The 72,089-nt window shown below is 35.9% G+C and overlaps 3 protein-coding genes across 3 annotated transcripts; all 3 read right to left on the bottom strand.

Moving 5' to 3' along the window:
• Window positions 1–24,041: 24,041 nt before the first annotated feature.
• LOC145788915 (aspartic proteinase 36-like) lies at window positions 24,042–33,637 on the bottom strand. The gene is made up of 8 exons (XM_082917933.1): window positions 33,511–33,637; window positions 33,316–33,438; window positions 31,236–31,460; window positions 28,100–28,262; window positions 27,915–27,988; window positions 25,665–25,755; window positions 24,525–24,600; window positions 24,042–24,070 (listed from the first exon to the last, which is right to left on the bottom strand). Exons 1-8 carry the CDS (start codon window positions 33,564–33,566, stop codon window positions 24,042–24,044), a joined length of 837 nt encoding a protein of 278 aa, XP_082774059.1. The 5' UTR covers window positions 33,567–33,637.
• Window positions 33,638–33,833: 196 nt separating this feature from the next.
• On the bottom strand, window positions 33,834–36,657 carry LOC145822446 (uncharacterized). Its single transcript, XM_082919488.1, has 5 exons — window positions 36,537–36,657; window positions 36,059–36,456; window positions 35,715–35,868; window positions 35,027–35,634; window positions 33,834–34,929 (listed from the first exon to the last, which is right to left on the bottom strand). Exons 1-5 carry the CDS (start codon window positions 36,619–36,621, stop codon window positions 34,069–34,071), a joined length of 2,106 nt encoding a protein of 701 aa, XP_082775614.1. The 5' UTR covers window positions 36,622–36,657; the 3' UTR covers window positions 33,834–34,068.
• A 112-nt stretch (window positions 36,658–36,769) lies between these two features.
• LOC145822447 (uncharacterized) lies at window positions 36,770–59,631 on the bottom strand. Its single transcript, XM_082919489.1, has 5 exons — window positions 58,999–59,631; window positions 37,954–38,148; window positions 37,559–37,840; window positions 37,186–37,220; window positions 36,770–37,102 (listed from the first exon to the last, which is right to left on the bottom strand). Exons 1-5 carry the CDS (start codon window positions 59,309–59,311, stop codon window positions 36,989–36,991), a joined length of 939 nt encoding a protein of 312 aa, XP_082775615.1. The 5' UTR covers window positions 59,312–59,631; the 3' UTR covers window positions 36,770–36,988.
• Window positions 59,632–72,089: the final 12,458 nt, after the last annotated feature.

Here is a 72,089-nt window from a genome sequence, read left to right as displayed (position 1 = left end):
TGTGAAAGTCTCTACCTATTTATAAGAAAAAAAATTCTTCAAAAAAAACTTAAGAAATTCATGTAGGATTCAATCAAATTTATTGGAGGGAGACTTGAAATTTTGATATCTCCCCAAAATTTTACTCTTCTTTCAATTAAATCATTTGAATTAAAATCATATGGAGGGAATATTAAATATTTGATTTTCTTTTTCAAAATTAAAGTTAATAATATTTTAAAATATATTATTATATTTTTTTAGGAAAAAAAATATTAAAGATAATTTAGTATTTTTGATTTTTTTAATTTATAATTTTGTTACTTATATTTTTGTTTAAATATAATTTTAATATATTTATTACATCACAATTCGATTCGGGTTCAATCCAATAATTGAAAACCGATAATCCGTCTACTCATTTCCATTTTCAATTCCCTCCTCGATCCGATTTTTTAAATATTGCTTCGAATGATGTGGCTTGCTTGGCTGAAAATTGTATACCAGTTGCTAACTTTTGTTCGTGTGCTTCACGCACACAAGAAAACCAACACCCATCGACGATCCGACCACCTCTCCTCTCCTTTCCTTTTGCCTTCCTGTTTCATCAAATGGTTGCAACACCAAGTGAGAATTTGAAAATCCAAAATAATCAGGCTTTGTGAAATCAGCAATGCTAGGTATCATGAAAAACCTTTCATGAAAATAATCATGAAAGCTTTGTAACCCTTGGATTATACTTAGAATAAATCACCACACACTAATCAAGGTAATCCAAGAATCATAAATTTTTCACGATCATTTTCATGACAAAAATTTCATGATCCCTAACTTTTCCCTTGTGAAATACACCAATCAAGTTTCTTAACTTTCCAAGCACATCATCACAAACCGAGAAAAAAATAAAACAAAATAAAAAATCTGAAACTTTTTTAATGGCTTTGTGAGTACGGGACAGCCATCAAAGACAAAGCAAAGTAGAGCCAAAAAAAAAAAAAAAAAAAAAAAATGAAAGGAAAATGTTATAGGTCCTAACTTTTTTACTAAATTTTTTAATAAATAAATGATTACATGTCTCATATGAGTGTGAGGTTTATTTTGTGGACCCACACTCATTTGAGACATTTGGTCATTTGTTTAGTAAAAATTTGATATCTCTAATATTACTCAAGATGAAAGGTTAGAAAGTAAAAGTGCCAAATCTGACTATTGTCATCATTGTTGACCATGATTGTCACTTCGTTGCCGAACGACCAATGAATCAAAATTGAGGTCATTTGAATAAATTCAAATTTGAGCAATGTAGCATTATTTTTGTTTTTATTTATTTATTTTGCTTAAAGTGGCCATCTCATTCGGAGGATTCGGGCCTCTAGAGTTGTGTGAATCAAGTTTTATTCAATTATTAAACAAAAGGTCAGCTACATATCAATTTTTTTTTTACAACAATGATAGAGAGTTTTAATTTTAAAACTCTAAAGAGAACTCTAGTAATGTGGCAAGAGAGAAAAATAAAAAACAAAAACAAAAACAAAAACAAAAACATAGGCATACACATCACATCACATGTGGGCCCTACTCCTTGCCACATTACTAGTGCTCTCTTTGGAGTTTTAAAATTAGAAATATCAATCTTTATTTTTTTTTTCTTTTGGTAAATAAAGAATTCATATAAAAAGGGTTTAATACATAGTAGTTCTGGGATATAACATTCCCATGGCATCATACACAACCTTATGAGAAATATAGATGGATGGAGGATAAGAGAAGGCATGAAAATTCCTATCTACCATAAGCATCCCATCATGTATATCATTTCTCCTAGAAAAAACATTCCAAAATTTGGAATCTTTCCAGTTCATTTCATTGTACCAAGAATAAAGATTGAGAGTTTCAATTTTAGCTCTAATAATGTGACAAGGAGTGGGGTCCACATGTAATGTGATGTGTGCGCTTATGTTTATATATATTTTTTTATTTTTATCTCTTGTAACATCACTAGAGCTCTGTTTAGAGTTTCAAAATTAAAACTCTCTATCATTGTTGTTGTACCAAAGAGGTCATATCTGTTGGAACAAATTGTCTTGAATTCTTCAATTGGTGGTCTTCGGATCTTCAAAACTTGGCGACGATCTTGTCTATGTAGGACAGAAATTTGGTGCTTCAAGTCACGTTACTAAGTCGCTTTCCTAAAGACAATATTTGCACTTACCAAAAGGTATGAAAGGGGTTACATCAAATTTGCCTCCAGGATACAATGAAGCCTGATCTAAAGATCAAATTTACCGGCGTCTGCACTGACGACAGTAGATCAGAATACTCTTGATATAATAGAGAAAACCAAGACAATGATAATCAAATCTACAGAACTTGATTACTAGTAAGAAAAGCAGAAATTTGCTTAAGAAACTCTTGATTAAAAACTCTAAATCAAGGAGAGAGAGAGAGAGAATTACAGGAATAAATTTTGAATTTTTGGATGGAATGAAATGGCTAATTTCGCAGCCTATTTATAGGCCTTGATGCACCTGATTGAATGGTCATGTCCCTTGATTGCATCCGATCAGATCTGATCGTTGGATTGACGATCTACGGTGCAGATAATTCTCACACTGAATAAACACCTTGACTAATCACACCTGATCACGATTGGGTGCCATCTCATCCGTACGATCGCGTGCATCTCCATTCAACGACTATGATCAACCCGCTTCAGATCGGACAATCAACTGTTTGATCGGTTGGTTGACTTATCGCCAACGGATGACACTTTACTGCAACGTGGAGTTAACTGTATTCCATGTCACCCATGCCACGTTGGATCCACGTCATTGCTCCAACCTGTCTGATGCAAATAGGAAAGCGCCCTCATGGCGCCTTGCGCCTGTGCTAAGTGCAAAGTGCACCATCAAACGCCACATAGCCCACTGCCCACATCACGCGCGCGCGCTCGTGTGCGAATGGTGCGAAGCACCATCCTTGTGGTGTGGATGCATGCACACTAGCTTTCACCTCATAATTCCATATTCAAAGGAATATTTCATGTAGCACTTCCATGTTTTTCTCTCTTTCCGATGTGGGACAAAGCCCCAAGCTTATTTCATGCTTTCCAAAGAAAAACATGGAAGGTTTTGAAAACACCCAAAAATAAATTATAAATTTGAAAACCCATTTTGAAAATTTCCCAACATTCCCCTACCATTTTCAAAATATTAGATGATGATTCTTGGTTCACTTGGCAGCCTTATGCATAGGTGAAGATATCTTACAATTTGAATAATTCACTTAGTGAAGACATCTCAAAGTTAGTCAAGATGGCATAGTAGACTTGTCTTTGAACTAACGATCTTATTTGACTAACCGGACATGCCTCACGCACAGTACAGGTTACTTCAAGTATTCAAACAAACCGACACGTGGATTGGCCTTGTGTCTATATCCTGTTTCATGAATGCTCTAGAGTCAAGCCCTTAGACTCATTGGAAGCGGCACCACCTCCTACACTCACATAGATAAGCTTACTAAGAGTACCCCTGTAATTTACAGTACCCTAATAACTCAGTTGTAAGCTTATTAAGAGTTTGCTAACTCATCCTCTTCTTTTCACATTACAGGTACCAAGCACTTCAACCTTGGAATGAAAAAGAAATAAAACTAAGTGCTTACAATCACAACAAATGGTGTACTTGGGGCTCATTGAACTCAAGACTTGATGTTTATTCAAGCGTTGAGTCGAGTTTTCACCAGGAGTGATTATGTTAAGTGGGCTTAAGACCCATCCCCTTTGATGTTTTCCATACCAAATCCCTTGCAAGTCCCTTTGTTAAGGGGTCAGCCAAGTTTTCACTTGACTTTACATAACTAATTTTAATCACACCTTTTGTGATTAACTGCCTAACACAACTATGTCTCAGTTCTATATGCCTGAACTTTCCAATATAGACATGCTTATAGGCCCGTGATAGAGTTGCTTCACTATCACAACGCAAAGATATTGGTGGCATACATTTTGGTCATATCCTAATCTCTAACAAGGGATTCTTTAGCCACTCTACCTCTTTGCTACAAGAAGCCAATGCTACAAACTCTGATGCCATGGTTGAGTCTGCTATGCATGTTTGTTTCTTAGAACCCTAGGAGATGGCTCCTCCTCCAAGAGTAAAAATCCAACCACTTGTGGGCGAGTGATCTTCACGGTTAGTTATCCAACTAGCATCTGTGAATCCTTCCAGCACTGCTGGGCAACCATTATAGACTATTCCATAGTTTATTGTTTTCCTCAAGTACCTAAGTACTCGGTTAACAGCATACCAATGCACACTACTGGGATAACTAGTGTATCTACTAAGTTTTCCCACTGCAAAAGCAATATCAAGTCTAGTGCAAGCCATGGCATACATTAGGCTACCTATTACTCTTGAGTATTCTAGCTAATCAACAGCTCTTCCAGTATTAGGATACAATTTCAAATTTGAATCAAAAGGTGTAGACATGGGTATACAATTATATTGATTAAATTTTTTAAGAATTTTCTCAATATAGTGCGACTAGGTTAGAATCAAATTATTGTCCTTTCGTTTGATCTTAATACCCAGAATTACATCAGCCAAGCCCATGTTTTTCATACTAAAGCTAGACAACAAGAAACTTTTAGTACTTTCAATGACATTATTGTCAGTACCAAAAATAAGCATGTCATCTACATATAGGCATATGATTACACCTCTATTTTCAGTAAACTTACTGTATATACACTTATCAGATTCATGTATCCTATAACCATTTGATACTATCCCTTTGTCAAATTTCTCATGCCACTGTTTTGGAGCTTGTTTCAGTCCATATAATGACTTCACGAGTTTACATACTTTGTGCTCTTGACCCTGTACAACAAATCCTTCCGGTTGTTGCATGTAGATTTCCTCATCTAACTCTCTATCTAGGAAAGCGGTCTTAACATCCATTTGATGGATTTCAAGCTTATAAATTGAGGGTAAGGCAATCAACACTCAAATGGTGGCAATTCTAGCCACCAAAGCATATGTATCAAAATAATCAATACCCTCATTTTGAGTAAAACCCTTAGCAACTAATTTTGCTTTGAACTTATCAATTGTGCCATTAACTTTCACTTTTCTTTTGAAAATCCATTTACAACCAATTGGTTTGGATCCAGGTGGGAAATCAGCAAGTATCCAGGTATTGTTACCCATGATAGAATCCATCTCATCGTTTATTGCTTCTTTCCAAAAGGCAACACCTTGAGACTTCATAGCCTCCTCAAAGGTTAATGGATCTAAATCCATATTCAAAAAAATCATTGTTTGCTTACAATAAGCTTTCCTAGTTCCTTCTACAAGGTAAATAATGAAATCAGGGTCAAATGACTTCGTAGTCCTAGCCCTCTTACTCCTCCTTAGCTCAATGGGCTCATTAGGTTCATTAGGCTCAATGGGTTCATGTCGTTCACTTTCCTCTGTAGACATCAAATAAGTTGATTCATTTTCTTGATTAGAATCCAACCTTGGAATGGTTGTGAAACAATTCTCATAAAATACTGCATCACGTGATTCAATGATGGTATTTGTTTCCACTGAACCATTGGGCTCTACTACCAGAAACCTATATGCTTTGCTATGTATAGCATAGCCAAGGAATATGCATTCAATTCCCTTTTTACCTAATTTCTTCCTTTTAGGTTCAGGCAAGCTGACTATTGCTCTACAGCCCCATGTTTTCAAGTAACCAAGATTAGGTTTCTTGTTTTTCCAAAGTTCATAAGGAGTAACATTGCTTCCCTTGAGAGGAATTCTATTGAGTATGTGACAGGCAATGAGTAAGGCTTCACCCCAAAAACCAAAACTTAAACTGGAGTAAGAAAGCATAGCATTAATCATTTCTATTAATATCCTATTCTTTCTTTCAGCTACTCCATTTTGTTGTGGTGTGTAGGGTGCAAACTTCTCATGAATAATACCAACATTTTCATAATATTCTGGAAAATGGTATTCACCGCCTCTATCAAACCTAAGTCTCTGTATTTTGACATTGCACTGATTTTCTACTTCTGTTTTAAAAATCTTAAATTTATTAAGCACCTCATCTTTTGAATGCAAAAGATAGATATGACAGTAGTTAGAAAAATCATCAATGAATGTTACAAGATTATTTCTTACCATCTCTAGTGGGAGTACTATGCATGTCACGTTCATCACTATGCACAAGTTCAAGCAAAGATGTGGATTTATCTACTTTAGGAAATGGAATGCGAGTAATTTTTTATTACACACAAAATTTACATTTTTCAAACATATCAATGTCATACTTAGGAATTAAATCTAAATTAACCATATTATGCATTTTCCTAGTAGTAACATGACCTAAACGAGCATGCCATAAAGAGAGAAAATTAACAATATAAGCAGAAATAGATGTATTATTGATAATATAAAGTTTGAACATTCCCTGATACATATAGCCCTTCCCAACAAAAATTTCACCTTTAGACAGGACAGATTTGTTCGACTCAAATACTAACTTGAAACCATGCTTATTAAGCAGGCTTCCAGATACAAGGTTTTTCTTGACATCAGGTACATGATAAACATCATTAAGACTTAAAACTTTTCCAGATGTGAACTCGAGATCCACTGTCCCTTTGCCTTTAATAGTAGCAGTTGAAGAGTTGCCCATGTAGAGAACTGTTCCATCACTCATTTGTTCATAAGTAGTAAAACGGCTCTTGTCATTGTAGACATGCCTTGTTGCTCCTGAGTCAATCCACTAGTTAACAGCCACGAACTTGTTCTTGACATTTGATGGTTCTGGCTTCTTCTTGTATGACTGGTATTCATTCTTGAAGTGCCCCGACTTGCCACAGTGCCAGCAAGCGCCTTTCGACTTTTTAGCATCTTTCTCGGGTTGGGATTTACGCTTACACTTCTTTTGTTGAACCTTTTGCCATCATCCACCATGTGAATCTTGGAAGTCTGAGCCAATTGGTTTTCTTTAATTTTAAGAAGTCTTGACTCTTCCTCAACTTGGAGGTGTTGAGTCAATTCCTCTAAAGTTAGATTTTTCTTTTTGTGTTTCAGAGTTTTTTTAAAATCCTTCCAAGAAGATGGCAGTTTCTCTATTATAAACGAAACTACAATAGATTCATCCATGTTCATATTCTTTTGTCGAAACTGACTCAGAATATGTTGGATCTCATAGAATTGTTCCATAATGGACTTTGTATCAATCATAGTAAAATGCATAAAATTACTAACAAGAAATTTCTTACTGGTGGCATCCTCGGTGAGGTACTTTAACTGTAGTATGTTCCAGAGTTGCTTTGTCATTTCCAGATGTTGATACACATTGAATAGAGAGTTTGACAGTGCATTCAGAATGTGTCATTGGAAAATGTAGTCGTCATTCTCCCATTTGGTTCTGGTACGAGTTTGCTCCATAGTCTTATCTTCTTGCTCCACCGGATAGGGGGTAGTTAGCACATAGACCACTTTGAGAGTGGTGAGCAAAAAGTGCATCTTCTTTTGCCAGTGACGGAAATTGCCGCCATCAAACTGGTCAAGCTTCATGAAATCTTGAGTCATTTTCTGAATAGACATCGCCATATCTAAATATTGTCTTTAGATTGTTGGAATAAATTGTCTTGAATTCTTCAGTTGGTGGTCTTCGGATTTTCAATACTTGGCGATGATCTTGTCTATGTAGGACAGAAATTTGGTGCTTCAAGTCACGTTACTAAGTCGTTTTCCTAAAGACAATATTTGCACCCACCAAAAAGTGTGCAGGGCGTTACAGCAAATGTGTCTCCAGGATACAATGAAGCACGATTTAAAGATCAAATCTACCGGCGTCTGCACTGATGATAGTAGATTAGAATACTCTTGATATAATCAAGAAAACCAAGACATTGATAATCAAATCTGCAGAACTTGATTACCAGTAAGAAAAGCATAAATTTGCTTAAGAAACTCTTGATTAAAAACTCTAAATCAAGAGGGAGAGAGAGAGAGAATTGCAGGAATGAATTCTGAATTTTTTGATGAAATGAAATGGCTGATTTCACAGCGTATTTATAAGTCTTGATGCACCTGATTGAATGGTCATGTCCCTTGATCCCATCCGATCAGATCTGATCGTTGGATCGACAATCTACGATGAAGATAATTCTCACACCGAATAGACGCCTTGACTAATCACACCTGATCATGATCGGGTGCCATCTCATCCGTATGATCGTGCGCATCTCCAATCAACGACTATGATCAACCCGCTCCAGATCGGACACTCAACCATTTGGACGACATGTCACTGCCACGTAGAGCTAACTGTATTCCATGTCATCGCTCCAATCTGTCCGATGCAAATAGGAAAGTCATCACTCCAACCTGTCCGATGCAAATAGGAAAGCGCCCTCATGGCGCCTTGCGTCGATGTTAAGTGCAAAGTGCACCATCAAACGCCACATAGCTCACTACCTACACCATGCGCGCACGCGCGAATGGTGTGAAGCACCATTCTTGCGGTGTGGATGCATGCACACTAGCTTTCACCTCACAATTCCATATTCAAAGGAATATTTCATGTAGCACTTTATTAAGTGCTTCATGTTTTTCTCTCTTTCCGATGTGGGACAAAGTCCCAAGCTTATTTCATGTTTTTCAAAGAAAAACATGGAAGGTTTTGAAAACACCCAAAAATAAACTATAAATTTGAAAACCCATTTTGAAAATTCCCCAATAATATCTTGAACAAAAATGTTTTAGAGCTCTAATAAAGGAATCAGGATTCTCTCTTTGCTTTCTCTCCTTACTTCCCTATTTGCTGGGCTATTGGGGCCACTTTTGGGTCCAATTTTGATGATCCGAACCGTTCACATTTTAATATTTGTTGAGCATATCATACTTATAAAAAATCAAGTTGATCGAATATCAGAAACTACGTGTTCGAATCATCGAACTAAAAACCATTTTTTTAAAAATTTAATAAACAGTTTTCCGAACACATAGTTTCTGATATCCGATCAACTTGATTTTTTACAAGTATGATATATTCAACAAATCTTAAAATGTGAACGGTTCAAATCATCGAAATTGGGCCCAAAAGTGGGCCCAATGGTGCAACAAGTAGGGAAGCAAGGAGAGAGAATAAGGAGAGGATCTTGATTCCTAATAAAGGAGCTCTAGGAGCTCTAATTAGAAGTGGGCCCCAGTGTGATAGTGATGTTTGTGTCTTGTATTTTTTGTTTTTTGTTTTTTCATCTCATTAAAGCTCCTTCATTTAGGGGGATGTATCATTGTTGTATCTTGAAAATGATGTATTGTTGGCCATAAATGAATAGAAAGTGGACTTTGTGTCTTTGGTCTTGTTTGACTTGATTATTTTATTTGATTTTTTAATTATTTTAATTTAATTAAAAAACTTATGTTTGAAAAGTTAATTAATTTTTTTTTTGTTAATTTGATAATTATAAAAATAATTATACTTTAAATATGACATTTTAATTTATTAATTATCTTAGGATAAATTACAAATACACACCCTGATACTTGCTTAAAATACAAATTGCCCCCTGTGATTTAAAAAATTACAAATACCCCCTTATTAGAATTTTTTATTTAATAGAATAAACTAAAAAAATAAAATTTATAATTGCTCTCTTATATAATAATTAAATTACCTAAATTATTAACTGAAACATATTTTTAACATCATTAAAAACTGTTAATTGACTTGATGATTTATTAATAAAATGGGCGATTTGTTATGAATTTAGAAACCTCAGAGGGCGGAATATAATTTTTAAAATTATAGAGAACAATTCGTATTTTAATCAAATCTCAAGGATGTATTTGTAATTTACCCATTATTTTTTAACATATTTTGTTATTATCAGCTATTTTAACCTTTAACTTCCTTTTCAAACACCTCTTTTGTGAGATAAGTCTCTATAGACAAGCAAGGACAATGGCTTTGTGTGATGGACTTGTTTCATTGTACTAAAGAGGTCATGTCTTGAAAATGATATTGACTGTTGTTGGCCTCCATATAAATGAATAGAAAGTGGGCTTTTGTGTCTTCATGACACAAGTCTCCATAGACAAGCAAGGACAATGGCTTTGTGTGATGGACTTGTTTCATTGTACTAAAGAGGTCATGTCTTGAAAATGATATTGACTGTTGTTGGCCTCCATATAAATGAATAGAAAGTGGGCTTTTGTGTCTTCATGACACAAGTCTCCATAGACAAGCAAGGACAATGGCTTTGTGTGATGGACTTGTTTCATTGTACTAAAGAGGTCATCTCTTGAAAATGATGTTGACCGTTGTTGGCCTCCATATAAATGAATAGAAAGTGGGCTTTTGCGTCTTCATGACACAAGTCTCCATAGACAAGCAAGGACAATGGCTTTGTGTGGTGGACTTGAGAAACAATGGGCCTCATTTTCTCTAATAGAGCACTATGCGTGGATTTGTGGTAATGATATATATTCATTTCTTTTAATTTTTCTACCCCAATCAAAAATGAAATAAATTTAGGGTTGTTTTTAGTGCAATTTATCTAAGTTATTTATATATATATATATATATATTTTATTATAAAAGTATGTGTCAAACTATTTATTGTACTTTTTATTTATAATTTATTAGGTAGAAATATCTTAAACAGCAATGTTAGAGACCCACATTTTGCATCCACAAATACAATGATGTGACAAAAGTGGTGGGTCCCATATAATTGAGTGTATAACTAATAAAAAATTGACACTTGTCAATTCATATCATTGTGGCGCATTATTGTGGATTGAATTGTGCAAGATTTTTTGGGGTTTCAAACATTTTCCTATCTTAAATATATTGAAGAAAAGTTAATTTTTGAAAGCTAGGTGAGATATGTTTTTGTCTTCTATTTTTAGATTATTAATTTCTAACTTACAATAAGTTACACCAAACAATACTATTTTCTTTCTCTTCATTTTGTTTTCATATTTTCCTTTCTTCTTAATTTTTTGGGCAAATTACAAAAACAAATTCTAAGGTTTTGCGTGTTTTTAAAATTAAACCATAGGATTTCAATTTCATCAATTTAAATTCTAAATTTCATTTATTGTCATGATTTGCGCCCTCTGTCTATCTCCGTTTGTTGAACTAATGAAAAACCCAATTTTTGATATGAAATCCATTTGAAAACAACATCATTGGGCCCCAACCCCTTATATAACCTCCAAATCTCCATTATGGTTTCAATTTATCCTCACTTCTTCGATTTGGGCAAGGAGAAAGAAGAATCCAGACGGAACAAAGCTCAATTTTTACACTAATTGTCAAATACGAGTAAAGGTAACAGTTGGGGTGGAAATAATTGGGGTGAATCAACTCAATTGAATATTTTAGGCATTTTATGTACACATAACTTAAATATTTTATCCATTAAACTCAATTTAAAAACATATAAAATGTTTAAAATACATTTTCCATGAAATTTACTAGCTAAAATACTATTTTTCTGTCAATTTTTTTTTTTAACAAAAATAGACAGATGATTTTAAATTGAAAGCAAATAAAAAAATTAATAATTCTTTGATGGGGTTATTGTACAGAAATTTGGATGTTATTATCATGATTTATTAATGATAGATTTTATTTTTTTCCCTAAATTACATTTAAGTACTATATAAGAGGAATTAAATGCAAAGCCAGAAACTATAGATTTTTGTTCTATGAAAAATACTATCTTAAAAATTACATTGAATTTACCTTCAATAACATGAATTATTGCATGTTAATTTTGATTTATTTAGGAATCAATAGGCAGTAGCAGAGGTCGCAGCCAAGGCAGCATTGGCTGCAGCACTGGCCGCAGTGTCAAGGTGCGCCCATCCAAGGGTCAACACCTTGATGCCACACTTATTTGTGCCCTTTGGAGAGCCAAAAACATGCCGAAGAAGTTGTTAGTGCAAGTGCAAGCAAAGCCTTGGCCAGCAGGCCGCAACACAGGCCGCAGACTTGGCCAGCATGCCGCACCCTTGGCCAGTAGGCCGCAGCACAGGCCGCAGCCTTGCCAGTAGTCAGCGGTAGCCTTGACCAGCAGGCCACAGCACAGGCCACAGCATGGCTAGCAGCCAGTAACAGCCTTGCCAGCAGTAGCCAACTGGCTACAGCCTCGCCAGCAGGCTAGGCAGCAGTTTGCAGCAGCAGCCAGCGACCTTGGCCAGCAAGCTGCAGTACATGCCTCAGCCTTGGCTAGCAGCACAGGCCCCAGCCTTGGCTAATATGCCGCAGCCTTGGCCAGCAGGCCGCAGCACAGGCCATAACTTTGGCGAGTAGCACAGGTCGCTGCCTTGGCCAGCAACACAGGTTGCAACCTTGACCAACAACATAGGCCACGGCATTGGCAGTAACAACCAGCATGTTGCAGCCTTGCCAGCAGGCCAGCAGCAGTAGCCAGCAGCCTTGGCCAACATGCCGCAACACATGCTGCAACCTTAGCTAGCAGGTTGCAGCCTTGGCCAACAGCACAGGCCGCACACCTTAGCCAGCAGGCTGCAACATAGGCCACAGCCTTGGCCAGTAGCACAAGTTATAGCCTTAGCCAACAGGCCGTAGCACAGGTTACAGCCTTGGTCAGTAGCACAAGTTATAGTCTTGGCTAGCAGCACAGGCCGCAGCCTAGGCAGCAACAGCCAGTTGGTCACAACCTTGCTAGTAGGCCAGCAGCAACTAGCAGCAGCAGCCAGCAGCCTTGGATAGTAGGCTGCTGCATAGGCCACAGCCTTGGCCAGCAGCACATGCCGTAGCCTTGGCAAGCACGCCACAGCATAGGCCGCAATCTTTGCCAGCAACACAGACCGCAGCCTTGGCCAACAGGCTGCATCACAAGCTACCGCCTTAGCCAGCAGGATGTAGCTCGACTCTTCGTGCTCCTTTCGGATACGACTAGCCCTACAATTTGGACTCTCGTAGTTCTGAATCTGATTTCACAAGTGCAATGTGAAACAGTGAAAACACAAAAAGAGTCCAAATATGGCAATTCTTTTGGAAAATCGATGTTTGAATCAAATGCAAAAAATGGTGTCACGACCCCAAACCGCCCCCAGTAAGATGGTGCCGTGATGGCCAGTAATCCGAGATTACCGAAGGCCACTAACAAAGTTCACACACAATCAGAGTATAAATATATGGGGCTAACATGTGCGGAAGCAATAATTTACAATACAAGTGGTCCATAAGAGCAGTGCATAAGTCAAATGGAATTGCATACATTTTTACATAGCTTTACAACTTAGTACAAATGAAGTAAAGTACATATTACATCTTAACAAAAGGGCTTTACAAGCCGACATAAACAAAATACATGAAATACAACTAAAAGCATAATCTTCAGGATTGCCGACATCCTCACTGCCGACATAACATACATACAAAACACATATCTCGGCGTAGCCGACTTCTTGCTTGTTACCTACATACATACATAGGGAGGGTGAGCTTGGATACTCAGTGAATGGTATAAGTAATAAAAGGGTTAAATGAATGATACCCGAGATCTTTTCAAAACAATACATAGTATATCTTTATCAAAACCATACATAACATAGCTTAGCTTGGCTTGAAATAAAACATCAATCGAACCTTGCTCTTTCAAAACTTACTTACTTACTTAACATATGTCAACTTAAAACATGGGGTGATGACATTCCGGCAAAACAAAAGCATAACCTCGGCATCGAGCACACCCGTTCATAGTCCGTCGGTGGCCGATATCTTAACAAGGGTGCCACTTAGGCTTAACGTCCCCTAGCACGAAAGGACGGTGCTACTTAGGCTTAAAGTCCCCTAGCACGGAAGGACTTGTGCCACAAATGCTTAAAGTCCCCTGGCACGTATGGACTAGTGCCACAAATTCTTAAAGTCCCCTGGCACGTACGGACTTTCAAAGATTGTGCTACAAATGCTTATAGTCCCCTAGCACGTACGGACTTCCAAAGATTGTGCTACAAATGCTTATAGTCCCCTAGCACGTACGGACTATGTTACCTAGGCTTAACGTCCCCTAACACGAAAGGACGGTGTTATTTAGGCTTAACGTCCCCTAACACGAAAGGATGGTTCCAAGAATGTCATCCAAAACAAAGCTTATACTTGATACATAAAATAGGGATATCATTCATGCTTAACAAATACTTTTATCAAAACAAGGCGAAGCTTTATCAAAACCTTATATCATTGCTTTATTAAAAATACCACTCACATAGTTCATGGGACGTTGGGATCAAAGCAAAGATCCAAGTCCTACAAACACATGGCAAAATCTACTGAATGTACTTCTCAAAACAAGTCTTACATACAAGAAAATGAACTCGGGAAAACATACTGGAAGTCAAAACATTGTTTTACATGTCAAGAAGACATGCTGGGTACCAACCAGGTCTTTGCCGAGGTCCCACACCTCCTGGCCGAGGTGTGGTTACCTAGGCTTCGGCGTGCGGTTGCATGCCGAGGTGCGCACAAGACAAACTAAAGGTGTAAGTGATCATGCAAGGTAGGCCAAGGTGAGATACGATGCTTGGCCTAAGTGTGAGGTCTAGGTAAGAGTGATCTCAGCGACTACACTTAGGGAACTGAGGTCTGGAGATCGGGGTTCCACCCGTGAAGAACAGGAAGAACATGAATGCTAAAATCATAACTTCTTTATTACAAAATCTAGGATTTCATGCTATGAGTTCGAAAACATGGACCTGGGTACCCATACTTGAAAATCATGTGAAAACAAACACAAAAACATGGATCTAGGCATGAACCTTCGGATCAAAACATGACTTTTCTTGAAGAACACATGAATGCTATTTTCTCTTTCTAAAACCGAACTTCAAAGCAATGCATGGCTTACAAATCATATTCAATCATGCAATGCAATAACATGAATATAAAGAACAACATGAGCAGATCAAGAATCTAACCTTAAAACGCGGATCTAACGGTTCGATCTCTAGGGATCAAGCTTGGAAATTTACTCTCCCTCAAGAACTCCTCTCCTTCTTCTAGAGCTTCTCTCTCCTCTTCAAAAACAAAGATATAGAAATGATAGGTTTTCTCCCTCTGCCGGCTGACTTAACACTCAGCTCGGACACGTGGCAACGGCTGGTTGGCTCTCCTCAAAAAGGTGATAGATTGACAAGACAAGACTATGACAAAGTGTATCTAACAAGCTACTCGGTAAGGCACTCCAGCAAGTGATGACATCGGCTAAGGACAAAGCTTCGGCAACTAAGGTGACAATGACCTCGGCTAGGAAGGACAACACTTGACTAAGCTGTGCCACACCTTGGCCTAGATGTGCCACACCTCGGTCTAGGTCATACCACTCCAGGACAAGATCACTTAGGTACAAAGGTAACATCTCGGCCTAGATAATACACATCTTGGCCTTGGTGATGAACACCTCGGCCTAGATAATGACATCTCGGCCAATATGTCAAGGCGAAGGTGGAGGTCAAACAAAGTGGTTCCGAGATAATTCTAGACTGAAGATGACCTCGGCTTGGAATGATCTAGGCTTAACATAACTTAGGCTTGAGACACCAAGGAAGGAACAAAGCATGTACACAACACTTAGGCAAATCACATAAACACAAAACAAGGCATCGACCTTACTTAGGCAAAACAAGTCACAAACATACAAATGCAAGCTTAACGAGTCATAATCATACAAATGCTCATGAACATGACTAAGACATAAATGTGGGTTGTTGCATCCTTCCCCCCTTAAAAAGGTTTGGTCCCCAAACTTCGCTTAACTTGTTCTCAAAATGACTCCGAATGTCAAGTTCTCATTTCTTCTTATCATCCTTAGCTTTTACCTTGGGACAATCCTTAATATGATGACCTCTCTCACCGCATCCAAAACATGCTCCAGTTGTCCGATGACAAACTCCAAAAGGTCGCTTCCTGCAACTTGCACATGTCAGCCAAGTACCACCTTCCTGATTTGCGCTGTTGGAACTGTCCATCTTTGTCTCCTCCTCGGCATCAGTCGAGTCTGCCTCTTCTTCGCGATTGTCATAGGTCTGCCTCTTCTTCTGGTTCTTCCCCGAACTTTGACTTCTGTTCAGGTTGGTTTCTGCAAGGATGGCTTTATCTAATACTCCAACATACGTCGGCATGTTGAGCAAATTAACCTGATCTTGTACTGGCCCTTGAAGTCCACTCTCAAACTTCCTAGCTTTTCTGTATTCGTTGTCGACCATGTGAGGTGCATACCTTGCCAACTCGGTGAAAGCACGATCATACTCTGCCACTGTTTTGCTACCCTATGTCAACATCTGAAATTCTGTAGTCTTACGATCTCGGACACTGAGTGGGAAATGCTTGTCATAGAACAGCTCCAAAAATCTGGCCCAAGTCAAGTCTGGATTACCTTCTCGGATCATCATCCACCATCTACGAGCGTCGTCTCCCAATGTAAATGCTGCCAGTGACACCTTCTGGGCGTCGGTGCTAGGAAAAACCTCGAACAACTTCTCCATTTCAAGAACCCACGCTTCTACTTTCATCGGCTCTATACCTTTATGGAACTTCGGCGGTTTCATCTTCTTGAATTCTCTGATCAGGGTCGATGTGTCATCTCCATACAAAGCTGGCTGCGAAGGCACTTGTGGTACTGGCGGTGGTGGATCTGCATGTCGGCCATCTGTCTGTGCGGCCTGGGTGGAGGTGGTACCGGTGTTCTGCTGCCTTGCTTGCCTTAACTCATTGGCCAAACTTTCAACAATCCTTTCTAGTCTGTCCAACCTGTCTTCGGACTGATGTCGGCCAACTGGGGGTCTACCTCTTTTCATGATGCTAGGAGTATGTAGGATGTGACTCTTAGAACAAAATGAACAAATGAACATGTATGCAAGTGAACATGATCATGCCGATGTAACAAAATGCTCATGCCGAGATGATACACACCTTATCAAGTAGCAAGCAATATGATGCAATCCTAAGATCATTCTTAAGGGACATCCTAAGCTCTTTAGGACTCAAAGTGTGTGAATAACGTACTATAAGGAACTTGTGCTCTGATACCATTCTGTCACGACCCCAAACCGCCCCTAGTAGGATGGTGCCGTGATGGCCAGTAATCCGAGATTACCGAAGGCCACTTACAAAGTTCACACACAATCAGAGTATAAATATATGGGGCTAACATGTGCGGAAGCAATAATTTACAATACAAGTGGTCCATAAGAGCAGTGCATAAGTCAAATGGAATTGCATACATTTTTACATAGCTTTACAACTTAGAACAAATGAAGTAAAGTACATATTACATCTTAACAAAAGGGCTTCACAAGCCGACATAAGCAAAATACATGAAATACAACTAAAAGCATAATCTTCAGGATTGCCGACATCCTCACTGCCGACATAACATACATACAAAACACACATCTCGGCGTAGCCGACTTCTTGCTTGTTACCTACATACATACATAGGGAGGGTGAGCTTGGATACTCAGTGAATGGTATAAGTAATAAAAGGGTTAAATGAATGATACCCGAGATCTTTTCAAAACAATACATAGTATATCTTTATCAAAACCATACATAACATAGCTTAGCTTGGCTTGAAATAAAACATCAATCGAACCTTGGTCTTTCAAAACTTACTTACTTACTTAACATACGTCAACTTAAAACATGGGGTGATGACATTCTGGCAAAACAAAAGCATAACCTCGGCATCGAGCACACCCGTTCATAGTCCGTCGGTGGCCGATATCTTAACAAGGGTGCTACTTAGGATTAACGTCCCCTAGCACGAAAGGATGGTGCTACTTAGGCTTAAAGTCCCCTAGCACGGAAGGACTTGTGCCACAAATGCTTAAAGTCCCCTGGCACGTACGGACTTTCAAAGATTGTGCTACAAATGCTTATAGTCCCCTAGCACGTACGGACTTCCAAAGATTGTGCTACAAATGCTTATAGTCCCCTAGCACGTACGGACTATGTTACCTAGGCTTAACGTCCCCTAACACGAAAGGACGGTGTTACTTAGGCTTAACGTCCCCTAACACGAAAGGACGGTTCCAAGAATGTCATTCAAAACAAAGCTTATACTTGATATATAAAATAGGAATATCATTCATGCTTAACAAATACTTTTATCAAAACCTTATATCATAGCTTTATTAAAAATACCACTCACATAGTTCTTGGGACGTCAGGATCAAAGCAAAGGTCCAAGTCTTACAAACACATGGCAAAATCTACTGAATGTACTTCTCAAAACAAGTCTTACATACATGCAAATGATCTCGGAAAAACATGCTAGAAGTCAAAACACTGTTTTACATGTCAGGAAGACATGCTGGGTACCAACCAGGTCTTTGCCGAGATCCCACACCTCCTGGCCGAGGTGTGGTTACCTAGGCTTCGGTGTGCGGTTGCATGCCAAGGTGCGCACAAGACAAACTAAAGGTGTAAGTGATCATGCAAGGTAGGCCAAGGTGAGATACGATGCTTGGCCTAAGTGTGAGGTCTAGGTAAGAGTGATCTCGGCGACTACACTTAGGGATGTGAGATCTGGAGATCGGGGTTCCACCCGTGAAGAACAGGAAGAACATGAACATGAAGAACATGAATGCTAAAATCATAACTTCTTTATTACAAAATCTAGGATTTCATGCTATGAGTTCGAAAACATGGACCTGGGTACCCATACTTGAAAATCATGTGAAAACAAACACAAAAACATGGATCTAGGCATGAACCTTCGGATCAAAACATGACTTTTCTTGAAGAACACATGAATGCTATTTTCTCTTTCTAAAACCAAACTTTAAAGCAATGCATGGCTTACAAATCATATTCAATCATGCAATGCAATAACATGAACATAAAGAACAACATGAGCAGATCAAGAATCTAACCTTAAAACACGGATCTAACGGTTCGATCTCTAGGGATCAAGCTTGGAAATCTACTCTCCCTCAAGAACTCCTCTCCCTCTTCTAGAGCTTCTCTCTTCTCTTCAAAAACAAAGATATAGAAATGATAGGTTTTCTCCCTCTGCCGGCTGACTTAACACTCATCTCGGACACTTGGCAACGGCTGGTTGGCTCTCCTCAAAAAGGTGATAGATTGACAAGACAAGACTATGACAAAGTGTATCTAACAAGCTACTCGGTAAGGCACTCCGGCAAGTGATGACATCGGCTAAGGACAAAGCTTCGGCAACTAAGGTGACAATGACCTCGGCTAGGAAGGACAACACTTGACTAAGCTGTGCCACACCTTGGCCTAGATGTGCCACACCTCGGTCTAGGTCATACCACTCCAGGACAAGATCACTTAGGTGCAAAGGTAACATCTTGGCCTAGATAATACACATCTCGGCCTTGGTGATGAACACCTCGGCCTAGATAATGACATCTCGGCCAATATGTCAAGGCGAAGGTGGAGGTCAAACAAAGTGGTTCCGAGATAATTTTAGACTGAAGATGACCTCGGCATGGAATGATCTAGGCTTAACATAACTTAGGCTTGAGACACCAAGGAAGGAACAAAGCATGTACACAACACTTAAGCAAATCACATAAACACAAAACAAGGCATGGACCTTACTTAGGCAAGATAATAATGCTCATGAACAAAGTCCAAAAGTTCGAATTGAACTAATTATTACAAATCCGAATGAATAAATAAGCAAAGAATTAACTAGCTAACTATTCTATTATAACAAGGATAATAATGAGAAATAAACTAGTTATTTAAGCTAACTAGCTATAACAATTACAAATAAACAATAATAATAATTACAACACTAATAATTAACAAGACTAATTATAAAAATAATAATAATAATAATAATTACAACAATATTCGGAGCATTAATCTACAACATTGATGTAAGCAAGGATGCACAAGGGTTGCATGCACAGTGTCCAAGAACTGCTCTGTCTGCCTAGCTGCTCTGTTTCACCTTTAGCCACTGCCCTCTGTTTTTTGCAAAACATACTGCTGACCAAACATTGATGGTCGACCGACCCTCAATGAAGCCTGACCAGGTCTTAATTTTATGCAAAATCCGGTTTTGTGCTCTGAAGTGAAAACAGTGCAGACAGAGTTATTTTGAACTTTGTTTGTCCCTCTCCCACTTCTCTATCATGGGAAAGCCTCGAGAGAAAGTTGGAATCGTTTCCAAAACCATCAATGAGCAAGTTGATTGTTTGATTATTTCGGATACAATTTGGACAAAATTCAATAAATGCAATGAACAACAACCACCCTTCCCTCCTACCATAGAGTGAACTCAAAGAGGGAGGTAGAGACACTTAAGACAACCCTTGACACAATAGATTCGGCATAACGTCCGGCCGAGCCCAAGCAATATAACTCATTTTGTTTATATGGGTTGGTTCATTTTAAGCCAAATTCATTAGTCTTTGCCATTCTTTAATCCATTAAGTCCAAGATGATTGTTACGTCCACTAAGTGAGAAACATGTCAAACGGGAGGTGATTCTTAACATGAAAAAGAGACTACGCCGTTGACAATGAACCTCCGTAGAGATTAAGCCATTAAGCATAGATCTTTAGTTCATGCTTTGAATAACCGTCAACCAATTGAAACAACGCTCAAATGAAAGAAATGAATGGTAAGCTGATTATTAAAATGAGGTTCTTAAACATGGAAATTAGACAAAGAAAGGCCAAGAACAATATTCAACAAGCTATATATGCAAACTTATGAGACAACGATCAAACTAATCAAAGCATGAACTAATTAAACAACCTAGGACAATCCTAAAATAGCCCTTAATGAATGAAAAACAGTGGCTCAAAGTGCATGAAAAGAGCTTAAAAAGCTAAACAACAAAGAGAGAAAAGAAGGCTAGTTTTTTGAAATCTCAAAGCATGATTTTTAGCCTCTTTTAAACTTTGAAAAACAATTTAGAAAGCAAAGAAAATGGTGTAAAAGTAAGGGTTTGAGCTACAGGTGAAGGTGTAAGAAAGAGTGTTAACTCTCTCTACCCTTTTGGTAGCTCTCCAAACCCAAGCTACACTTGGAAGAGAATCAAAACAACACAAACATACAAGAACTTGATAGTAAATGATAGAAATGAAAGCAAGAGAGAAAATAGCAAGCTTATACCTCTTGACAAAGGTAGATCTTTGTTTGTGAATCAAACTAAGTCCAAACACACTCTCAAGCTTGAATTGTGATGCTCAAGGCTCAACCAAGGTTCCTAGGCTAAGGTGTGAAGTTGTATAGATATAGGTTCAAGGTGGTAAGTTTGCTCAAAGGTTGTTTGAAAAAGAAGAAGGAGCTCTCAAGAAGGTGTATAGGCTTTTTAGAAATTCTTCAACCCTCAAAACAGAGATAACAACTTCGTTTTTATAGAATTTGAACAAGAGGGGTCATAAATATCTTCAAAAATAGACAGTTGGCGGGCTCCCGCCCAGAACAGTGTTTCTCGCTACTAAGGCACAGCCGGCCATCAATAGCCACGGCCGGCTCTCAATGAGGCACGGCCGGGCCTCAATGTGGTCCCCTATTTTTTTGCTTCAGACTCAGCACAGGGTGGTACAATGTGTAAAATGGATATCTGGGGTATAAATAGTGGGAATATGGGAGGTTTGGGATTGTTTCGGAGCTTAAACATGGCCCATTCGTTGAGACCTCGAACCACGCACAACACCACTTTCATCATCAAGTGTACTGGGCAAAGCGGTCGAGCCTTGCGGGCGGTCAAAAATGGGGTGTCTACACAGGACAGGTCGTAGCCTTGTCCGGCAGCACAGGCCGCAGCCTTGGTCAGCAGGCCGCAAACTTGGCCAGCAGCATAGCTAGCAGCAACTAGCAGGCCACAACCTTGTGAGCAGGCCAGCAGTAGCTAGCAGCCTTGGCCAGCAGGTCGCAGCACAGGCCGCAGCCTTGGCTAGCAGACGGCAGCACAAGCCGCAGCCTTGGCTGCAGCCTTGGCTAGCACGCCACAGCATAGGCCACGACTCATCGAGCCGCAATTACTTTTCGTGGCATCATCATCTTATCCAAATGCAAATTGTTGCATGTCAAGTTACATCGGTTGTTTTGCATCACTTATTGTGTATTTTATCGCTTTTGTCCGACAATGTGTCGTATTCCGTACATTTTTATCGTTTGTTTTGAACATGATTCTTTTATATTTTTACCAAAACCATGGCATATAATTAATAGTGCACAAGTATTAATTTTAAATATCATTTCATATTTTTTTTCTATTTTTCTTGAATTTTTTGAATTTTTTTATATATTTATTTGTTTATAAAATTTAAAATAAAATAAATAAAAATGAAAAAAAAAATAATTTAAAAATTACTATAATTACTAGTGCCTCATTGTTTAATTATTGGAATCATTTCTACAAAATTTTCACTATTTTTAATCATTTTTTTAATTTTAAAATAGAAATAAATTAAAATAAAATATTCCGGTGGCCAAAAAAAATTTTTAAAATTTTTTTTAGGGTGTCTTTATTTATTTTCTTCAAGTTATGACTGAAAATTCATGGAAAAAAACTCTACTTTTTAAAAAAACCCTATTATGACTCGTCGAGCATAAGTGATATTTTCACCTGCCAGATGGAAAAAAGCTTAACAAGCTACTACAAGAGGAGGACATCTCCCTCAAGGTTAGCTAGCAAGGCCAGGCCACAGGCCACGCCCAGGCCACGGTGCGCCCTTGGCATATGTCGTTGCTTGGCTTATGGAAAGCATGGGATGTGTCGAGTGGCAACCTGTGGTGGTGTCGGTGGCACGGCCACCTTTGCCGGCGGCTCGGCATGGCCCGCGCACTGCCTGGCCGCGGCTTGGCCGGCATGCAGACTTGGCGTGCACACATCCAGGCTGCGGCCTAGCAGCTTGTCATGCAAGTGGCGTGGCAGCCCAACACGCGCGCGCCCTGCTCGCAGCCTGGGCAGCATGGCATCAGCGTGGCATCAGCGTGGCCTGGGCGGCATGAAACAAGTTTTCAAGTTTTCAAATCCTGCCTGAATAAATTTTTCAAAAGTGATGTGGAATTTTTTTTTTTTGAAAGTTGTAACCAAACACCAAACTCAAATATGTGTGTGAAGTCAAGATTAACTCCACACCAAACACACTCTTAATATTTCCTAATATCTACTTTGAAATAATCTATTCCCAAACAAATTGGAATTTTAGACTTTCAAATTCCTAAATTTAAAAAGCTTGAAGGATAAAAGATTAGTAGGTATAAATCCACATTATTGTAATTCTAATAATTGACTCTCAAGTTATTTTTTCAAACTTAGCAATGTGTTTCATGTGGATTTAAGTGATGGACGGATGCTTGAGTTCCCCAAGTGTCTGAAACGTGTCCAATTCTAAAAAGATTAAAAGAATAATATGATACGTTTAGACGAGTGCTTGACATGGTTAGGCCTTGTTTGAGTGTGGGTGTTTGATGCATGCGGACACAATAGCTTCATAGTAGGAATGGCAATGGAGACCCTACCTAGTGGTTACCCATGTAGACCCAATCTGAAATACATGGGTTTTCCCCGTTTTTTATCCATCGGGTCGGGTCAGTGACATGATTTAAATCTCCATTGGAGATGGGTACCCACCCATTTCTCTATATGTTTTGACACCACTTCTACCACCAATTCTAAAAATTTGTAAACAAGTTTCTTTTTAAAATAATTTTTTAGAAAAATAATAATAATAATTAGAATATATATATATATATATATATATATATTTTAAAAAAAGTGAAAAACGGGTCAAGTTGAGTTTGGGAAAACCCAAAACTGGTAGGGGATGGAGAGGGTAGTCCGCATGGGAGATGGGGGATGGGGAATGGGGAAAAATTATAAAAGGGGAATGGGGATGGGGATAGGGAATTAATATCCGCCCCAATGCCCCCCCATTGCCATTCCAAGTTCATAGAAGTGTTCATGCTCGGTGGGCCATGGAAATCATTGAATATGAGTATGATTCAACTTGCAAGTTCCAAGACAAGAGGGAAGGCCAAAAAAATGAGGGTGGAAAACAAGTCGAAAATTATAGAACAGGACCTATACCAATGAAACCTATGACCAAATATAAAAGTAAATGAAACAATAACCACAATAATCTCACACAAAATCCCAAATATCAAGGAGAAGGCAATGTTAAATTGATTACAATTAATAATTAGTAATTATTGACGTGTTCATATAGAAATTTTCATAATTTATGAAATGTTTTGAGCATTTTAGGTATTTCAACAAGAGAAACTTCATCATTTATAGAGTAAAAAACCCTGCTCAAATCATTGCAACAATAGAGTTTTAGGGTTACGATTAAACATCAATTGGTAAGCAGTGAGCATGGGGTAGCTTGAAGATGTAGAAATGAGACTTAAATTAATTTAAAAAAACTCGGAAGGACTGGCTCATGCCACAACCCAAAATGACCAAAAAGTGAAATAATTCAATTTTTTAAAAAGCTCATTGTATGTAATAAAAATAAATTATAATCCAACAAGTAAATTTTGAATGATACCTCCCAAAAGAGTAAGTCCATTTCCATCCTTCGATTGCATCCCACCGTTTTGCCAACCAACACACAACACGTTATCCTGCAAAAATGATGATAAGAAAGATTTGAAGAAAAAATACTCTTTCTTTATTATTAATATGAAGTAAAAAGACCTTCGGAGAGTTCCATGTAACAAAACCTCCTCTCGCTTCCGAAGACCATTGTTTTAACTTGAATTAAAATACTACTCAAAAGTAAACGTATGGCTTTGTTGCATTGTTAAATGACCAGTTGTCCAAAAACTTAAATTGTTAGGAAATGAGCCCAACAATGTATATCATGCTAACACTCCTCAAATGCGACCTCACCTTGCATGTGAAGAGGTAAACAAACTTTTTTTTTTTTTCATATAAAAAAAGATCAAATAGTGCTAAGGATCTAAAGCAAATAAAATGAAAAGCCTAACTAATTGTTCTTTCAAGTCTTAACAAATTCCAAAAGTTGCATTTCTAATGTAATATCAAGACTTGAACAGCTGAGTACGAGAACAATAAATTTTATATTTGATGATTAAGACTTTCTTTTACTCTTCAACTGCCATCTTGCTTTCAATTGTATGTGCCAACTACACAATGCTATTCCGAACAGCACTAAAATCAGAACCCAATTCAAAACTCCAACTCAAATTTCATATAACAAACTTAAGAATGGACAATAAACAAAGACAACATAAATATTTTGTTAAACATTCATGAGTCCTATTGATATACAGTATTCACAGAAAAAAAATATACCAGCACATAAACTTTAACAGTCCTAACCTCTTTGAGGATGCAATTATGACTAACAAATTTCAATAAAAAAAACTTCTAAATAATGTTAATGAGATTATGCCACGCTTCTCAAAGCGCCCCACCATATTAGAGACAGAGCTATAGAAGAAATTTCTTCATATAACTTAAGGATATAAATAGACGACATAAATAGAAACTTACCTTTGTGATAAGCATTACCTCATCAAATATTCACGCAAGTATTCAAATAGTGGATGATTTTAAAAGTAATCACAAATAATGCACACTACTACAAATTTAATTAGTTCAAAGAAACAACCATGTTAATGGATGACAAGTTTCATCAAGATCTGAATCCCAGATTCCTTACACGAATTTGGAACAGATATTCACTAGGAACAATTGTCAGAGAAAGTGAATTCTCAAAACGAAAATTGACAGCTGGAAATCCATTGTCCACACTGCAAGAATGTAAGAAAAGAAAACATAATGAAGCATCGTTATATTAGCATGCACCAACTAAACTAAATTGCTGTTATTATTTGAATGGAGGTTGAATGATCTGAATTAAGTATGGTGGTTTGTTTGACACCATCCATTGGTTATTGTTGCTGTTATTATTCTGATGTGTTCATGGCAACAGGGCCTTTGTTGCTGTTATTATTCTGACGGTTGTATAGTTTTTACCCTGCTGCGAATACTCTAATTACCCATATGAGCTTTTTACTGTTGCATCAGTCTATAAATGGAGTGTCTCACTTTTGGGACTTGAAACAGATGCTATGCTTAGAGTTCATGGCAGCAGAGTTCATGATGTAGTGCTGTTGTTATGCTGTAGTTCATGTCTGCACAGGTCTTACTGCTCACTGGGCTCTTGATACTGCTGCTGTTCTGTTCTCTCACTTTATTGTTGGTGCTCGAATTAGTTTGAATCAACAACTAATTTATGTGGGTCAAGGCCTCGCCATTACATGTGGAAGCTTCTGTGAATGATCTGGTGTATAATCTGCAGCAGGTCAAATTTTGCCTCAGGTATGGTGGTTGAATGTGTATTAGAATCAGGTCTGATGGCTAAGCTTGTGTGTGGTCGAGTTGCTGAGGTTAGTGTCTGATCTGGGTTGTGCTGTTAGTGTTTGATCTGTTACTGAGGTCTACTAGTTGAGCCTGTGTATGGTATGCTTTTTGAGCTTAGTGTATGATCTGGGTTGTTATGTTATCTGTGCTGTTATGTTATCTGTGCGGATCTTATGTTCTGCTACGGAGGTATTGCTTTGCTGGTTGAGGTATGTGCAGTCCTGTTCTGCTGCTACAGCCTGTTGTTTTCTGTGTTGCTCTGTTCCCCCCAGATTTGGGTTGTCTTTCTTGGGTGTTGCTCTCTGTTGGGGGTGCTTAGCAGATGATTGGATGGGTTTTTTTGGTGCCAACATAGTTGGGATGATCCAACCCATTGTGATGCTTTGTGTACCCTCCTTTCTTTATTGATGTTTTGATGTTTTGGTGTGTACATCTTGTACCTTTCATCGCCATCAATAAAGTTTTCTTTTTTTGCCGATCAAAAAAAAAAAACTAAACTAAATTGCTTTCAAACAAACCTTGTGATCAAAATTTTATTCAAGAATATAGATTGAGCCACAAATCTAGCATTGATGTAACTAACACAAACTCAACAACCTTTGGATTGTAATGAATAAAAACTATACTGACTTATGGGCCTGATGCTATATAGTTGAAGCAGATCTTCAATTTATAATGAGTTTGCATTGTTAGATTTTTCAATACTGTAGCCAAAAATTTAAATGTTTCAATGCAAAAAGGTGTGACTTATGACAACTAGCTTTGATGGCCAATTCATTGTTCACGATTTATAATGAAAGAAGTTGAGTCAGATTGGCCAGGATGTGGAAAAATCATTGCATCTGAATGAATGAAAGTTGGACAGGATGACCTTTGCATAAGAATTATAAAAGGTCAGTGATGATGGGGCACAGGAATTAGTTCTGTGGTTCCAACACAATTAGACCCACCTGAGTTGAAGCACCAGCAAAAATGCATCTATATTGCCTAAGAATTGAAAAACAACACATCTAAATGCTTGATTATTTTCTACCTCCATACTCTTTGAAGCATGTGAGACTATCTGTCCAAAACATCGCATCTAATGTTACCTTTTCTACATGTGGACTTTATCCTGTCTGTGTTTACACCCCATTCTATTTATTTGCCTCTCCTATCCACATGCAAAGGGGGCACACATGGAGGTGGCGTGTGAGAACTTGGCATATATTATTGGGCCAAGTCAATAACAACTCAAGCTTTTGAGAAACTAGTTTTCTAGCAATGACACACCAAATAACTCATTTCTCATTTGCTTATAATGTATAAGGGGTGATATTCCCCTTGATGCTTTTTATACACAGGTAGCACCCCCTTGGTGCCCTTTTTTTTTTATTATAAAAACTCACCAGATATATACATGCATATAACAACTATGCCTTATCACCATGTGAATGTAAAACGATAAGTGAAATTCTTGAAGCAAGTAAGTTCCATAATATAAATAATCTGCAAACATTTCACTATAGAAAAGAAGAAAAAAAAAAATCCCATATAGGGTCCGTACTTTCCATTGAACCGAAAGCAAGTGAACTGCTGCTCTACGGTATGCAATTTCAAATCGGGTTGTGTGGCCATAATCTAATTACACAGAAAAAAAAAAATGATGAAGGAGAAGAAGAAGAAGAGAGAGCAAATCAGTCTTTGATAGGAAGAGTCCAAGGTCAATATGCTTTAAAAGATTTGGCATACCTTTTCCATTAGTGGGTTAAACATGTCATCTGCAAGATATGCCAAGGTTGTACCACTATCAATTACCACCGCTTTCCCAGACTGACTATCCAATACATCTGTGGGAAGTTGTAGAACATCATGACCCACCTCAATTGCCTTCAAAACAACATTGTAATGTGCCCTACGATAATAATAGAACTGTAATTTAGACAAGATTCTTGAGCCGAGATCAAACCTGATTGAGGAACTATAAACAGACAAGAATAATAAAAGAATGTTATGCAGTAGCAACTAGCGAGTCCATTAAAAATAGATTTAAAATTACCAGACGTCAAAAGGAAAGTTGCAACACAGAAATCACTTGAGAGTGATTAATAATCATATTCATAACTTGCACACTTATGTTTAATAATCACTTTATTAAAAGCAGTAGCCAGTCACAGAGCCAGATTTTTATTTTTATTTTTTGTTTTCAAGTGGGGTCATTTAGAAACCAGTTAAACAATTGTGTTTGGTAACATTTACGTTTTCAGTTTATATTTATAAAAATTTTATAAACTGGTTTTTGTTTATTTTTAGAAAAACATAAACTACAAACGCGTTTGGTAATTGACAAAATATTTAAAAAATCTTAAAAATATAAAAAAGAATGAGAAATGGCAAGTGGTGGCAAGTGGCGGCAGAAGACGGTGGTGGAAAGTGGTGACGGTGGGCGGTGGGTAGCTGGTGGTGGTAGGTGGTGGCGGTGGCGGGTGGGTGGGTGACGGTGGCGAGTGGTGGGTGACGGTGACGAGTGGTAGCGATTAGGTGGTGGTGGTGGTGGCAGGTGGTGGTGGCAAGTGGATGGCGGATGTCGGGTGGTGGTGGCGGGTGGGTGGGTGGGTGACAGTGGCGGGTGGTGGGTGGTACTGAATGGGTGGTGGGTGGTACCGAATGGTTGGTGGCGGCGGATGGTGGGTGGTGGTGGCAGGTGGGTGGCGGATGGCGGGTGGTGGTAGGTGGTGGCGGGTGGATGGTGGGTGGTGGTGGTGGTGGGTGGTGATGATGGGTGGGTGGGTGACAGTGGCGGGTGGTGGGTGGTCGTGATGGTGGTGGCAGGTGGTGGTGGTGGTGGTGGGTGGTGGTGGCGGGTGGGTGATGGGTGATGGTGGTGGTGGTGGTGGTGGGTGGTGGGTGGTGGTGGCGGGTGGGTGGCAGGTGGCTGGTGGTGGTGGGTGGCTGGTGGTAGCAGATAGTAGATGGTGGTGGCAGGTGGCTGGTGAGTGGTGGTGGCAAGCAGGTTGCGGGTGGTGGTGGCATGTAGATGGCGGGTGGTGGTGGTGGCGGGCGGTGGATGGTAGTGGCGGGTGGCGGGTGGTGGGTGGTGGGTGGTGGGTGGTAGCAGGTGGATGGCAGGTAGGTGGTGGGTGATGGGTGGTGGGTGATGGTGGTGGTAGGTAGCTGGTGGTGGCTGGGGGCTAATGGTGGCTGGTGGCGGTAGCGGGTAGTTGGTGGTGGGGGTAGGTGAGTGGTGGTGGGGGGTGGGTGGTAGGTGGTGGTGGCGGAAAATGGTGGCGGGTGGTGGCTAGTGTTGGGTGGTAAAAAAAAAACTGAAAACTCAAAATGGAAACACATTTTTTGTGTTTTTATTTTTTAGTCAAATTTATAAACTGAGACCACTGATTTATAAATCAAAAATTTTACCAAACAAGTTTTTATTTGAATTTTTAAAATTTTTATAAATATAAACAAAAAACTGAAAACGTAAGTGTTACCAAACGACACCTTAACTTTCACTCTAGGAAATAACTTTTTCCCATATGCTATATTAATATCTCTTTCTTCTAAAATTGAAAAAATAATAATAATAATTACTAATAGATGAAAGAAAATAGATACAGTGGCGGATCATTTCTTCATAATCTAATTGCTAATGCAAATAGAAACTTAATTCTTGACTAAGGGTGTTCCTTGCATGTTATTTTATTCCTTGAAGTAAATTTAACAATTATTACCCAAGATTTAAATACTCACTTCTTTTCCTAAGTAGTTGTGGGATAACTTTTTTTCTCACTCATTGCCTGAGAAAGTTAGCATATAGTCCTTGACAAAGTGGAATGGCCAAAAAAATCATGTAGCCGACCCCAGGTGGTTAGGACATAGGGCGTAATTTGACAAAATTCAATAAGTGATTACTGATGTATCGAATAGTATGGAAAATCTAAGGGGAAAAAAAATTATGTACAATACGAAAAGTTTTTCTCAAAAAACAAAAAAGCAAAAACATAGAAAGGGGAACCTATGGTGGTCAAGGGAGAAGTGGGAGGTGTCAGTGTTGTTGGTGGAGATGGTGGTTGATTTCCGGTTAAGCATGGCAGAAATTATGCATCGCCATTGATTCAATCTTCTATCTTTTTAATTTTTCTCTCAACATAAGCACAAAGCCATTCGTTTAAAAAACAAAGCCCCGACATGTTAAATTAATCTTACAAACCATATCAATGTTGAGTCTAAGATAGGTCTAGATTGTTAATCGCTTGGAGAGAGTGGGAGCAGAAGGTTCAGACTTGAAGTCAAGAAATTGGAGCTTAGTGGTCCAAACTAAAGCTCATTGATTTAATTATATCTAGCAATTGTAGCTTCAAATTGGTGGACCCTGACAGAGTTGATGTGTCTTGATGAAGCTGATGTAAAGGTGGTAGTCATGCCATGGTGGTTCATATGGTCGTGTGATAAATTTAATTGGGTTGATAGGAAAGAGAGACACAATAGTTGAAAACGGAGTCATTTGCTTTCGGTTGCCATCAACCAATAATCTCTAATCATGGTGAGGTAATTAAAGTAACACAGAAAGAGAGTTCAGAGGTAGAGAGGGAAACCAACGGTCTTTGTGATGGCTGGTATGATGGTATTTTGGTTATTTTACAGTGTTATTGAATATTATAAATGTCTTTTAATATTACTCCACATGAGGGGAAATAGACAATTTAAAGCGTCAACTTGGTGAACTTGAGTCAGGTACTAAAATCCAAGCTAAATGACCACTTCCATTCCATCAAAAGGATGCAGAAAGTACTTCATATACCAATTTTGTAATGAAGACAAAACTCATCCCAAAATTAAAATATCTCATAGTTTCACTGCAAATTAGAAAACATGATGTAAAATCATATACTGGTTTGGGACCAACGGAGTTGAGTTTAGTTTTGGCTCCACCAGTTGTCCAATAGCAAAGATTCCACCTCCATTAGTACCATCCAAGCAATGTGCAAACATTGTTTTAACCTTTCCAACCGATGCAAGCTGTGATATCATGGAAGAATTTGCTTGTCCAAAACCAAGGATGCCATCAAGTGCTTGAGAAGATGAACCTAGCTGACTGGATTGTTTAGCTCCACACCTGTCTTAGATTAGAAATATTTATATAAGGAATAAAAGAAACATTGTACATAAACTGTGCTAAATAATTATCAAGTTTTCAACACCAATCAGACCTAAGCAAGGCACACACATTCGAAACTTGAGAGAACATGTCAGAGATAATATAGATTTCACTAGTAAATCTGACTTGTTAATGACCATTTCATCTAAAAGCTTAAGTTGTTACAAAGGGTTTAACTTATCTATCAAGATCATTGATGCTGCCTCAGGTGTGGGCACTCTAAATGAATGAGCCAAACATGTACAGTATTAAATTTATTGGGTAGAATGAATAAACAAAGGAACTTCTATAACATCAAAAGGACATATGACACTGCTCACCCAAAATAACCCACATAACTCTTTTTATATTATTATTATTATGTATCTTGGTTACAATGACTCATCAATGACAACACAAATCACAAATTATTAAAGAATGTGCCATATATAGTTGTAAGTAGAATGGACCAGGGGTCAGGGGTTCACTGTGGAGTGAAATAAGGCTCTAAAATTTTTCTTCATATCTAAAATCTCTCCTCCAAGATGGGAATGCTCAACCTTATTCTCCACACTACACTACCCCACCAAACCTCACTCTCTTTCTTCACTTCCCTTCATAATTAACCCTACATTGAAGCCTTTTTAGTTCCTTTTCCTTGCTAGAAGATAAGTTTTCTTCTTCTTTTTTCTTTCTTTTTTTTACCTTAATAGCTTCATGAATCTCCTCCCTCCCCAAATTAGTCGATTTCTTCAATTCAATTTTCTCAAGACTAGTGCAGTTATTGATCTTCTCATCCACCCTTTTATCACTATTATCAGACAACTTTCTCACCTTCTTAACTACTTCACTAAACTATTCATAGCTCGAGCAACCACCAATAACTACAACCAATGTTTTTCTCTACCTTCTGGAGAATAAAAAGGCCTCTATCATCAATTTCAAATGACACCTCAGAACCTCGAAGCTTGATCCTACCCTATTTCCAGCCCCATTTCAAACCCCAGACTCCCCTCCACCCCCTGCAAAATGGGGAGTTCATATGAAAAATCCACCGCCCGTTCCTCAAATCACTTCTACCTCCGCTTCCCCTTTCAAATTATTCCTCCAATCACTAGAGAGCGAGAGAGAGAGAGAGAGATCTAAAAGAATGTGTTATATAAAAGTTGGCCACATGCAAAACGTAACTTTAATTTAACCCTAATCTCTATTATCTTCTCCTTTTGTCTAAACCGCCTACTAACTTGGTGCATCAAAGGGCTTCTTTTGTAAGAGCCTGTGAAAGAGGAGGTACAGTCCACAATCAACCCAGTCCCACCCATAGACCTTTGATAATACTCTGATATCATCACACTACATGCATATCTTTTTTATGGTTTTCTCTCAACCTTTATTATTGTTTGATTTATTGTTTATCAAATTTTAATTCTTTTTTTTACGAGAGAGAACGGGAGAGATTTGATTTACTGTTTATCAAATTTTGATTCCTTTTTTTTTTATGAGAGAATGGGAGAGAGATTTATGGTAGAAATGAAATAGTTGGTGCTCGCTGTAAAAATAAAAAAAAAAATCAAGAGAAGAACTAGAAGCCTAGTCTCAATGAAATACATAGTACATGTCTAAAAGTCAGAAAAACCAAAATTAGCAAGGCCGGCCTGGCTGGTATGCATCAGCAGCCAAGTATCGAGTCACATCTCATCACCATAATCTCAAGAATCAAACAAGGGACAAAACTTTCTCTATCCTATACATACAGTCAAATGCAAGCAAGGCATCTTAAATAATATTGTCTACACCCAAAAAACGACGGAGCAAAGTGTCAGAACTAACTTACTGGTCCCTTCCAACACTGAGAATCCACTGAGCAAGATGAGTTAAATATGGCTCGGCTTGAGAACTGCTGCTCAAAATTGGCCCGAGACTCTCAAGCTCAGAATTAAATTCCCTCTCAAATTTCCTGCAGATTATTCACAGCATATTAATGAGAGAGAGAGAGAGAGAGAGAGTTGCACTAGTGATTTATCCTTACAGAACAGGATCAGTGACTGCTGCATTTTCAGTGGCTAACTTCAGTGACTGCTGCATTTTCAGTGGCTAACTTCAGTGCCTGGAATGTCAATGGATTTAATGATGTTCTATATTACCTTACTTGTTTTCTCCACGTTAATATGTGCTAAGCATACGCTAGCATTCAAATCTCAAAAAGATGAGAAATCCAACACATTTATTATATCTGATCTGACAAATAGTATGTGTTTATTCAGAAACAATTTTTCCTATACAAGTACTATGAACTCCAATCCAATTAAACTCTTGCACAATCAAAAAACACTAAATGACAAGGTTGATCGGACAATTTGCTAATATATGGGAAGTGTTCACAGAAGAACCAACTTAAAGATAAATAAACTCAGGTGAGAGAAATATAGAACAGAGACCCATGCCTTGAAATGTTAATCCTAGGTTCAGATAATAATAAAAAAAAAATCTGATCTCCAATGCCATGTAATGGAGTGTTTTGACACCTTTTCCACTGCCTTGTCTACTGTTGATTCTGATTCTGTTATAAACCTGAATTAATCTGCTGCTACATGGGAGCAGAATTTTTGTCCGCCAATGGAGTTCTTGTGCTGGGCATGAACTCAACTGTCGTCGAAAGAGAGAGTGGTCCAGTCTTTGACAGCATATTTGGTGAAACCTGCTGGCGGGGAAAAAGGTACTCCTTAGAGAAGGATGATGAATATATGGGGGCTCTGTCATTTTCAGCGAAATTGTCACCAAGGTGGGAATGAGAGCAACCCCTCTTCCCTTTGAGCTCTATCACCACGCCCCTGTTGAGATCAATGACCTCCAAACATCTATTTAAATCATTAACATGATCTCCAAAACTAGGTGTGTTTTCTTTTTCGTTGTCATGAAGTGAATGAGGGTTATTCTCAAGAGGGCGCCTGCTGGCCCTTTCATGTTCTTTCGTCATTGGCCTCTTGCTCTCTCCACCCATTTCATTTTTCAATATCCGTTCTGTTCTTTTCCTTTCTGCCTTCAAACTAGAATGCAGGCCTAGTTTTTTTGAATTATGTCCCCCATCAATAACTTTACTAGATCTTGAGCAATTTTCTCTGCACAATTGAGGAGATGAATCAGTCTGACCCTTTGAAGTTTTCCCTGGTAAATTTCTCAAGGTTGCAGACGTGCTGGACATTTTTGGGGAATTTTTATCTAGCTCTTGATCCTGTGCTGCATATCTGCGAATGGCATTCAAAGAAGGATTCATCACTCCATTTTGCACAGAACCAAGTTTTGTATCCCCATTCTCTAGTAAAATTCTAGTAGTTTGAAGTTTATCCGGCCTTTTTCTGTTTGTCACCCCACTGATATTAGGCAAAGCACTCTGCGCTCCAAAATGAAACAGGAAATCTCTACCTACCGTCGACAGCGTAGCTTTGTCCTGCCAAAGCAGATAAGCTTTAATTGATTGAAATACTGACTTCACAAGGTAATACTCATAACATAGAACTAAACAAATTGGAAGAAAATAAAACTACCTCATCAAAGAACCCAATCCTTGGTGATGGCATTCGGAGACCCGAAGGTTTGAAATTTCTGGTCAATTTTGCAAGATCATTAGCAGTTCCCCTAACTACTTCAAGACATGGATCTGGAAACCTTGTTTGATGACTTTCTTGATCATCGAAACATTCATCATGTGGGAAACTCTGAAAATTTAATGCTTGGGTGGCATCATTTCCTAAACAAGCTCCTCTGGAAGTACTGGCATGAAAACTGACCTCTAAACAGTTGGAGCTTTGGTTGGCAGTTGATGATGATTCTGAGGACCATCCATCAATGGAGCTAGCAGGTGATTCAAAAGAAGAATGGTTTGACATGGACAATGAAGGGGTTGACAAACCAGGATTTTCCAACACAATTTTGTCTCCTAGTGAGCACCTGAGAGGAGTCTTGGAGGTTGAACCAGAGGCAGCAAGACTACTTTTCCTGGAATCTGCTTTTCTTCTCGAGTTTGAGGAAGATTTCAACGACGAAGCACTACTGGTAGTGACAGAAACTGAAGAAGATGATTCAAGGGATGTTGTAGAGCTAGTGGAACATGAGTTTCCCAATCCAGATTTCTTGGATAATATAAAATCTTTCCCTGTAACAGTCAATGCATTTTGACGTAAATTCCATTAGAAGTGGAAGAAAGGAACTTTTAAATTATATGAAGGTTCTTACCAGATCCAAGGGTTGCAACTTTATTTCCCATTTTGACATGGTCCGCACCTAAGGAAATCTTTTTTCTTTGTCCTGCTGACACCGTGTTCATCCTGCTTAATATCTTGGGTGACTTACGAGGAAAAGAATTAGCTTCACCATTCTTTTCAGCATCCTGTATTGATCAAATTAATTTGAGTTAGTTAATTCATATCCTAGAGTTAAGTTTCATTTCCTTACACAATCTTGTGTCTACATATCCAACAAGTTAGACTACCAAATGCTGGACAAAATTGTAACTTGTAAGTAATAAATAATAATACTCATAACATAGAACTAAACAAATTGGAAGAAAATAAAACTACCTCATCAAAGAACCCAATCTTTGGTGATGGCATTCGGAGACCTGAAGGTTTGAAATTTCTGGTCGATTTTGCAGGATCATTAGAAGAATGGTTTGACATGGACAATGAAGGGGTGGACAAACCAGGATTTTCCACCACAATTTTGTCTCCTTGTAAGCACTTTAGAGGAGTCTTGGAGGTTGAACTAGAGGCAGCAAGTCTACTTTTCTTGCAATCTGCTTTTCTTCTCAAGTTTGAGGAAGATTTCAACGACGAAGCACTACCAGATGGAGAACAAGAAGCTGATGAATCATTACTGGTAGTGACAGAAACTGAAGAAGATGATTCAAGGGATGTTGTAGAGCTTGTCGAACAACATGAGTTCCCCAATCCAGATTTCTTGGATACTAAATCTTTCCCTGTAACAGTCAATGCATTTTGATGTAAATTCCATTAGAATTGGAAGAAAGGACCTTTTAAATTATGTGATGGTTCTTACCAGATCCAAGGGTTGCAACTTTATTTCCCATTTTGACATGGTCCGCACCTAAGGAAATCTTTTTTCTTTGTCCTACTGACACCATGTTCTTTTTAGCATCCTGTATTGATCAAATTAATTTGAGTCAGTTAATTCATATCCTAGAGTTAAAATTTCATTTCCTTGCACAATCTTGTGTCTACATGTCCAACTTGTTAGACTACCAAATGTTGGACAAACTTGTGACTTGTAAGTAATAAATAATAATGCAGCCTTTCAATTTGAGTAATCGAGATGAACACTTATGCATACTAAATACTAAAAGGAACTATATAATCTCATTGTCTTCGATTTATACATGCCTGGACAAACTTGTAACTTGTAAGTTATAAATAATAATGCAGCCTTTCAATTTGAGCAATTGAGATGATGAACACTTATGCACACTAAATACTAAAAGGAATTATATAATCTCATTTTCTTCGATTTATACATGCCTGGACGATTTGTGGATGGACAACCTCCTTAACTCTTTTTGATCCTTGCATATAGACGCTTTGCCTTCTAGAAGTTGGTGTGGATTTCACCTGATATTTAGATACAAGGGAACTTAATTTCTCAATAAATGCTAGAACAATTACAATGAAAGACTACAATCAATAGCACATACCCTATTTCGAGAGATGTCATCAAGTTTCTTCAAGGCTGAAAAGAAGCAACCATAGATATTGAGCATAGATTTGTGATAAACAGATGCATAAAAAGGGAGACCATATAACATTTTTTACAAGACACTAAGGCTAGGTACCATCCTCCTAAACACAAGATATTATGCTTACTAAGCCTAAGAGTAAGAAAAGAATTTAGGACAAGTGAGGTTTCAATATTTCCTGCTGCAACAATAGTGGAAGGCCTGATTACCCATTAAATCTCTTTGGGATACCTTAAATGCAATCACATTGCAATTCACATACAAAATGAACGGGCAAAAATTTCTTCTTCCATTGACAATAAGATTTGTTCTGAATTTGCAATATACTTACAGTGGGTTTCCCGTTTGTCAGCTTCTCCAACTCCTGATTTGCAAACTGACTTGCAAATATTGGACATTATATTGGATTTCTCAATGGGTGCTCTTATTTCTTCAAACAAATCAACCTCAGTGCTTTGGTTGCTGTCCAAAGAGAAGTCATCACTATCTAATGTAGATTCTGAGTCTGCATATCTCCGCGTACACAGATCTTCTTGAGTTACGGGTAATAGGTCAGCTTCAACCTTCTCAAATCCTTTATTTATAATAAACAACTCTTCTGGATCTAGAAGTCCTGATCACACATGAAGCATTAATGACTTCGAATTTTAACTTGCTCTAACCATATGAAATGAGTTAACATTGGTAGAAGGCACCAAATATTTCAGATTTCTTGTAAAAGCATACCTGCACTGGTGAAAAAAGCAGTATCCCAATCTAAACTTTTGCGCAAGTTGCTTGCTCTTCCCAACTCAATGGATTCATGAAATAAGACCTTTTGCTCCCTTTGCTCGAGTATTTCTACTGCATTTTCAGGTTCACGAGAATCTGTGGTCCCAAACAGCTTGAAACCTTCTTGCTCATCTATTTTCTCCAACACTACTGTGAAAATGAATTCAAGAATAAAATGTTTCAGGCCAAAATTGAAAATGGAAGAATGTATATGTTCAAGTAACTGCAGAATTGTTCCTAATGTTGATGCAGAAACTAAGATCAGTTGGTGGTTTTTCATGCAGCCTAAGCAAATTAGAGTCCTATAGATATTGATGTGTTAGTTATCAGGAATTAGGAGAGTCAAAGATGATGCAGAACTATGAAATATCTCACAAATAAAATGATATCAGAAATTCAGACCTACCATAAGGGAACTACTGTAAAATATTAAGGTTCTTAAAATTTTGTTCCCATCCCCGAAAGTAACTGAAGAATTAGAAACACGGGTCTATTCTAATGGATTGATTATTAGTCTTAACACTATGATAAACAATAAGAACTAGAATATAAGCATGCCTACATGGAGCAGAGAAATATCATTCACGTACTATATAACCTACAATTAGATTATTACTGAGTATTTCTTCCAATATACTTGTGTTATCTCACATTAAGACATAAGTACAAAGTATTGTATTGGCGGAGATTAGGTGACTAGTTACAATTTATAAAGCATGGCTAGAGGGATACAAGATAGAGGTATGACACAATGGGCGTGTTTGATTGGGGGGATTGGAGGGGGGGACTATCCACTATTTGGATTACAATCCAAATAGTGTTCCTTATCCGCCGTTTGATTTTTTTTTAGTCCGCCGGTCATGGAGTCCGGCCGGACTCCATGTCCCCCATATGGGGGACTATTGTGTCCTAGGGGGGGGTGGGATAGAATGTGGGAGACTATTCACTGTTGGGATTAGATGCGAAAATGACCATTTTGACCCTCTACTATTTAATTATGTATTATATTTAATAAAATTCAATAAAATTTAAATGTCTCAATTTAAAAATAAAATAATTTTATTTAACTTTTTATTGATGTTTTATTTATTTAAATTTTTAAAATAATTTTTTATTGATGTTTTATTTTAAAATTTTGTTTATAATTTATTTAATTTCATTATTTAAATTTTAATATGTGTTTTATTTAAAATTTATTTAAAATTTTAATTAAAAAAATAATATAAATTTTTTATACAGGTTATACAGTATTTTATTAAATCAAATTTAGTGGTTATTTATTTATTTAATTGTGTAAAAAAATAAATTTATTTAATTGTGTAAATAAACAAACACAGTAAAGTTTTGCATGTAAAAAAAATAATGATTTGTTATACAGTAATGATTTAAAACAAATTTTATTGATATTTTATTTATTTATTTATTTAATTTAAAAAAAACGAATTTATTTAATTAAAAATAATTAAAATATTAAAGATATTTTTAATATTGCTATTACTTAGTAAACAATTGAAAAAGGGTAAAATAGTCTTTTGTTCATTTATCCTATCCAGTCCGTCCAACCAAACGTTGGATTCACTGAAAATAGTCCTATTCAGACATCTAATCCCATGAAAAAACAAACACAGGATACATATCTAATCCAACCAAATAGTCCGGGGGATTCACAGTCCCAGGACTCAAATCCGATGGATTCTAATCCCCCATTTTCCAGTCCGTCCAATCAAACACACCCAATATGGATACATCAATACAAATTCTGAAAAAAGTAGGATATGGATTATGTTAAAGGATACGACCATAAATAAAAATATATATAAATTAAAAAGTAATTGTCATAAATCTTTTAGGATAAACTATTTTTCTTTATTTATCTATAATTAGGAAACACTCTAATTTTGGCGAAGCTGAGTCAGACTTTAGATTTCTAGAAAAAGTTGAATAAAAATTGATTAATTTATTTAGATGGTGATAATTTATCAAATCATTTGAGAGTCACATAGTTATTTTATATACACAGTTACATAACCACCATGAAGTATGTAAGCTCTCTACTTCCAGTCCCATGCTCCGCATATAACTCCACTATCATCAAGAGTTGCAATGCTTCCCTACGATGTATTCAAGCACATCAAGTATGTGTTGACTTTCTAGTCTACCAAATAGTCTTAATTTCAAACTACTAGAAGTCACGGCACGCAAAAAAATTCAAAGTGTAGTATTGGTAGAGATTAAGTGACTAGTTGAATCTATAAAGCATGGAATGGGATACATGATAGAGGTATGACACAATATGGATACATCGATACAAATTCTGGAAAAGTAAGATATGGATTATGTTAAGGATACGACAATATATAAACATACATAAATTTAAAAAGTAATTTTGTGAAGACTGTTTTTCAAACTACTAGGAGTCATAGCAAGCACAAAGTGTGCATAAATCATTGAAAGACAATAACAATTCTAAATATAAAATTTATGGTATAAATGAAATGTTACCAGAAATGATGCTGTAAATTACTTCAAAAGATCAGCAACACAGTAAATTTTTTTAAAAAATGGACAAAAAGAAAAATAAAAAAGTAATCAACAAAATATTCAAAGTCCCTGTTAAATTTTATGTTTAGAATATCATCAATTTTTGTGTTTTTTTTTTTTCATGGGATAATAATACCATCATCAAATTGAAATTATTTAATCTCTTTGTAACACATTTGACATAGGAAATTAATAACAGTGAAAGAAATGAAAATTATAGGCAGATAGATCACTATATCTAGCTAAGCATATAGTGATAATGACCATGAAAAACTTCATACACAACATCACACAAAAAAAATCAAAATAAATTTTATATATATACATACAATTTATGGTAGATGTATATGTACGTAAAAATGACGAAAAATCTTTTAAGTGATGTCATTTAAACCAAGGTGGTGGTGATAGTATAAAATTATTGAGCAAATCTACGGAGATAATTGAATGTTCTTCTTCTCTATAATATTGGTTTAGAGGAATTGGAAAGTCTATTCCTCTTTGATAGAGAAAATATGTATATTCCTCATATGGTACTTCTGCATACGTACTGACCGGGTACACAACACATACCCAAGCTTTTTCTTTTTAATTTTTGGCGTACCCAGATGTACCTAGTATATACCCAAGCCGTACCATACCTCAGTTGAAATAATATTTTCTTCTACTATAGAAATAAAACTCCTTTCACTAGACTTCTTTTTTATTTTTTGTCTTATACTTAGCATGTTTTTAAAATCAAACTATGGTTTGTAAGTTATTTAATATATTGACATTTAATTTTGATTTATACCTTTACTTTTGACATTAAATGTTAATTGTAGGTAGAACGTTAACAAATTAAATCATTTAATTAATTTTTGCATTACTCTAAATTAAAAATAAATATTTTTTTACAAGCGTACCAAGCCTTACCCGCACCCTATTTTTTAAAAATTTTACCGTATTGATGTACCCGTATCGTACCAGTACTAGTATTCGTATTCGTACCTGTACCCGTGCTTCATAGGCAACAATGACTATGAAAAGCTTCATATACAGCATCACACAAAAAAAGTAAAAATAACATTTATATATACATACAATTTATCATAGATGTATATGTACGTAAAAATGAAGAAAAGTCTTTTAAGTTGTAAGATACAGATAACGCAACGGGTAAAAAGATTCAAACCATACCTTGCGTAAAAGAATTCGAAACGAAGAACCTTGTTGGTAAATCACGCGCTTGACAACCATTAACTATGAACACCCAGCAATGGAGTGATACTACAGTATGAGTATCACCAACACTAGTCACAGTGCAAAGGCTGGATCGTTCTCTGATGACAGAGAGTTAGAGAGAGAGTATAGGGAAAAAATATTATGGGTAAAAAACCACATCACGTATCTGATGTTCTATATATTAAAACATATAATCAGATATATAACCATATATATCTATCTATCCATATCTCCTAAGGATAGGATAGATGTAGATAGATAAAGGGTTATCCTAACAAATAGGATAATCAGGAAATCAAATTCAAATTACATGGTTAATTTGAATGGGCCATGGGTCATGCCACATGGGCGCTCAAATTCGGGTCCAATACCCGGCCCAATTTCCAACATCTCCCACTCGCACATGAGTTGGCATGATACTGCCACATCTCTATCTCAATCTCCCAAATATTGAACAATCCCATACTAGCCAATGAACCGTGCGACTGCTGAGAAACACTTGCATGTGGGAGCTCTATACTAGAAACTCAAAATGAACCAACATAGGGACATCAACCCAAAAAATAGAAATAGTATCTCATATACCCCAGACCCATCTAATTACACTGGTCCAAAAACATCTCTAATCCCTCAAAAGAGCATGTTTGACCCTCTCAATTCTTGCAATATATTCACACTCAATCTGCCTCTCATACAGAGCGATGTGAGTTGCCGGTAGTGAATATACAACTGTGATGTAATACTAGATGATCTTCCCCTTGCCCTTATGCTATTTAGTTTAGGATTGACCGCTTTCCCAGTGATGTCCCTTAAGGCCGAATCATACATGACCGCAAGCAACATACCAAAGTAGCAAAACATCAACCCCTTACCTTATGACATAGTCAAAGGTCACAAAAAGGTACACAAGTGAGTCATATCAATAATGCTGGAAATTTGTGTTAATGCATATAATATGATAGTGGTGTTGGTGGTAGATAGTGGCATGTATAGAATATGATAGTGGTGTTGGTGGTAGATAGTGGCATGTATAGAATATGATAGTGGTGTTGGTGGTAGATAGTGGCATGTATATAATATGATAGTGGTAGATAGTGGTAATATATAATATGTAAGTGGCATATAATGGGTTATAATGATATTTGTAATATCTCCTATATAAGGAGTGTCATTTGGTCTTGTAAAATAAGAAGTTTTGAATATAACAGAAATATATTCCTTCTTCCTCATATTTTCGGAGTTCTTCTTCCTCATATTTTCTAAGTTGGTATCAGAGCAACAAAAAACGCAGCAGCCCTAAAACCGTCATAGCCATGTCGGAAGTCACGTCCGAAACCACTTCAACCCCTGCCGCTGCCATTCCGGTGAAAACGTCCAACTCTCACTCTGTCCAAATCACCACCATCCGCCTAAATGGTGATAATTTTCTCCGCTGGTCACAATCTGTCCGGATGTATATCCGTGGGCAAGGAAAGATCGGCTACATCACTGGTGACAAGAAGGCTCCTGCTGTTAATGATCCGCTGTTCGACAGTTGGGACGCTGAAAACTCCATGGTTATGACATGGTTGGTCAATTCTATGGAGGAGGATATAAGCTCTAATTACATGTGCTATCCTACTGCACAAGAATTGTGGGATAATGTTAGTCAGATGTATTCTGACCTAGGAAATCAATCTCAAGTTTTCGAATTAACTTTGAAGTTGGGAGAGATTCGTCAAGGAGATGATTCCGTCACCAAATATTTCAATTCGTTGAAAAGGTTGTGGCAGGATCTTGACATCTTCAACACATACGAATGGAAATCGGTTGACGACTGCAACCACCACAAGAAAACTGTGGAAGACAGCCGTATTTACAAGTTTCTTGCCGGCCTCAACATTGAGTTCGATGAAGTGCGAGGAAGAATTATTGGCAGACCTCCTCTCCCATCCATTGGCGAAGTATTTGCCGAAGTCAGAAGGGAAGAGAGCCGAAGGAGCGTCATGCTTAAGAAAAAAGGTACTGGTGAATCAATTGAAATTTCTGCTTTAATTAGCAATGCTGCGGCCAACAAGGCTGCAAATTACCAGCGCAGGTTTGATGATAAGCCACGGGTCTGGTGTGATTTTTGCAACAAGCCTCGCCATACACGCGAAACGTGTTGGAAGATCCATGGCAAACCTGTCAACTGGAAAAGCAGCAAACAAGGAGAGAAGAATCGTGGCTTTCCTACCGCTAATGAAGCCGATTCAGGTCCCTTCAACAAAGAGCAGATTGATCAACTCTTAAAGCTGATAAAATCCAACTCCTCATCCGGTACTCCTAGTGTTTTGTTGGCACAAACAGGTAGAAATCCTAAAGCCTTCTCTTGCCTAAACTTCTCTCCGTGGATCATAGATTCCGGTGCCTCCGATCACATGACTAGTTTTTCCCATTTATTTAGTACCTATTTCCCTTGTTCTGGTCATGACAAAATCAGAATAGCCGATGGTAGTTTTTCACCTATTGCAGGAAAAGGATTTATTAAACTAACTGAGAAAATTAATCTCAATGCTGTTCTTCACGTCCCCAACTTAGCCTGTAACCTTTTGTCTGTCAGTAAACTATCTAAGGATTCTAATTGTCGTGTTACATTTTTTGAATCCCATTGTGAATTTCAGGACCAGAACTCGGGGATGATGATTGGGCGTGCTAGGATGCTTGAAGGTCTTTACTACTTTGATGAAGTACCTGTTAGTAATAAAAAAGCTCAGAGCTTTAATAGTACTAGTTCAATCTCTGTTCGAGAAAAAAATAATGCTATGGCACTATAGGCTAGGACATCCTAGTTTTCTTTATCTGAAACATTTATTTCCAGAATTATTTAAAGGGATTGATTGTTCTTCTTTTCATTGTGAAAGTTGCATTTTTGCAAAATTTCATCGCTCTACTTATTTGCCAAAACCTTACCAGACTTCCAAACCTTTTTATTTGATTCATAGTGATGTTTGGGGCCCTTCTAAAATCACTACTCTTTCTGGTAAAAGATGGTTTGTTACATTTATTGATGACCATACCCGCTTATGTTGGATTTATTTGATGAATAAAAAATCTGACGTGAAAAATTTATTCACAAATTTTTACAATATGATTGAAAACCAATTTCAAACCAAAATTGGTATTTTACATTCTGATAATGGAACAGAATATTTCAATGAGCAGTTGGGTGAGTTTTTGGAAAAAAAGGGGATTTTTCATCAATCTACATGTCGGGATACCCCTCAACAAAATGGCATTGCAGAACGAAAAAATAAACACCTACTTGAAGTTGCACGTGCTATAATGTTTTACATGCATGTTCCTAAATATTTATGGGGTGAAGCAATTTTAACAGCCTCTTATTTGATAAACAGGATGCCTACAAAGGTGTTAACATACAAAACACCTTTCGATTGTCTCAAAGCTTTTTTTCCTGACACGAGGTTGTTTTCTGATTTACCCGCCAAAGTTTTTGGATGTACTGCCTATGTTCATGTTCCTAGTCAATTTTGTTCAAAACTTGACCCCCGTGCTATAAAATGTGTTTTTTTGGGTTATTCCTCAAACAAAAAGGGGTATAAATGTTTCGATCCTCAAACCAAGAAATTTCATGTGAGTATGGATGTGTCATTTGTGGAAACAAAATCCTATTTCTCCAACACTTCTCTTCAGGGGGAGACAAGTGGAGTAGAAGACCGTTTTTGGGATATTTCTATCCCGCTCCCCAATGTCATTTATCCTACACAAAAACCACATCTGTCTGATAATGATCACTTAGGAGAACCAAGTTCTATGGTGCCTAGTCAAGAAGATTCTTGTTTAGGGGGAGAAGTACTACAAAATGATCTAAATCCTGAGCTTCAGGTTTATACTAGGAAGCGATTTCATCTGAGGAATAATGACCTGAATGTCCATCCTAATGACCCGAATGTCCACCCGAGTTCTGGCATCGAAATTTTAGGTAATCCTATTCCTTCTATTTCCGACCTTGATGTTCCTATAGCAATTAGGAAAGGTGTCCGAAATTGCATTAAACATCCTATTGCAAATTACCTCTCCTATCAAAGACTGTCTAAAAACCATAGAGCTTTCACATCTAGGATTTCACACTTGTTTGTTCCAAGAAATATACAGGAAGCATTGGATGATCCGAATTGGAAATTAGCAGTCATGGAGGAGATGAATGCTTTAAGGAGAAGTGGTACTTGGGAGATAGTTGATCTACCCAAAGACAAGAAAACAGTTGGGTGTAAATGGGTGTTTACGATAAAATGTAACGCAGATGGAAGCGTTGAGAGATACAAGGCGAGACTGGTGGCTAAAGGCTTCACTCAAACTTATGGGATCGACTATCAGGAGACGTTTGCTCCTGTTGCTAAAATAAATTCCATCAGAGTACTGTTATCTCTTGCAGTAAATTCAGATTGGCCTCTACATCAACTTGACATTAAGAATGCATTTCTCAATGGTGATCTTGAAGAGGAGGTGTTCATGAGCCTACCGCCGGGATTTGAGCAGAGACTTGGAAGCGACAGAGTATGCAGATTGAACAAGTCATTATACGGACTCAAACAATCACCAAGAGCGTGGTTTGAACGCTTTGGGAAGGCAGTTATCAGTTGTGGCTTCTCGCAGAGTCAAGCAGATCACACAATATTTTATAAACATTCAAAAAACAGTAAAATTGCAATTTTGATTGTTTATGTTGATGACATCATTTTAACTGGTAATGATGAAGCAGAGTTAGCAGCCCTCAAAGAGAAACTCGCAAAAGAATTTCACATTAAGGATCTGGGAGCTCTCAAGTATTTCCTCGGAATGGAATTTGCAAGATCCAAGGAAGGTATATTCGTTAATCAGAGAAAATATGTTCTTGATCTCCTTGGAGAAACAGGTATGCTTGGTTGTAAGATGGTGGAGACTCCGATCGAGCCTAACTTGAAGTTACAAGCTGCTAAGACTGAAGAAGTCAAAGAGAGGGAACAATATCAGCGACTTGTCGGGAAATTGATTTACTTGTCTCATACGCGGCCTGATATTGCCTTTGCAGTCAGCATGGTAAGTCAGTTCATGCACTCACCAGGGGCAGAGCACTTTGAGGCCGTTTATAAGATCTTAAGATATTTGAAAGGAACTCCAGGGAGAGGCTTACTGTTCAAGAAACATGGACATCTTCAAGTTGAAGTATACACAGATGCAGACTGGGCAGGAAGTGTTACAGACAGGAGATCAACATCCGGATACTGCTCCTTTGTAGGTGGGAACCTAGTTACATGGCGGAGTAAAAAACAGAATGTGGTAGCTAGAAGTAGTGCAGAAGCAGAGTTCAGAGCTGTTGCCCATGGAATCTGTGAAGTAATGTGGATTAAAAGAATTCTTGAAGAATTAAAGCTTTCTCACCCAACACCTATGAAGGTCTATTGTGACAACAAAGCAGCTATATCTATAGCTCATAATCCAGTTCTACATGATCGCACAAAACATATAGAAGTGGATAAACATTTCATCAAGGAGAAAATCAATGCTGGCATAATCTGTATGACCTACCTTCCAACAGGTGAACAATTAGCTGATGTGCTAACGAAGGGACTACACAAGAAGCAATTTGATAAGCTGACTAGCAAGCTGGCTATGGAAGATATCTTCAAACCAGCTTGAGGGGGAGTGCTGGAAATTTGTGTTAATGCATATAATATGATAGTGGTGTTGGTGGTAGATAGTGGCATGTATAGAATATGATAGTGGTGTTGGTGGTAGATAGTGGCATGTATAGAATATGATAGTGGTGTTGGTGGTAGATAGTGGCATGTATATAATATGATAGTGGTAGATAGTGGTAATATATAATATGTAAGTGGCATATAATGGGTTATAATGATATTTGTAATATCTCCTATATAAGGAGTGTCATTTGGTCTTGTAAAATAAGAAGTTTTGAATATAACAGAAATATATTCCTTCTTCCTCATATTTTCGGAGTTCTTCTTCCTCATATTTTCTAAGTAATAATGACACGTAAGACTCACACGGTGAGAAAACAAGGATGCATTCTCTCACCTCATTACTCGGTCGCCAAGCACATGGAGTATGAATACATGCTACGGTGGAGTAACTCTTCCAAAAGAGTGACGACATACTCGATACACCGTACAGATCTTAGTCTAGTCTCTTTCTAGCGCCTAACCCGAATTCTCTATCTGCTCGCCTTCCAGGCGCCAAATGAGATCTCGCATCTGGCTAATCATAACAGGCACAACATGGAAAGTGGGTACTAACATCCATGTTTGGCCCTTAACACAACCTCATCTTAGTTGTAACCAAGGCGACATATATAGTGGATAATTTAAGCCTCTTGGCTCCAAATAAAAATAAACCACTAGTCTCATCCTTGCTCGCTCCCAAGCACCAAGGGTGATTGCTCGTGTGAGTGAGTCAATCTTGCCTGTTGACATCATCATCTGCTAATCATTATGACACAAACCATAATAGTGTCAACATCGCATCATCTCACAACAAATAAGTGATCGATTTTAAAAAAAACACGACCACAGTCTGCGCAATTCTGGATTCCAAGCATAAACCTTATCAGCACCCTTTGCGATAAGCATATACAACGGAATCTACCATGTGCGCCTCACATGAAGTGGTTTAAGATCACTACCTCTTGCGCAATTACCTCTCTAAAGATATTTTGGTGACCAATCTACGTTCATTCAAGATGCGCCCAACTAGCGCATTGAATCTTATAAAGGGCAAATTTATACACTACCAGTAAAGCATCCTATCCACAGTCTAATGAGCAAGGTCAAGGTCTAAAACTACTTAGTTGACCATCTAAAGAGATAGCACTCATTATGCCGAATACGCCCACATAGCGTACTTCAGGCTCCCACAAAAAAAAATCAAAGAATATAGGTCATTTGTTTCTCCCAAAGACAATTCGAGGATTCACTCAATAGCTAAGGCTCTGGCTTTTACCGATAGGTAAATCAATAGGTTTGCAATTTCGCATCTAGAATCATTCTAGGATATTCCTTATGTAAGTCATTAAAGACAAATCGAGAATTCTCCCAGAACAATCTCTAAGGATCTTACATCTGAGCATATAAATAACATCCCCCATGTCCTTCACGTCTAAAACAGAGGACTGTCAACCCTAGGTGGCGACAACCGTATAAATTCCTAGCTCATAATGACTAAGTAAGGAAAAACTTCTTTTGAACCATTGATCATGCCTCAGTGGTCTTCATCGATCATCGTTGGCCTATCATGGCTCGATGAAATCTAAGAACTACTATTTGGGTAACTGTTTTAGGCCGTAAAAGATTTATTAGAACTAGTAATCCTTTTTGCGCTCCTAACTTTTCACCATAAAAGCAGAAAGTAAATCCCTACGGATCTACTTATCCAATTCTCCAACGAGAAGTTGGGTCACAACGTCCACAAATCAAAATTCCGAACTCATGTCAATCATAGCCTAAGTCAAAACAACCTTACTCCCCAGGAGAAAGTCTTCTCATGGCCTACACCTTCCTCAATGGTGCGACTTTTCGGTATCTAGCGAGCCTTATGCCTCAAAAAATGACTATCCAAATTGCGCATAACTTTAGAACAGTTTCGCGTCATAGCGGAAAGTCAACCAAATTATAGAAATTGTTAATCCTCAAAAACTTTGCCTTAAACTGCGCAACATTGATCCACTTTTCTAAAAGTCGGGGACTAGAGACCCTTTGGTATTATCCTAAGCTCTTTATCATCTTGCGGAGCAATCATGAATGTTTCCCTCTCAATCACCTAGTGATGAAGTGGAAAATTTTCACATTCTCTACCACGCAACTAAGAATGTAGAGTATTTTTCTCTAATGGAGTAATCCATTAGTAGGCACATCGATCCCACTGTCCCTAGGATATTGGAAATTTCTTTCCATTCTCAACTAGGCTACATAAACCGCTATACTTAGAATTCTCTATTTTATAGAGTCCCAAAACTTTATTTATGTCACATTTACTAAGAAAACTTTATGTGACTTAGTTACATTCCCACAAAGCTGCTTATCTATAAGCACATGACCTGGAGGGTTTACATGACTGCATACAATAATGCGCCACATGACCCTAAGTTTTTACAAGACAGCATACAATAATGCGCCCTAGATCTTTAGGTCTTAACTTCGCAACCTTAAGAGAAGTAAAATAAAGATAAGCTGCTTGATGGTGACAGATCGCCCACAAATGGTTCTCTGCTAACCCATTACTTAAAATAGAGTGTAAAATCTGATATGGGGGGCACTTAGGGATATAGGCAACAAACTAGTGCAATTCCCAATTGGGAAACATTTTACGCCATCATCCACCTAACATAAACAATACTTAATTCCTTATCTCTACTACACCATTGTGTTGCTGAGTACTAGGAATAATCAATTTTCTAAGCATCCATCTCCCTTCACAGAGTTTTCAAAAAAAACTCAAATAGATACTCGCTACCTTGGTCAAAACTAAAAGCACAAAAGATCTTATCTAACTGATCTCAACCTCATGTGTACAATGTCAAAAATCATCTCAAAACTTTTGACTTATGGGAGATCAAATAGCCTTGATTAAGATGCGTATCGTAATCTATAAATGTGTCAAGATTGAGGCTAGCTATCATACCCTTACACATATCCAGTCACAAATATCATAGTGGACTAAATGCGCGCCAATACAAATGCCCTTCTGCAGCTTGCTTACTTACTTGTGCGCAACTATTGCGAACAAAGTTACACAGTCACATGAGAGCAGGATGACACAAGCGAGTGGGCCCGAGAGGGCCTACTCAAACCATCTATGTCATCTTCTCATTAATGTGATTAAGTATAATAAGCCACCAGTTTATGACCAATGTCATAAACTAATTCCAATCATTCTAATGTGTGAATTCTCGAAGACAAGTTTTAAAGGTTTTAGGCCCAACTAGGTAATAGCTCACGACAAATTCATGTTCACTAGATCATAAAAGGATGTTATGGAGATATCAAGTGCACCTAAGTCGCAAATTTAACTAGTAAGTGCTAATCCCCTGCACCTTCAAGTCAATTTTATTCTCCATATATTTTACTGCATCTAGTTGAAAGATGACGATACTCCTCGTGCCATCTCTGTTTCTCGCTTCATAGTTACTTGCAATTAATTATACTATCCACAAGGAGGAGAGAATAAGCTATCAATCTATGACAACTCCCGAAGTAACTTAAGCGCGAATTAGGCTAAAGAGTCTAATTCAACACAATGCTCTCACGAGCCATGCGTCAAATTCGTAGAGTCATAACAACCTTGTCGGCCTTGACCTTTTCATTACTATGCTGCAACGTTTGCTAAGTGGTGAACGTTATTCAAAAGCGTTAGCCTAGCTAAGGAATCATACAAAGAAGCACCTCATCATGTCTCACACTCAAGTGCGGAAACAGTAAGTGTCCAGACTTAGACAAGTTGGCAATGCTAATAGATTTTGCAATCACTTGACGCTAATCTTTTCACTTAGTCTTAATAGATTTTTGCTGCTACTAAGCGCTAATCTTTTAACTTCAAGTAATACATTAATGCACACTCTTATAGTGCGTGAAATTTTTGCTTCATCCACTCCCAACAGTTGGGTAGAGAGCAAAACACTACTCATACTGGTTACTCGTCTTATACTTAATGACTAATTCATTTAAGCTCGCATTTCTTGGATGACGTGACTCTTGAATGTTACTTCATCCAATAATGCAACATTATTACAAGTTAAATTACAAAGTCAATCCGTGCAGCTCAATAGTCAAGATCATATACAGATCTATTGAGGGCTTACTAATTTCACAACTCCAAAACTCACCAATCAAAACTACGTAGCATGCCGCTAACCATAGCGCACACATAAGTTTTTATTGTGCCAAACAAGGCAAGAAAACCACGGCGACTTTGAGTCATGTTTCCTTACTTTGGCTCAATTAAACTCTGACCTAAAGTCTCCAAGACTTTTTGCTCATCTAAAGAATAGGATTACATTGTTCATATTTGAACATCTCTACTAAGTTTAGGTCAACCAAATTAACTTCCATAAGCTAAGTCAATTTAGAGAGAAATTCGCATTGAGATTAATTTGATTAGCATAATATAATTTTGCTGCAAAAATCTAAATTAAATAGTGACAATATTACACAAGTCGCAAGATAGAAAATCCGCTATGCTCGTAATCATCTCTTGCACCACAGGTGACAAGTATCTAAAAATTTAATTTAATTCATGCGCAAAATATTAATTTTCGGGAGTAAATCCACAAAGATTTCTCTCAACCGAACAACCTCCCACTGACTATGGCATGTCTAAAGCATGATAAAATATTCTAATTCCATACAATAGCATTTTAATATAGATTCACAATCAACTCACGCGATGTTACATTTAATAATGGAATTTAAATAAAAAATAATTAATCATGTTATTCTAATCACAACATATTAGAAACTCTCTAGGCAAAAAATAATAATATGCTATGTTTAATATTCAGATTATGCCATAACAGAAAGTATATCACTTCTGAAATTTTTCTGGAATTTTCAGATATTTTCTGGAATTTCAAAGAATTAATAAATACACAAAAAATCATAAATAAATATTCCAGAATTTGGGAAAAAGAAAAAATCATACCAGTTAATAGTAAACAATTACAGTAGTCTACAGAAAAAATTTCAGCCCCAAAAATTTAGTCATGCAACACCAGAAGCATTTTAAAGCAGAAATAATGAATTATTATTTTAGGAAAAATATTTTTATTTTCATAAAATTTTGAAAATTTTACAATAGATTAAAAATTTAATTCTAAGTCTAATAGTACCAACCACGCTTAAACAAAGCTATAACGAATTACTTATGACCATTTAAAGCAATTCCAGATTTTAAAAAACAACAAACAGCGCCTTACACCCAGCTGCCAAACCAGACAAGCCAGCGCTGAAAACAGTGCAGCTCAGCTGGGCACGCGGCGCGGGTGGACAACATGGCTGACACACGAGCGATGGCGTGTGGAAGCGCATGGGAAGGGCACCTGGCGCGTGGCCGCTGCTGACGGCGTCAGTTGGCGCGTGAGGCACACGCGCTGCCTTCCGGTGTGTTTTCTGGTTCAATTTTGGTACTGCCGAACTCCATTTTCCAAAATAAAAACAATGGTGGTATCAAAAATGATATTTAACAAATACAAATAATGAAGTGTAGCACACTCTCTCTCTAATAAGAGTGGAAGTGCAAAAACTCTACACTTCATCTTTTTCCTTAAGCCACCAAAAATAGAAAACGAACCCAAATTAGGGTTTATTTTTTCCCATCAACCGTAAGTCGGAATCAAGCCCATAATATACCATTTCGAAGGTATCGAAACAAGGATTCCAATATATAATTTTCATAACATAAAAACAAAGCGTTTAAAACCAACATGCAGTCACAAAGTTATGAAAAATTAAATATGAATCTCCATTTTTCTCAAAATCCGACTGTTGGATTTTCATGAAACTTTGCAGATATATTTTACATAAAATATACTACCACATACGTAAATTTCAAGTTGATCGGAGAAGGTTTGAAAAAATATTAATTTTCATGCATATATCACGTGTGTATATGTATATATAATTATATACATATTTTAATGCACAAAAAACAAGCACGAAAACACCCATTTATGGCTCTGATACCAATGTAAGATACAGATAACGCAGCAGGTAAAAGGATTCAAACCAAACCTTGTGTAAAAGAATCCGAAACAAAGAACCTTCTTGGTAAATCACGTGCTTGACAACCATGAACTATGAACACCCAGCAATGGAGTGATACTACAGTATGAGTATCATCCACACTAGTCACAGTGCAAAGGCTGGATCGTTCTCTGATGGGAGAGAGTTAGAGAGAGAGTATAGGGAAAAAATGTTATGGATAAAAAACCACATCACGTATCTGATGTTCTATATATTAAAATATATAATCAAATATATAACCATATATATCCATCTATCTATATCTCCTAAGGATAGGATAGATGTAGATAGATAGAGGATTATCCTAACAAATAGGATAATCAAGAAATCAAATTCAAATTACATGGGTAATTTGAATGGGCCATGGGTCATGCCACATGGGCGCCCAAATTCGGGTCCAATACCCGGCCCAATTTCCAACATAAGTGATGTCATTTAAACCAAGGTGGTAGTGATAGTATAAAATTACTGAGCAAATCCAAGGAGATAATTGAATGTTCTTCTTCTCTATACTATTGGTTTGGAGGAATTGGAAAGTCTATTCCTCTTTGATAGAGCAAATATATATATATATATATATATATATATATGATACACACAGAGACAATGTACTTTGCAACTCTGTTTTTTCCACTTCAACAAGAAACTGAATGACAATCATTATTTAATCAAAGACCCAACCCACCTTGAGGCCTTTAAGCAAAAATGTTATCCTTCAAGTTGCAACACTAGTAGAAGCAAGAAAACACTTGATCTATAATAGCACTTGAACCACAGACATCCTCCAATTCATATAGGAAACCATTTGATTTGAAAGAGAAAGTTGGCAAGTGAAGCAATTTCGGGAGAAGTTGTTAGGATGTGAATTTGTGGGAAGTTGATTTTAATGTTTCTAAGTGGAAAGGAGTTTGTGAGAATTTTGATTATTGCCCCATAACTCGATAGAAGGAAAATAATACACAACTTTAGTACATGATCAACACCAAAATGAGCCCCTTTATATATTAATATTGATAATATATTCATATAAGATATATTGAGGGTTCAATATGTCCACTCAAACTTGGAACAAATTTGACATGCTTTATTCTCAATGTTTCCCAATTCTTCTTACCTGGAAACTACTCTTGTACTTATCCTAACAATTACTCTAATGCTATGCAAGAAATACTCAACTTTCAAAATAAGTTACATGATCTAGACGATGCGGAACGTGATATGTGGATTTTATTTATTTGTAATTTTTTTTTAATTTATGTTTATTTATTTATTTTATTAATAATTTAATTAAAACCTTAATATATTTAGTTACTTATTTTATTAGAGATTAGGCTTCCAAATAATGTCATGATTTACTTTGTTATTTTTAATTAGGGTTTCCTACGTTGCCTATATATATGGCTCTATGTAATAGTTTTCGGTTAGCTTTGAGATAATAGTATTGAGTAGTTAAAGGTTGTGGCCATTTTTGTGAGATTAAGGTTTTGACCGTTATTCTTCTTCTCCCTTCTAGTTCTTCTCAAAACTTTTTGATCTTCTCTTTTAGATCAATTCTCCACATATTCTGATTTTAGGATCAATTGAATAGCCGATTTAGTACTTGATTGAAATAAAATAAAATAAATTTCAAATTATAGATACGTTTAAGAAGTATCAAATAGGTTTATGCTAGTATCCAAACAGTATTGATACTCGATACAAATACAACTCTCATCTAGAAGTATCTGTATTTCATAGGTTGCAATGAATGTCAAATCTGGAGGAGAGGGACTTCGAAATCCGAATCAAATTGGGTGGAAGAAGTTCGGGTGAATGCTGGAATCTTTCCCAAACCCTAGAATGTTTGGTTTTGAAGAACATATATATATATATACATATATAAACAAGTAGATACTAATATACTATCTAATCAAAGTTTGATGCTTTGATTTTGCTATTAATACCCACAAGCAACTTAACCCTTCAAGTACAATTTAAAGTCTTTCCCTTACATCACACAGTTAAATGACAAAACTCCAATAGAGATTTTTTCAAAAATAAATAATAACAAAAATTAAATAGTCCAATCGAGATCAAGAAAAGCAGTTCCTTTCATACAAGAACATGTCACAATTCACAAAATCAAGCTTCATCAAGATTTTCACAATTAACAAACATCAAAATAAATCCTCAAACCCTAAACTTCGTTTAGTTTCGAAATGAATTGGAAATTTGAAACTTGTATAACAATTGTATATAACCGAGATAAACAAACACAAACATAGATATTGACGTAACTACATATAAGAAGGAAGATAAAGGAGAACCTAAAAGTCAAAAGTCTTGGAAGCTATCGCAAATAAGCAGCAATAAGAACATAATTTTCTAAAGAAATATCAAAAAATTTTAAAAACAAACCAAACAAGACCATAATATTTTTAAATATTTTTAGCATTTATTCTAAAAGAACATATTAACTAGACTCTTGTAATAAATAAATGATAAAGAGTGATGTTAGGGATCCCAAATAATCTACTAAATTTTCTGCCAAATCTTTCACATGTGTGAGTTTGTGTGGGTCGAAGTTTGGTAGATTATTTGGGGTTCGTAACATTTTCCAATAATAAATATAATTTTAAAATATACTACAAAACAAAAAGGAGAATTTACCCATAAATCCTATATGGGGGAGTGTTGATCCATTTAGTCCTAAGAGTTTTCTTATGGACTGATTGGTCCTAGTTTTTTTTGAAAAGGCGTATCTCTTAACTAGAATACCCTTTTTAGTGATTCATTTTGGGAACAAATTGCTGGGTGTGTGAGATTTGGTGGGTAAGATGTGATTGATATTATTCTGTGTGTGAGATTTGGTGGAGTGTATCACGGTGGATGTGGATTTTGGCATTTCGGGGAGTGAACAGGAGTCTTTTTTACTAGTGTGTTTTTCTAGAGACGGTGGTGTTGCATTTGCTCGGGTCTAATAGAATGACACAAGGTATATACATTTTGGTCGATTGTTCTTTATGTACAGGGGTGTGATGTGATTTTTTAGTTGGATAGGGGGGTGGGTATTGTTATTGGTTGGGGGTCATTTTTCATGTTTGTCGTGTGTTGTGTTAATGGTGGGTGTTTATGTGTAATTTGAGTTTGTTTGGTGGTTGATCGAGGTGGTTTTCTACACAGGTTGGCAATTTTTTTCGCATTCAGTGGTCTCGATGTGTCTATGTTGGTTTACTGATGCACGTTAGCATGTTTGGTCATCATGGTGGTTTTGTTTCAATCTGGGTTTCATTTTTTTTTTTCAATCAAGAAGTTAACTGTAATGGTGTCTAATTCAAAAAAATTATACATCACTATAATGTGTAATGTATGGAATGTGTGATGGCCATGTGCTTGTTATGCGCAGGTATGGATGCTGGGATTTTGTTGTTGTGCACGTAAAACAAAACCAATGCTGCTATTCGGTTGCATGATGCATCGACGTTCGAGAGAATCGTTGATGTTATTTGTGGAAAGTTTGATGGGTTGGTGCCAGGTCTGGTATACATGTTGTTCGACGTACCTGGTTACAATAAGTTCAAGGTGGATCGACGCTTGAATTCATCATTTCCACATAACGACTGTTTACTAATGTGTAATACACATGTTTGTATCATGTTGACAATGAGTTGAATAACATATTCTTTGTCATGTGCATTACAGTGTACTTAGGTTATGACTGTACAGGACTCGCTCACCAAATGTGCAAAACATTGTTCCATTCATGGACTCAATAATTCTTATCACTCTCCATAAACACGCTTCCAATGTAAACGTGTATGCCTTAACGATTCCTTACATACAGAAACAATTAATACAATCTCACAAGCTTATGGAAGACCCAATAATACATTTTCAACGAAGTGTGACGGAACACATAATAACCAATATAACATTTCCCGTCAAAGACCTAAACAACTATCGCAAATTTTCGAATCACATACAAACAACACCTACAACAACACATCAGCCACCCATTCCGACCCATACTGGTTTAAAAATAAGAACACATTAAAACAATAAAAAAACGCTAGAAAACCTCGGCAGAACAATGTCCATACACATTGACAATATAACCACTACTCCTTATTTTCATATCGTTCAACGACATAGTTGAGTACAGTGTTAATGCCGTGTTATATAAGCAGATCCAACACATCTACAGTTCCACAACACGGGGCACTACACCTAGGTTGGCCAACATGTAATGCCAAACCACATAGACATTAGGATCACATAACCAGGACCACATTTTGGTTATATGGTTTAATGTGTATGTGGAATTCTCATAATATCATCCATTAACGTCACAATCCAATTGCAAAATGTGCCACCCGGATAATACCCCAACCTACAAGTGAGAGAAACACAGAATATCCTACCAAAAAAAAAAACACACATCAACACAAGATTGAATACCAGACGATGTTGCCAAACAATCTAAACCCAACAAAATTCAAAAATCTAACAGTGGTGGACCAAATACCAAGCACATACCACAAAACAGGCATACAACATCAGTATTAAACCCCAACACTACAACCCCTAACTCTACGCTAGCAAACCCTATCAATAGGCCTCCCATTCCCGACTCCTTTTCAAATAAACATCACTAACTTGGTCGTGGCGTCGTCATCTCCGCAACACCCATTCAACAATACAAATTCAACGTCTGCTGGCTCTAACCCAATCCCTCGTTCACACAATGTAGGGTTTCTGTATCCTAATGTGCCTCAATCTCACGACTTCTGGAAGTTGCAACGAAGAACATTGGAACCCAATGTCATATTAACTACACAACAATTCAACATTGGGAATACAGAATCTTTCCTACCCTGATAGTGTGAGATTCGATTGCAAAGGAGGGAAAACACAAAAAATCTATAGTGAACTTGGTGTAAATGTGTAATTTCAGCCTATTGCAAAATCCCACATTCACCCTTTGTTTTCCACACAAGCGTGTTCTGCCCCCATCCCTTAAAAGTAATTTCACTTATAACAGGACTTTTTGGTCCATAAGAAAAACCTAGGGACTAATCAGTTCACAAAATCTAAATTTAGCATTTATTGGTACTTCACCCAAACAAAAATGACGAAATAATATAATAAGGTGAGATGATATGATTGTAAATTATCCAAATTAAAAATAAATAAATCGGATGAATCATCTTATTTTGAGCTCACATCAAAATATTGGACAATTCAATTCTTTCCAAAATAAATAATTAGAAACATAAAAATTGAATATAAAATTAAACAGAACCCTTTTACATGAGATGAATCTCACTTTTATTAATCCTACATCAATTCAGCCATATATTTTTGTGCAGGTTGAATAATTATTGTTTACAAAGGTCAGTGACAATCTTAACTAATAAAAAAATATGTATAATTATAAGGGTTTAAATTAGTAAAATGGTAAATAATGGTTTTAGGTTATACTAACCAGAAATACCGGCGGTGCAGTAAACAAGGACGAAGATCATGCCGCCGAAGGCCCATGCGATGCCGAGGATGCCGACACCGCCACACTGGTCAGGGTTCTTGATGGGGTCAATCTGGCTGTTGTAACCGATGACGGTGAGGACGGTGATGTAGAGGAAGAGAAGTGTGGCTATGAACTCTGCAATGATAGCTCTGTAGAACGACCATTTTGTCAGCCCCACCACGTCCACTAGCGGAGCTAGAGGCGGGTCGTGGTAGTCCTTGGCTGAGAACTCCTGCTCTGTTACTACTGTTTTCTCAACTTCCTTTGCCATTCTAACAAAAGACGCTCTGTGTAGAGAGAGAGAGAGAGAGTAATGTAGGATGTGGAAGGTAAGGAAGAGAGGGGTAGGTATTTATGGAGAGAGAGAGATTGCGGGGAGACAATTTTGGACCCTGTTTGGAATGGTTTTCAAACCATGATTCCACCACTTTATTAGTTTCCAAAGTTAGTTCTATACTAAGGAAGAGAGGAGTAGGTATTTATGGAGAGAGAGAGATTGCGGGGAGACAATTTTGGACCCTGTTTGGAATGGTTTTCAAACCATGATTCCACCGCTTCATTAGTTTCCAAAGTTAGTTCTATGCTCAAAGGCGGGAAAATTTAGATTAATTGGCCGTTCAGCCAGTTGACTGGAATAGTGTAAATTTTTTTTTATTTTTTTTGCAATGGACATATGTTATTATTATATATTCAAAAAAAATATTTTTCAAATTTTTTAATTTATTTTAATAGAATTTTGAGTTGTATGTTTGGTTATGAGTTATAAGTTTTTGTATCAAATATCATATGTCACATCAAATTTCCCCACTCAATTCAAAAACTCTTTTCAAAACTTTTTCACCAAATAAATTTTCCATACTCAAATCTTAATTCCAAAACTCACAAACTCAAAATACAACTCCTACTCTCAAATTATAGTTAGAAAGCTCTACCAAACGCAACCTTGAATTTCAAGAGAGAATGAAGGTTGATTAATGAATTTAATTAAGGAATTAGTTATGAAAATTTTGGAAAGAAAAATAGATTCCAGAGAGAGAATTTTGAATTTCAAGAGAATGGAAGTTGATTAATGAATTTAATTAAGGAATGAGTTGTGAAAATTTTGGAAAGAAAAATAGATTGCAGAGAGGGAATTTTGAATTTCAAGAGAATGAAAGTTGATTAATAGATTTAATTAAGGAATGAGTTATGAAAATTTCGGAAACGGCTGATCTGACAAGTAAAATAGATACACCATCTCCAATCATTTGTTAAATTTTTTATTTGATTTTAAATGAGTAAAAATTTGTTTTGATATGGGTTATTTCAATCTTTCACTAAATTTCATCAAAAGTTTTTAAAAAATTACTTGTTCATCTTAAATTTTATTATTCTCTCCATCCCACTCAAAATATAAGTCTTTTCTTAAAAATTAAGGACTAAAATAATATAAATTTCTTATTTTGGTCTCTTTTTTTTTTAATTTATTAACAATACAAAAAAATATAATTATGATAATTGATATTTCCTAAAAATGTACTGTACTATCAAATGATAATTTTGAAAATTAATTTTTTTTAAATGTAATAATTGTATTACTAAAAAAAGTTAAATTCTCCAAAATAGACTATAATTTTGGGACGAAATCAAATTTGAAAGAAAAAAGCTTATTGAAAATTTAGTGAAAGATTTAGTTCATCCTTAATTTGACAAAAAATTTGGCTGCGTTTGGAGAAGCTCTCCAAACACATTTCCACCCATTGATTTCAGTATAGAATTTGTTTTGAGTTTTCAAATTATAACTCCACTCCTATTTTTGAAAACTCTTTTCTAGGCGGGAAAATTTGGCTAGCCCGGACGTCCAACCGGTTGATCGAAACAGTGTTCAATTTTTTTTTTTGCACCTGTTATTTTTATATTTTAAATCAAAAATATTTCCAGAATTTTTTAAATTTTTTTTATGAGCCTTGAATAGGATTTTAGGTTATGTGTTTTTTAGTGATTTTTTTATTGTTTTTTTTTTTTTTATCTTTTATGACCTTTTTCAAATTTTTTCTAAAAAAATTTAAATATTTACATTTTATCTGACTAGACAAATATAAAAAATTAAAAATATTAATATATATATATATATATATATAAATATAATTTACCCCACCATTTGATACCACTACAAAATTGAGTGAAGAAGATGAAGAAACTTCAAACCCCTTTCCAAGTATTTATTTTTGTGAAATTTCATTTATGAAATTGTTTGAAATTTGCTTGAAATTAGTTGAGATTCTTTTTACTTTGTTTGAGATTGCTTGAAATTTCTCTGAAATTGTTTGATTATTGTCTTTGTAGTGATTGTTGTTGTTGTTTTCTAAATTTGTTATATATATATATATATATATATATATATATGTTCTGTTTTTTGTTTTTTTTTTTTGGGGGGGGGGGGTGTTTGCCTCTATCTCCATCTCCAAAAATGTAGAAAATAGTATTTTTTATTATTATTGTATTGTTATTGGATTTTTCCCAATGTGTTTTTTTGTTCCATAGAAATTTTAGAGCCAAATTCTAGTTATTTGGATAATGATTACCAAACGTGTTGCCAAATTTGACAGAAGAAATGGCAATTGTCAAATTTAACAAGAGTTATAGGAGTAAGATTTTTGGAGACTATTGCTAAATTTTGGCAATGGCAACTCCAATAGTATTTTAACTATTAAAAAAATTGGCAGAAAAAATAGTATTTTAACTATTAAATTCCATGAAAAATATATTTTAAACATTTAATAGAGATTTGGGAGTTATATGTGGGACTTGACGTCATATTGGGATGGCTTTGGCAAAAAATTGAGTTTTCCATTAGTTCAACAGACGGAGAGCGTAGATTGTGACATGGAATAGAATTTAAAATTTAAATTAATGAAATTAAAACTTTGGAGTTTAATTTGAAAAATATACAAAATCTTGAGATTTTTTTTTATAATTTGTCTCAAATTTTTCTCTCGCTGCAAATTTAGGATCTAAACATAGTTTATGAAAGTGCTCCAATAAATAATGAGAAAAGTTAGGGATCATGAAAATTTTTTCATGAAAATGATCATGAAATATTTATGATCCTTGGATTACCTTGATTAGTGTGTGGTGCTTTATTCTAAGTGTAATCCAATGGTCACAAAACTTTCATGATTATTTTCATGAAAGGTTTTTCATGATACCTAGCATTACTAATAAATAATTGAAAGCAAAAAACACAAAAACAATGAGGCTAGAATGAACTCTCTGCAAACTTTGAAGTTTGTTAGATATATGAATTCATAAATTAAGAAGTGACTGATAAGCCAGTGAAAACTATAATTTAAAAAAAAATAAAAATCATGAATATAATTAGTTGTTTATTAAAAAAAAATTGATAAGAAAAAAATTTAAGAACCCCATCTTTCCACACAAGCAGTGAAAAAAAAATAATTAAAAACATTCATATCATATGTTGTTTTTATTTGTTTTTAGGAAATACAAAAAAAATTTAATTTATTATACTTGACATTATCCTTCTTTAATTATCTCTTAAACCTGAACGCCACATTATTTCTTTATTTTTATATATGTATTTTCTTAATAAGTAAAAAAAGTCTTTTTTTTTTGTTTTTGTTTGTTTTTTTTTTTTTTGGACATTGCTCAAAGCAACACTTTATTATGACACATTATCTAGAGCCCTAATAGGCCAACTGTGTGACAGTGGTACTAGTCTCTTCTTGGTTACATTTTCATTATTTTGGGGGTTTTCATTAGTTATAGGTCTTGTTGAAATTTTGGATCACCTAATTATATTTACATATGTTATGTACGAGTATTTTTAATGACAAATGTTATAATAATATTGTCATTGTTATAATTTAACAATGAATAGTAATAAATTGCTAAATTATAGCAATGTTGCTCCAATGATCACATGTCATTTTGACAAATCTCAACAAACTTTCCTTCTAATTTTGTATGTGTTATTTGGATATAGGTTTTTTAGTATTTTTTTATTATTTATTTTTTTATCTTTTATGACCTTTTTCAAAAAAAATTCAAAAAAAATTAAATATTTACATTCTATCTCCATCTCCAAAAATCTAGAAAATAGTATTTTTATTATTATTATTGTATTCCTGCGGGATTTTTCCCAATTTGTTTGTTTGTTCCATAGAAATTTTGAAGTCAAATTCTATTTATTTTAATGATGATTGCCGAACGTGTTGCCAAATTTGATAGAGGAAATGGCAATTGTCAAATTTAACAAGGGTTATAGCAGTCCACTGAAGTAAGATTTTTGGAGACTATTGCTAAATTGTGGCAATGGCAGCTCCAGTAACTTGCCATTGGAGATGCTCTAATGTGTGAAAAAAAGAAAAACAAAAAACAAAAAACAAATTTTTTTAATATCTAACAACCTTCTTCTCTATGATTAATTAAAACATTCACATCAGTTTTAACAAATTTCATTCCAAATTCTAATTTAAAAAAAACTAATTTCTTATTTTAATTAATTACTTTTTTAAATGTATCATTCATTAGGCTCTCTATTCTAATTCTATTTTATTATTCATTCCCTCAATGAAAAATATTCAAAAAAGTCAAAATAGTGGAGCTAAAATTTATCCCCAAAAAAAAAAATATTTTTTGATAAACTATTCAATTGCCAATAAATAGTGGTGTCTCAACAAGTTGAGGTATTGTAGCAGTAAAAAATAATAACTAATCATGTAATTTGTTTGTTGAGTTAGATGGAGCATTGATTCATGATTTGCTAACTACATTTAATAAAAAAAATTTAATTTATTGAGACTAGTGTGAATATTCTTACAAAATACAGTGTTATGAGTTTCTATATGTTGGTGGTTGGCACTCATGATATTAATGGGTAATCCTCAACACTAGCTTTCTATGATTATTTTAAAAAGATGATTAAAAATTATTTTTTAACTTTTAATTCATTTTAAGTTATATTATTTTTAACATTTTTTACACGTTTTTTTTAATTCATTTTAAGTTATATTATTTTTAACATTTTTTACACGTTTTTTTTTTAAAAAAATTAAAAAGTTAACTTTTAACTATGAGTAATGCTAGATATCTCAAAAATTATACCAAAGTTTCTACCAAATATCTCACATGAGTGTAGGTCTCACGTGAATCCCACACCCATATGAGGCATTTGGTAGAACTTTTAGTAGAATTTTTGAAATCTCTAGCATTTTTATTTAACTATATTTCCAAAACAACCCTAATGGAGCCTTCACATTTGAGAAGTTGGCTATTTTAATAGATTATTTTAAATATTGACTTTTTTAATAGGTTAAAATAGTTATGTTTGAGAAGATTGTGAGATTTTTTTATAGTTGAATATGATATTTGTGAGAAAAAAATGAAATAATTATGAATTTGATGTGATATTTTGTCTTATTAGTTATTTTAGCATATTTTATCTTTTAACACTATTTTAGTTCAAAAAATCAAAAATCCTTTTCAAAATTTATTTAGAATTATTAACTTGTGGTTTGAATTTATTCTACGTATAATCTCATATTAAATGAATTCAATCTTAATCACAATCTTGTTATGTCGGTAGAAATTTGAGATTATTTTTTTGGGTAAACACAATTACTGACCCATAATTCGTACGCACTAAAATGAATTTTTTTTTGTGTTGGGATTATTTGTGACACAATCTTTAAGTGTTGTAAAAAAAATTATTATTACTAACGAAATTGACAATATTCTTTTCTTTTATTTTTTAGCCTAAACCCAATATTCTTTTATTATTACTATCCATTCTTTTCTTTTATTCTTTTATTCAGATTTTAGATTCTTTAAATAATATCGTATTATTCTTTTAAGGGTGTATCATATGCTTCAATTATAATCTTTTATGATTTTTAATTATGATCTATTGTAGCGTTGATTATGACTTGATATGTTTCATTGTATTTTTTAGTTATGACCTAATTATCATCTATTGTAGTTGTTATTTTTGTTAAGACTAAATTTTTTTGATTGTATCTTAAGTGATATTTGATTATTATATTATGGTCTCTTTGATTATGGCTGCGGGGTGGTTTACTTCACATTTTCTTAGGCTTTCATTTTAAAATTTAAAAATATTTTACTTGGTGTACTATACAGATTAAGGGTTGTTTGGCATTGGCTAAAATATAGCCAACTTTTTTAGCCTAAGGCTTTTTTAGCCTCGTTTGATTTTTGTTTGGGGAGTTTTTTGACTTTTGTGAGAGAAAAAATATAATGATTATGGGTAAAAAGTGATATTTTATCTTATTAACTTATATAGCTTATTTTGTATTTTTGTATTTTTTTAGTCCTAAAATCTTAGCCAAACGAGCACTAAATTTCTGAATATTACCTTATTATCAAATAGCCTATACTTCTATGTTTTCGTAAAAGTTTGGGATTCATTGACCAAATACGGAAATGCAATATGATATAATAAATATATTGACTTTATTTTAAATAATAAATATCAAACTGTTAAAAAATATATATATATATATATATATATATATATATATGCAAATGGTCTGGGATATATAATTCTGTGTTCCCAATTTTTTTTTTCTCCTCTCTCATTACATTTTTAATTAGTGAATCATATTTTAAGACTTTCGTGTCTCGAGAATTTTCGTAACCAAATTTAAGATGAACTAAAGTATAGTTCATTCTCATCTATACTATATATTAAGTAAAAGAGGGTTTTTAATCTCCAAAGCCTGTGAGAGTTATAATATCTCAATCTGAATTTTCTAAATTTTTTATTAAAAAAAAAAACTCAGCATTTATTGATTTGGTCAAAATCTCTTGATCAGCATTTATTAATTTTTTTCAATTCACATATCTTTCCACATGCCTGCATTTATTGATTTGGTCAAAATTCCTTGATCAGCATTTAAAATCCCCTCATACAAATAATTATAGATACAATCCATCTATATTAAGCAAAAGAGGATTTTTAACTCCAAGCCTTGTGGGAGCTCTAATCTCCCAATCTAAATTTCCTGATTTTTTAATTAAAAAAAAAAAAATCTTAGCATTTATTAACTTCTCCTAACCCCCAAATCTTACCATCATAATAACACTTTAATGCATTAAGAACAAACATAAAAAAAAAATTCTTTGAAATCCAACACATGAATTCTTTGAAAAGTCCCAACACATATGATTATTATTCATCATAATAACACTTTAATACATTAAGAATAAGCATAAAAAAAATTTATTGAAAAGTCCAACACATATAATTATTATCAAAATATTAAATTTAATATAATATAATAAAAAAAAGACATTTAATTCCTTGAAAAGTCTAACACATATGATTATTATCAAAATATTAAACTTTAATATAATATAAAAAAGGGAAAAAAAAGGCATTTAAAAAAAAAGACATTTAAAAATCGCAATTCACATATATAAATAATTGTAAACATAATCTGTGCATAGCACGGGTGATATTGTAACACTCTCAAAATAAACCCATAAATCATACAATCTTGATATGCTTGGACATATGAGAATAAAGTATAATTTCATTCATCAGAGTATTCATTACAAAAGGTATTCAATGTTGACAACAAAAGTAAATGCCCTATAGGCTTACAACTTTCCAAGTCAACACTTGGTTACAAAAAGAGAGTACTAACTCTATACAAAATAAGCCCTTGGCTTGACATACATATAATACAACAAAAATAACAAAAGAGAGTCCAATAGCCTCAAGCCTTCCAAGCTACGTCCTTGGATATGGCATAACACCTGTACCTGAAAATGATGTCCCATATAAGGTGAGCCAACGCCCAGTAGAGATATGCTAAACATGATATGAGCAATAACTAAAACATTAGCATTTGATAAATGTTTAACGCACACAAATCAATTCATACCTCATTTCAATTACATGACAAATATGACCATGTCTCATTCCATTTTCCATTTCTTATCAAATTCTCAATTCATAACCGTGGCTCAGAACCTGACCAAACAATTTCCATGAGACCACAGCTCATATCAACAATACCTCCATAATTTACAATAGATACACATACTTGTTGCATCAATAACACAATTAAACACTTTCATACTTCACAATAGATACACATATTTGCTGTATCAACACTTTAATAGATACACATATTTGCTGTATCAACACTTTAATAGATACACATATTTGCTGTATCAATGGAGTCCATCCCCTATCTCCTCCCAAATAAAATCCGATTTAGGAGTCCATCCCCTATCTTCCCCTAAACCGTGCAGTACATCCCCTATCTCCTCCCACACAACACAATGTATATAAACACATATCATATACATAATCAATCAATACATAAATTCAATGTATTGTTCCAAGTGTCATGTTCGATGACATATTCAATTGATTAGTTTTAGTTCACCTAATCATCATGCATTGTCTACAACAATCAAGACTATCCTCCACCGATAGCCCAAAACAATTATTTCTAAACAGATAACAATTACATCCAACAGATAAATTATCAACAATTTTCAAGGTGAGTGATTAATAATTCCAACTCCACCATTCTATCTCATAATAAGCCAATTACATTATTTTCAACTCAATTTCATGTTTCTATAATAAATGTCATTAATTACATTAATGACCCAAATATACCCAAACATGGCATTTTTCCCATTTTCTCAATATTGACCCAAAGGTCCAAATATTATCAACAACATCAATAACCTCCTTTTTAGACCCAAAACACAAATGTTTGAATCAAAAGATCAAAACCCCTCTTTCCAATATAACACATTTCACACCCTAACTTCCCAAATCAAACTATTTATACAAAATGCTCAATATCTATGTTAAAGCTCATAAAGATGAGTAGGAATCCCTACCTCAAGAGATGAAACTCAAAGGAGATGATGAAGAAATCTCGAAATGCTCAAAAATCCAAGATTTTCGGATTGATAGGAAGCCCAAGCCAAGCTTTACACTCTTTGCAAAGACACTAAGGGAGTAGATCGCTCAAGCTAGATCAATTCCTAGAGAGAAGGTATATTCTAGAGAGAGGAGCTCTGAAAAGAGGGTTTAGAAAAGTAAGAGAGAGAAATTAAATATGAAAAGTGATTCAAAATCAGCCAACTGCCATCTGATATACGACTATCCCGCTCGAGCGGAGAATAGAAAGCTCAAGCATCAAACACAAAAAACTGAACCCGCTCGAGCGCAAAGAATCCACTCAAGCGCCAAGACACAAAATCAAAAAGAACCCACTCGAGCGCAAAGGGAAACCCGCTCGAGCGTAGATTACCCTCTTCCAGTATTTTTACAGACATTGAACACCCGCTCAAGCGCCAAGAGGCCCGCTCGAGCGTAAGGAAATCCGCTCTAGCGTGAAAAACGCACCTGCAGTAGTTTTGCAAAGACACAAAATACTGAAAGTGTGTAAACTCCGCTCGAGTGCAAAGGAACCCGCTTGAGCGGACCACCAAAAATCTGGGCAACAAGGAATGAGACTAAAGCTCAACCAACCTGTTCGAAACACGCCCAATGCATCCTAAAACTAAAATATATGGAATTAAAGGATGGCAACGAGACAAATACAACAACCAACTCCATGGAACCTAAGTCCAGATACAACAATCAAAGAAGGAAGAACCAGGATCGCTATAAATATGCTAGTGATATATTAAACAAAAGAGGGTTTTTAACCCCAAGCCTTGTGGGAGCTCCAATCTCCCAATCTAAATTTTCTGATTTTTTGATTTAAAAAAAAAAGGGTCCAGCTTGTCTCAAGTTGAGATCAAGACTGGACCCGTCCAATTCAGCCCATGGGGCCCATTTTTTGGGCCCGTTTTGATAATTCGAACCGTTAATGTGTAGAACTCGTCAAGTACTACATGCATATAAAAAATCACGTTGATCGGATATCAATAGCTATGTGATCAAATCAGTTTTGTATAAAAAAAATGGGCGGTGAAACAATTAACGGTTGATAAAAAACTGTTTTGTTCACATAGCTATCGATATCCGATTAATGTGATTTTTTACAGACATATAGTACTTGATAAGTTCTATACATTGAACGGTTCAGATTATCAAAACGAGATCCGTGGCGGGCCTCCACTGGCCCAACAGCACGGTCCAGTCCGATCTTGGACTGAACCAAAGCCACTGCAAAAAAAAAAAAAAAAAACCTTAACATTTATTAACTTCTCTCAACCCCCAAGTCTTACCCTCATAATAACACTTTAATGCATTAAGAACAAGTATAAAAAAAATTCTTTAAAATCTAACACATGAATTTCTTGAAAAGTCCCAACACATATGATTATTATTCCTCATAATAACACTTTAATGAATTAAGAATAAGCATAAAAAAAATTTCTTGAAAAGTCCAACACATATGATTATTAATTTGGTCAAAATCCCCTGATCAGCATTTATTAACTTTTTTCAATTCACATATCTTTCCACATGTCTACATTTATTGATTTGGTCAAAATCCCTTGATCAGCATTTAAAATCCTCTCATACAAATAATTATAGATACAATCCATCTATATTCTATATCTATCTATCTATACTATATATTAAGCAAAAGGGGGTTTTTAACCCTAAGCCTTGTGGGAGCTCGGAGCTCCAATCTCCCAATCTAAATTTCTTGATTTTTTGATTTAAAAAAAAAAAACCTTAGCATTTATTAACTTCTCCCAACTCCCAAGTGTTATCCTCATAATAACACTTTAATGCATTAAGAACAAGCATAAAAAAAATTCTTTGAAATCCAACACATATGAGTTCCTTGAAAAGTCCCAACACATATGATTATTATCCCTTATAATAACACTTTAATGCATTAAGAACAAGTATAAAAAAAATTCCTTGAAAAATCCAACACATATGATTATTATCAAAATATTAAACTTTAATATAATATAAAAAAGGGAAAAAAAAGACATTTAAAAAAAAAGGCATTTAATATATTGATAATTATCTATACTATATATTAAGCAAAAAGGGTTTTTAACCCCAAGGCCTGTGGGCGCTCCAATATCCCAATCTGAAATTTTTAAATTTTTTGTTAAAAAAAAAAAACTCATCATTTATTGATTTGGTCAAAATCTCCTGATCATCATTTATTAAATTTTTTTAATCCACATGTCTTTCCACATGCCTGCATTTATTGATTTGGTCAAAATCTCCTGATCAGCATTTAAAATTGGAAAATGCTAGAGGTCCCAAATTTTCTACCAAATAAATAACCAAATGTCTCACACGGGCGTGGGGCCCACAAAATTGCGGACCCCACACCCATGTGAGACATTTGGTGTAACGCCCTCAAAAAATAGCATTAACCCATCAATATAGGCATGCATTGATATGTAAAAGTTCCACTTTCTTCTATTCATCAGAGTTTCATTACCAAAAGTATTACATGTTAACAACAAAAGCAAATGCCCTAAAGGCTTACAGCTTTCCAAGTTAACACTTGGTTACAACAAAAGAGTACTAACTCATTTACACATTAAGCCCTTGGCTTGAATATACATGTAATACATCAAAGAAATAAAACAACAAAAGTCCGCTCGTCTCTAGCCTCCCAAGCTACGTCCTTAGAGGTGGCATACTACCTGTACCTGAAAATGATATTCCCATATAGGGTGAGCCACAGCCCAGTAGAAATACACTAAACCAAATATGAACAATGACTAAAAGATTAGCAGTTGATAGATGGCCAACACTGATACATTTCCTTATCACCCTTTACGGTTTCATGACATACAAGTCCATATTACAATTCATTTTCCAATTTCGTTAAATTCTCAATTTTACAACCATGGCTCAGAACCTGGCCATACAACTCATATGAAGCAATAACTCATACCCAGCACTTTCCCATTTCATAACAGATAAGCATACTAGCTATATCACACACCAACAGATAAGCATACAAGCTATATCATCACTTCCATAGATATGCATAAGAGCACTATCACACTTCAAATGACAAGCATATGAGCTCTATCAACACATTAATAGATAAGCATATGAGCTCTATCTATGGAGTCCATCCCCTATCTCCTCCCAACAACATCCGGTTTAGAGGTCCATCCCCTATCTTCCCCTAAACCGTGGAGTACATCTCCTATCTCCTCCAACACAACACAATGCATATAAACAATAATTATACACATCATCACACAACACATAAATTTAATGTATTCTTTCAACAGTCATACTCAATGACACATTCCAGTGATTAGTTCCCGTTTGCCTAATCATCATGCATTGTCTACAACAATTAAGACTATCCTCCACCGATAGCCCAAAGCAGTTATTTCTATACAGAAAATAAATGCAACAATGGATATATAATCAACATTTCAACTAGGTGAGTGATAAATGACCCAACTACACCCTTTAACCCCTTCCATTTCCAATTTCCACATTTTCAAATCAATCCCTCATCTCCAACAATTAATTATACAAATTAATCAATCAATGTAATTAGGGCATTTTCCATAATTAACATTACAACCCTTAGGTTCCATTTTCATTAATGTTTCAACATTAATTCTACTTTTCCATGCCAAACATGCATTTAGGTTTTATATAAATAAAAACCCCAACTTTTGTAAAATTACACAAAGGCCCAAACTCTCTCGAAATTACCCAATAACCCCCAACATATCAAAATGCAAAAAATTTAAAGACAAAGCTCATAGTAAGTAGTAGGTTATCCCTACCTCGAAGTTAGAGCTCGGATGGAGAAGAAGCCCAAAACCAAAATGCTCCAAAGCCCAAGATTTTCGGATCAAAACAACGCCCTCGACGATCAACACAACTTTTACAAAGGCCGAAGAGAAGGAGGACACTCTAACTAGATCAAACCCTAGTGAGAAGGGAGTTTCTAGAGAGAGAGGCTCTCAAAAATAGTTTTTTAAAAAAAGTAGGAGAGAGAAAGAAAAGCAAAAAGTGATTTGAAATCACCTAGCGGATAACTCATATACGTATGACCCGCTCGAGCGGAGAACACAACGCTCGAGCGCCA

This window comes from Camellia sinensis, chromosome 3 (assembly GCF_055761805.1).
Source record: "Camellia sinensis isolate YWXY chromosome 3, ASM5576180v1, whole genome shotgun sequence".
In the NCBI taxonomy this organism is placed as follows: Eukaryota; Viridiplantae; Streptophyta; class Magnoliopsida; order Ericales; family Theaceae; genus Camellia; species Camellia sinensis.
This window is presented reverse-complemented; position numbering and strand designations above follow the sequence as displayed.

What these genes read in the sequence shown, in the direction of transcription:
- LOC145822447 (XM_082919489.1), bottom strand. Translation starts at nt 59,311, where the DNA reads ATGGCAAAGGAAGTTGAGAAAACAGTAGTAACAGAGCAGGAGTTCTCA. An exon ending in TGCTTTTTTCACCAGTGCAG is followed by an intron (nt 37,841 to 37,953) that starts GTATGCTTTTAC and finishes ATGTGTGATCAG; the next exon opens with GACTTCTAGATCCAGAAGAG. An exon ending in TGACAAACGGGAAACCCACT is followed by an intron (nt 37,221 to 37,558) that starts GTAAGTATATTG and finishes GCTTCTTTTCAG; the next exon opens with CCTTGAAGAAACTTGATGAC.
- LOC145788915 (XM_082917933.1), bottom strand. Translation starts at nt 33,566, where the DNA reads ATGCAGCAGTCACTGAAGTTAGCCACTGAAAATGCAGCAGTCACTGAT. An exon ending in GCAGTCACTGATCCTGTTCT is followed by an intron (nt 33,439 to 33,510) that starts GTAAGGATAAAT and finishes AATAATCTGCAG; the next exon opens with GAAATTTGAGAGGGAATTTA. An exon ending in AATATCTGTTCCAAATTCGT is followed by an intron (nt 24,601 to 25,664) that starts GTAAGGAATCTG and finishes TCATTTTTGCAG; the next exon opens with GATAACGTGTTGTGTGTTGG.
- LOC145822446 (XM_082919488.1), bottom strand. Translation starts at nt 36,621, where the DNA reads ATGGTGTCAGTAGGACAAAGAAAAAAGATTTCCTTAGGTGCGGACCAT. An exon ending in AGTTGCAACCCTTGGATCTG is followed by an intron (nt 35,635 to 35,714) that starts GTAAGAACCTTC and finishes TGACTGTTACAG; the next exon opens with GGAAAGATTTTATATTATCC. An exon ending in GGATTGGGTTCTTTGATGAG is followed by an intron (nt 34,930 to 35,026) that starts GTAGTTTTATTT and finishes CTGCTTTGGCAG; the next exon opens with GACAAAGCTACGCTGTCGAC.